This window comes from Rhipicephalus microplus, chromosome 8 (assembly GCF_043290135.1).
Source record: "Rhipicephalus microplus isolate Deutch F79 chromosome 8, USDA_Rmic, whole genome shotgun sequence".
NCBI lineage: Eukaryota > Metazoa > Arthropoda > Arachnida > Ixodida > Ixodidae > Rhipicephalus > Rhipicephalus microplus.
This window is the reverse complement of record NC_134707.1, coordinates 36,856,514-36,928,602: the sequence shown is the minus strand read 5'-3', so window position 1 is coordinate 36,928,602 and position 72,089 is coordinate 36,856,514. Positions and strand designations below refer to the sequence as shown.

At 44.6% G+C, this 72,089-nt stretch overlaps 1 protein-coding gene across 1 annotated transcript; it reads left to right on the top strand.

Annotated features, from left to right (window-relative positions):
• Nucleotides 1–20,933: 20,933 nt before the first annotated feature.
• On the top strand, nt 20,934–52,126 carry LOC142768947 (uncharacterized). Its single transcript, XM_075871554.1, has 8 exons — nt 20,934–21,128; nt 32,446–32,597; nt 34,064–34,126; nt 36,166–36,290; nt 39,958–40,004; nt 45,625–45,730; nt 47,849–47,911; nt 51,972–52,126. The coding sequence occupies exons 1-8, from the start codon at nt 21,005–21,007 to the stop codon at nt 52,027–52,029; spliced, it is 738 nt and encodes a 245-aa protein (XP_075727669.1). The 5' UTR covers nt 20,934–21,004; the 3' UTR covers nt 52,030–52,126.
• Nucleotides 52,127–72,089: the final 19,963 nt, after the last annotated feature.

Sequence of the window (72,089 nt, the reverse complement as noted above, 5' to 3'; positions counted from 1 at the left end):
ATGGCGAGTCATTGATTGATATGTGGGTTTTAACATCACAAAACCCCCATATGAATATAAGAGATGCCGTAGTGGTGGGCTCCGTAAATTTCGGCCACCTGGGATTCTTCCACGTGCACCCAAATTGAGCACACGACCCTACAGCATTTTCGCTTCCATCTAAAATGCAGCCGCCACAGCCGGGATTCAATCGTGAAACCTGCAGGCCAGCAGCCGAGTATTTTAGCCTCAGAGAGCGAGAGATTGACTTTATTTAAAACATATCCTGAGGAGGCTGAGAAAGGGCCATTCCGACCCTTAATTCAACCTGCAGGCTCCGCGCAGGATGGCGCTGGCAGCCGAAGGCTTGTAGCGATGTCCCGGGCCCTCTGGACCACCTGTAGTTGCTGCTTGTATTAATTGCTCTTGAGGGCTTCCTGCCAAGCCTCTTGGGTATTCAGTTATACTGCGCTGTGGGTAGGGCACAGCCAGAGCATGTGTTCGAAGTTGCAATAGGGATGGTTGCAAAGGGAGCATGTGTGTGGTGTGTCGGAGTCGACTCTGTGTAAAGTGGATGGTGTTTGCAATCTTCTTAGAGTTAGAGCTTGTGCTTTGTTAAGTTTTGGGTGCGGTGCGGGGAATGCACGTCTTTGTCCCCGGTAATGTGAAGTGATCTCGTGGTATGTGAGTGCTTTGTCCTGGCTGTAGACAATTTCGTACCGCTCAATCATCAAGGGGTCATTGTCCGCGGCGCTGCGTGTGAGCTCACGCGCCAGGCGGTTGACCTCTTCGTTGGCATTGCAGTGGTCGAGTCCCGGTAACTGTCCCAAGTGGGCTGGGAACCAGGATACCTAGATTTGAGCTTTCCCTTCCTTAACAAGGGTTTCTTCGCTCTCGTACTCTCTTATTGCGTTGACGGTGAGTTTTCCAGTGCTTCTAGTTACTAGGCCAGCTGCGAACGTTCGTGCCGCCGTCTTAGAGTCTGTGTATATTGTGGAGTAGGCTTGGCAGATTTGCAAGGCTAGCGCGATCAACATTTCCTCTGATTCGTGGACATGGCTTGTTTGGACGGTTGCCGCGTTTATGAGGTTTCCGTCTATATCAACAACCGTTATAGCAAACGCCTCCCTGCCATAGTAGCCGGCGGCATCTACGAATAGCACGTGCGTGTTGTGTTTTTTTTTTGCCTTGTTTATGAGCGCCCTCGCTCTGTCCTTCCTTCGCCCTTTGTTGAACGTTGGGTGAACGTTGCGGGGGATTGGCTCTACCCTAATGTGCTTCCTCACGTCATTACCAAGTTGTGTTTTTTTTCCCTGGTTGAAAAATTGGGCCAATGTCTGCGTCTCGTAGGAAGAGATGGCCTGCCTGCTTCAACGACAGGCGTGTGATCTGTGCCACTCTGAGCCTCAAAAATTTCTTCGGCTGTATTGTGCAGACCAAGTTGCTCGAGTTTCTCGTTGCTTGTGCTATTGGGCAAGCCGAGTGCTGTTTTGAGTCCCTTGCGTAGCATGGAGTCAACCTTTTTTATTTCAGCCTTCGTAAGTTTCAGAAACGGGAACGCGTATGCTACGTGACTTACGAGAAAGGCGTGATACGCCTTCAAGATAATGTCGTCTAGGAGGCCTGTTCTCTTGTCGATTCTAGCAATGCCTCTTCAAAAATTGTTCGTGGTTTTTTCAAGGCGCTTGAGTGCTTTGTTGTGGCCCTCCTTGGCGCTTAACGTTAGCCCTAGTACTTTGACCGTATATACTTGCGGTATCGTTTGGTTGTTCTCAGCTTTGAGCACTACTTGCTGCTCCTCTTCGCCCAAACTTCGTCGAGGATGAAAGAGCGCTAGAGTAGATTTAGTGGGGGACAGTGCGAGTCCAGTTGGCTTAAGAAATTCTTCAGTTGTAGTCAGTGCTTGTTGAAGAATTCCTTCCAAGGCACCATATGAGTGGCCACATGGGACCCATATGGTAATATCATTTGCGTATATGGCATGGTGCACGGATGGGATTTTAGCGAGCTTCTCCGACAACCTGTGCATCGCCACTTTAAAGATCAATGGTGAGAGCACTGACCCTTGTGGGGTGCCGATATTTCCGAGTCATTCGGGTTCGCCGAATCGCTTTTCTATATGCGTATGATGGCGGTTCGGTTCACCAGAAAGCCTTTAATGTAGTTGTAGAATTTCTCGCCTAGGTTCACGTGCGATATTTCACCCAGTATGTGTTCATGTTTTACGGTGTCAAAGGCCTTGGCGAGGTCTAGGGCTAATATGGCGTTGGGCGTGTGGAGGAGGCCGTAACATATGTGTTCTCTTAACATCAACCTGGCGTCCTGTGTGGACCGTGCCCTGCGGAAGCCAATAATGTTGCATCGAAAGAGCCCATTGCTCTCAATGTGTTACGTGATACGGTTGAGTATTGCATGCTCAGCTACTTTTCCAACGCAAGATATGAGTGATATGGGCCTTAAGTTATCGATGCTCAGCGGTTTCCCAGGTTTCGGGATGAGCGAAACCTTGGCACTACGCCATTCTTTAGGCACGGTACCCGTTTCCCATGTCTCATTTATCTTCTTAGTAATGATTACAATCGCTTTATCGTCTAGACTCCGTAGCAGTTTATTGTCGATTCCATCTGGCCCTGGCGCCAATCTGCCATTGAGTTGTTGTAGACCGTACCGTATTTCAGCTTCGCTGAATGGTTCGTCTAGCTTTTCTTGCAGTCGACCTCTATATGAGAGATTTTTGTTTTCCCAGGCTACTGCTTTGCTTTCCAGTGGGAGATATTTTTGGCCTAGCGTTTTGAGGAGAGCTTGGAATCCACCACTATCCTGGGCATGCTTGTGCACCAATCGTTCCATTTGCAGCTGGGTGCCGCCTCTAGTGGGTTTGTCACTGTCCGCCATAAGGTGTTTGAGCAGCCCCCATTTGCTTCCCCTCCTCATTTTGCCATCTGCTTCGTCACATGTGTTGTTCCACTGCTGGGCGCAGAGCGTTTTGGCGTGAGATTCGATTTCACGGCCAAATTTTGCAATTTTTGTGAGTAAGTGTCTGTTGAGCTTGTTTTTACGCCACGCTTCTTTTAGGTGATGTTTTTTCTGCAGCAAACTGGCCAAGTGAGAGTCCATTACCTGGATGGATTCATCAGTCTCGACTTCTTTGGTGGCCTCATTCGCTGCCATTTTAATTCACTTAAACTTCATATGATAGTTCTGTATGGCCCTTCTGCTCCCGTATTTTACGGAACTGGTCCCAGTCTGTGATTTGGAAATTTTTTGGCGCTTTCACCTCGTTCTCAACAGTTTTTTTCCAGAATGCAGTGGTCGCTACCTAGGTCTTCGGCGAGGTTATCCCAGGTAGCTCTGATGTTCTTGGTGAAGGTTAAGTCCGGCATCGGGTCCCGCTGTACCGAATTACCTCTTCTTGAAGGGAGGGCAAGGTTGTTTATCAGCTGCAGGTCCAGCGCGTTGGCGCTTTCTGCTAACTTGGTGCCTTTTCCTTCGCTTTTTAAGTATCCCCGAATTCGGTACTCCTGGCGTTAAAATCGCCCGCTACTATGAGCGGATTGTCAACCGCCATTTTTACCGCCGAGGTAAGCAGCCTGTTGAAATATATTTTCTTATCTATTGGAGGACTGTAAACATTGAGCACAAAGATGCTTCTTTTAACAGCCCTGTGTGGTAAGATTTCCACCAGGACCGTTTCCAGGCCTTTTTTGTATACGAGGGCATCCCTTTCGGTGAACATTTTGTCCTTCCGGATGAAAATAGCCACTCCTCGCGTCTTGTTCTGCTCGGGGTGCAGGGTCGGCCTGGTTTTCTGTACCCCTGTATGCCAATGCTTTTAGCAGTTTTGCTTTCTCCACATTACTGTAGCAATATTATATGCGGCTTTTTTTTACGGGCTAGCAATAGTTGTGTTAGTGCTGCTTTGTGTTTCTGAAGTGAGTTACAGTTCCACTGCCAGATCTTAATGTCGTTACGGTCAGCAGCCATTTTGGCTTGGTAGCTTGTGTGCGTCGTGGCTCGTTATTTCCACGAGATTGCGTGCTTTGACTGGTCGGACTTTAGCTCTAGAAGTTATGCTCGGCAGGCTTGCCCTAACCACTCGTTTGTCCGCGCTTTGGTTCTGAGGAGCACCTGCCAAAGGCGGGTTGGCTACCATCTTCTCCAGGCTCGCGAGCCTGTGGTCAGCTTTGTCAGTGTAAGTCTTAAAGGTTTCCATAAACTTGGCAAGCGTGTTCGCCAACGTATCAACTTTGTCGTTGAGCTAAGTTGTCACGGACTCGACATTTGTAAGTGGGGCTTCTTTTTCTATCGAGACCATCTCGTTCTCCTCCGTCGTGTCGCTGTCACTCTCTACGGCTTTGCGTTTGTGTGTGTTGTGGATCCTTTGTTGTAAGCGTGTTGTCGGTGGTGCCGGTGAGCTCGACAGATTAATTCCGTGGCAGCTGTATTCTAGCTGTTAAGGCTTGGAGCTGTTGAAGCTCCTTCTTGAGGGCCCTGTTTTCTTGTTCAAGCGCTACAATACGAGAATCGGGAGCATGCTCTGGCTGTGCCTTACCTTTGGGCTGGCTACTTGTGCTTCGTGATTCACCTGCAACTCTGCTGGCCCAGGAGCCATTGTTCGGTTGCTGCTGCTGCCTGGCTGTTGGTCTCGTTCTCGATCGGGATCTGGAGCACTCCCGAGGTGACAGGCGGTTGTCGGATCCCGACAGGGTCGAAGGGCACCCTCCGGAACGAGAACGGCCTCTGGATCAAAAACGCCTTCTGGATCGGGAACACCCTCTGGATCCGGATCTCCCCCTGAATGGAGAACGGTGATGGACACACGAAACGTTCTCCCGTCCCGGCACCTCGTTGTGGCAGGGATCCTTAAACGTGACAGATGTTGGTGCGTCTTGACGTTGTGCTTGCCACTCTTGCTTTCTGCGTCTTCTTCTCCTTCTCACTATGTATGGAATGTGGAAGCGTCTTTTACATTCGCGATCTCCGGTGGGGTGATTGCCATCGCAAAGCTTGCATTTCGGCTCACAGTGATGCACGCCGTCTTCTTGTGGTGTTTCACCGCAGTTGTGACATTTCTTGCTCGTTGCGTTTGTGTGCCGGCAAACATCGGCGCGATGGCCGACTCCTCCGCACGTTCTGCAAACATCGACTTGTCGCTTGTAGAGCGAGCAGGGAACCATGGCGGTTCCGCATATCACTGTGCTCGGAACGCGCAACCCGTCAAAGAGGATTGCGACGACTTTGGCCTTTTTAAAGTGTCTTGCCTCGATGGCAGTGGGATTTCGGTCATGCACAATAAGGCGTTTGAGCGTTGCGTCGTCAAGGGAGTGGTCAACGTTCTTGATGACGCCCTTGCATGTATTATCGGGCGCGGCCACGTATGCGGCAACTTCGAATGAGCCTGGGTTTGTGTGCAGTTTCTGCACGTTCACGTATGATGTAGCATTATTTTGGTACGGCGTAGAAATAACAATGATGTTTTGCATATTGTTGGGGCAGATCGTGTCCTACCGTGCTTGTTCATCGGTTACCTGGGCGGCCATGATGACGGCTCTCGCCAGCAGAACGAGGTCGACTCGGGCTACGTCCAATCCTTCTCTGGGTCTCATAATTACCCTGATCTGGTCCTTGGGTAGGCGGGGTAGCCTGGAAACGGATACCACACGGTGTAGTGCCGATTCACTTCGTTTAAAGCCCCAGGGGTGCTTCAGCTGGTTGCCGTGCTCGACCGTCCCAGCGGACAGCTCCTCGTTCGGCGGAGTCGTCCGTCTTCAGCGTCCCATGGCGGTGGCCCATCCTGGTCCGTCGAAGATCTCCGCGCTTACTTCCAATCCCTCCAAGGTTATGGTGGAAGGCATTTTCAGTGCTTGGTTGTCGGCTGCGACGTGTGGAGGTTGATCTAGTAGCTGCCGCGTCTGGACGAGTCCTTGGCTACGTGTAACGGCCGTACTCCTCGCCAACCCTAGGTGTGGTTAGGGTTAGCGGGGACGCTCGCCACGTCGCAACTTTAAAGTCCAAAAATATGTCTAAGAGTTCACTCACCGCCAAAAATGGCACCTCCACTGAAACCGCAGAGTTCCAATAAGCGCAAAGCCAAGTGATTTTCGAGAAAAGAAACTACCGAAAACATTTCTAAAAGCGGGAGCTGACGTTTTCACGTCTTCGCTCCTCGACGCCATCTAGCGATCCTATTTTAGCCACTAGGCCACTGCAGCAGGGCATAATGGCGGGTCGGAAGTCGAAGTAGCACACTCTTTAACAAAGAAATTTATCGAGTTGAAAAAAATGTTTCAGTTTCTTGACATTGTAATATCATCAACTGTTGATTTTATTATTCCTTGCATAGAAATTTCTTGTATAAATATTGACCTCTGTTCCACGGATCCCTATGCTAAATATTTTCAAACCCTCATACTTACACATGGAAGTAAAAATGTTATAAGGTAACCAACTAGTTACATGAACATGTTTCTTGTTCTTCAATATATATACTTCCAACTTTATGTTCAGATTTTATAAAAACCGGTGTACTTTCTCACGACATTAGTGATCACAAACACTGGGCATGTTATTAAAATATGATTGTTAGTCAGAGGTTACCTGCAGTGTTCGGATTCTGTCTGATCTTCTCCGCGCAATAAAAAGTTGTAGGTGAGGTGAGTATGACCTATCCGCAGGCGGCATAGTATTACTTCGATGAAGCGCTTTTCGAAATTTTGCTTGTTTTTTTGGTTGATTGAACCCTAATGTCCTAATTCTGTTAGCGATATCCTTTGTAAATAGCTTGTATACAACGGAGAGCAAGCTGATCAACCTTTAATTCTTCAAGACCTTGTCATCTCCTTTCTTATGTATTAGGATGATAGCATTCTTCGAAGACTCTGGTACTCCTCCTGTCAGGGGACACCTCGTAAAAAGGGTCGCTAGTTTTTCTAGCACAATCTCTCCTCCTTTCAGCCGATCTGATGTTACCTTGTGCTCACCAGCAGCTTTGCCTCTGTTGTATTCCCTTCAAGGCTTTTCTGACTCCTATCATTATTCGTTGGATGCGATCTGGTATACTGCTAGTTCTTATAATGTTGTGGCTGTGCTGGCTACTGTTCAGCTCCCTGTAAAACTCCTTCACTATTTTAACTGTCCTAATCATATTGGTAGTTTTTTTGCCTACCTTGTGCATTAGTGCATACATCTGATTTCTGCATATCCCAAGTTTCCTCTTCACTGCTTTAATGCTTCCTCCGTTTTTCAGAGCGTGTTCAATTCTCTCCACGGTACACCTTCTTACATCGGATACCTCACGCTTATTAATAAGCTTCGTAAGCTCTGCGTAATCAATTTTGTCTGTGGTATTGGAGGCTTTCATGCTTTGACGTTTGTTAATGAGGTTCGTCGTCTCCTGGGACAGCTTACCCATGTCATGTCCAAGTACCGTACCTCCAATTTCCACTGTGCACACCGCAATGAAACTCGTCAGATTATCATTCATTGCGTCTGCGCTAAGGCTGGTTTCCTCAATAAGAGCCGAGTATCTTTTCTGAAGCGAGACTGAATTCCTGTACTTTCCCTCTCAGTGGTAACTCGCTGAGTGGCTGCTTGCGTATCATGAGACAAATTCGAGATCGTACCATTCTATGGTCCCTGCAACGTACCTTGCCAGGCACTTCCACATCCTGCACAGTGCCTTGGTGTGCACTCAGCATAAAGTATTTCCTTCTTCCTTTCGCCATTAGAGCTCCTTCATGTTCACTTACTGTTCCCTCGTTTTCGGTAGAAGGTATTCAAGATCCAAAGATATTACGTTCTGTGAATTTTACTAATAGCTACCCTCTAGCATTTATAGTACCAATGCCGTAATCTTTTACTGCCTAATGTCCAGCCTGCTTCTTCCCTACCCTGGCCATGAAGTCTCCCATCAGTATAGTATACTGTGTTTTTACTTTACTCATTGCCGGTTCCACGTCTTCATAGAAGCTTTCAACTGACGTGTCATTATGGCTGGATGTGGACGCGTAAGCCTGTACCACCTTTATCTTGTATCTCTTATTGAACTCTATTACGATACCTTACACCCTTTCATTAATGCTGTAGTACTCCTCTATGTTACCAGCTATATTTCCGTTGATAAGCTACCCCACGCCCTGTTCTCTTCTGTCAGCCAGCCCACGATAGCAAAGAACGTGCTTTCTGTAACTCTGTGTGGTGTGGACGTATTCCTGTGTGGTGTGGACACTCAGTATTGAAAAACGTGGTCTCATTGTGTAAGCGGTGTGCTATGTAGTACATATTTATAGCCTTGTGCTTGCTACAAAATATGCCCTGTCGACCTCTGTGCAAGAGGAGTAGCTGGCACCACACATTGTCACCAACCTCTCCTTATATATATTTATTTTTTAAGAAACCGCGGCTATTCTCTAGCACTGTATAGGCCTCATCTGTCCTAACCTCACTGAGCCCTATTACATCCCATTCAACACCAGCATAGTCACACTAGCACACCAGAAGCATACATACGACCTATACATAAGTAGAAGTATAAAAGCAACATAACCTGCTAATTTAGCAAGATTATACAGCTAATCGGAGAGTGACGCCTATATAGGATGAAATAAGCCTAAAAATCTAAAAACATTTCCACTAAAAAATAAATACTACCGTGCTGGAGTGCAACACTTAACAGGCACTTGTGAAAAAAAGAAAAGCTCGCCCTGGAATATGTCACAACCATGACCCTTCGCCTCCTGGAGGAGACTGATGGCCACCGCGCTCGTGGTTTGGGTACGGAATGGCTGGGTACGGAATGGCAACCACCACGCTCGTGGTTTGTGAAACCACTATCCCTTGCTTTCCTGTAAATATGTGTAAATAGTGACATAAACCTCTGTTATGTTTTCCGTATCCTCCAGCGTCCTGTTTCCTCCTTCGTCAACCTTTACAACTGGTTGGCAGCGGTGAGATGGACTTCACGACATGGTGCGTTGCTGTGGTGAGTGCTTGGCCTTTGCTTTGACTTTCCAGGCTTCAATTGTGGGAGTTTATTAGAAGCTGGATTGTGTGTGGGTTAGGGAGATTACCGTTTGTGAGTTTTGAGTTGTAGGGATCCCCTAATTATGTGTGAGATGCAGGACCAAAGTACAACGGCAATCATGTCGTGGAAGGCAATGCTAGGAGATGAACTTTTGTGTGTGAGTAAGCATCTAGGCATTGAAATAGAGGAAGGAATGTGCAGGACAGCAATTTCGATGCTGATCGCGCAAAAAGCCAGTGAGGACGAGATTCAAAACGCAGTAGAAATTTTTGAAAAACAGGAAAAGGAGAAACGGGAGCGAGAGGAACGCGAACGAGAGGAACGGAAACGAAAGGAACAGGAAAGAAAAGAACAGGAAAACAGGGATAGAAAAGAAAGAGAAGAGAAAGAAAGATTGGAACGACAGAAAGAGAGAGAGCAGTGGGAGGAAAGCCTGATATTAAAACAGGAAGAGAGAAAAAGATCAATACAGTACCTTAGATCGGCTCAAGTAAATTCGAGGATCCATGCATTCGAAGTGGGCGAGGATTTAGAGAGTTATCTAACCTCTTACGAGAAAGTTTGCAGAGAACTAGAGCTCGACGAGGACTATTGGTCTCTCGCCTTATCGAGTGTCCTTCCGTGCAGCTTGATGGGTAGGTTACTATACCTTTCCGAGGAACAGTTCAATAGGTACGATGTAGCTAAGGCAGCTTTACTGCGGTGCTTCGGCATCAGAGTTGACAGAAATCGAATAGAGTACAAGCTCACGAACGCTCCCGTGAAGAACGCGCGACGTTGTGCTGGTAGTAAAACCAAGCCTGAGAGAGGTCCGCGTGTCTCTTATAGCACCAAGGTAAATAGTGAGCGAAAGTGGGAGATAGAAAAACGGGAGCGAGGTGACGAGCGTGAGCGGGCACTCAGCCTAGTGATTGAACGGTCGGAAGAAAAAGTCGAGGCAAGGTGGCGGAAGATTCGGCCATCCGCAAGTGTAGTGCACGAGAAGTGCGAGGTGCAGCCCAGAGCTTTAGAGAAGGCTAGCACATGTGAAGAGCGCAGCAGGTTCAAAGACGAACCAAATGTGAGAGCTGCGAAAGGTGCTGCTCTGAGTAGAGAGGCCGACAAAGGCCAGAGCGTGTGCGACGAGGTGCTGTGCCAGTTAGATGCTAGCGAAACAGCTAGGATATCTGTAGACAGGCTGGTACAGGTCTCAACTGAGGTTGTCGTGACGGTAGAACTTGCAAACAATGTGGTAGTAGGCAAGGAAACCGGAGAAAGCTCAGGAGTAGCAGCCAAAGCAGAGTGCGAGAAAAACCTAAGTGAGGTGCAGTTGATAGCCGTAGATAAGTCTGGCACGTGTGAACATAGCAGCAGATTCAAAGGCGAATCAAGTTTGAGTGCTGCAAATGATGCTGCGCTGATTAGAAAGGCCGACGAAGGCCAGAGCGAGTGCGACAAGGTGCTGTGCCAGTTTAAGACTAGCGAAACAGCTAGGATAGCGGTAGAAAAGCTGGTACAGACCTCAACTGTGTTTGTCGCAACGGTGGATCTTGCAAACAGTGTGGAAGTACGCAAGGACACCGAAGAAAGCTCAGAAGCAGCGAAAGTAGGTAGCGGGGATATCAGTGCAGTCGCAGACAGCTCTCAGCAATGCGAGCTAGAGTGTTTGCAGGAAAGCAGCTGCACTGTTCCTAAGAGCGTCAAGCTGTCCGTTGATCTAGAGTGTGAAATAGGTGGTTTTTTCGAAAATCATCTAGACGGAGTGGCGTCGACAGCTGACGAGTGCAGTGAGAGTGTTAGCGACCTTGAGCTGCGAGCGGTAGGCTCAGAGACGAGTCGCAGGAAGCGGCGCAGACGCAAGAGACGTCGCAAAGTCGCGAGTGAGACAGGCAGCTGTACGCGTGTTCGGAAAAGTTTGAAGCCTATTAGCGCCGCAAGCAGGACTAGGCATTTTGCATCAGCGTCAAAGTTCATTTGTATGCGTGTGAACTGCCGGACGAAAGAAAAAGGAACAGCGGGTCCTTTGCAAATGAAGTCAAATGGGAGACGCCAGGTTAGTGGGGTGCGTGAGTACAAAGTTAAGACAGGTGAATCGGCGCGACATGGCAACAGTGCTAGGAAATGGAACTGCCAAAGTAGTGTGGCAGGTGGTGCAGAAGCACCATTGAGCTGTAGAACAACCGATGACGCCACCCGAGGCGAACCTCCTAGTTGTGGGGGAAAAGGTCGCAAACGTTGCCGCAAGAAAGCGGAACGACTAAGGAATATAAAAGGCGCCATTCGGCCGGGCGAACGAGCTCAGGGTAAGTCATCGGCCCATTCAATAACAAGGTCTTTGTGTCGTGCAGTAAGGCACGAGCGGCGAAATAATGGTAGTCTACAGCGTGCATCTTCGCGGCGGTATGCGCGGGAGAGATTTAGAGCTTTTCGGGGAAAAGAGTGTCGACGTGGTCCTAGAAGAAAGACCACAATAGCTAAACACCGCTCGGCTAGACCAAAGGGGACACCGTCACTCTTTCCCTGGCATTGCTCGGGTTCCCTCCGCCAGATTGACAAAAGCCCGCCGAAATCGCGAATGATGCTTGACTGCGCTGTTCAGCTTGTAGCACTTACGCGACGTTGCCTCGGGCGCCCTCGGAATCCGCCAAGTCCTCGACCGCCACGAGTGCGATTGAAGTGAGGGACAACTGTAAGCTGGTGAGTGAACACAGGAGTGTTCTTAGTAGCATGCTTTTTGCTTATTTTTGGTTTTGAAGTAATACTCCTTTGTCCTCTCCCAGGCTAGTTTGTTTGGATACAGTTTTCCCTTCTAGATTTTCTAAGGGCATTGTACGTGTTTTTAGTGGAGTTACAGGGAAATTGCCTATGGTTAGGTGTGCGATTGGTGTGCTGACGCTCTTTGGATGAGAGTATGATGTCGTGCTAGGGCGCACAGCAATGTGCGTTTTTTAAAAACATGGGCTGACATGAAACTACATCCAGCAAATGAGCGTGTTAGTACACGAGTTGCATTTCCCTTTGTGATTTTAGTATGTGCTCAAGGATAAGGTGAAATTCTTTAGCTGAGCATTATGTTATATATCGAACGTTGAGATTAGAGATGCGTTTTAAGGATTTACACAGTTCGATATTTTGAGAAAATTTACGTTCAGATGACGGTTTAAGGACACCTAGGTGAGAGAGATATCACCTATGGTTAGGTGCGTGTGGGTATGCTAACGCTCTTGGGATGAAAGTAAGATGTCGTGCTAGAGCGCACAGCAAAGTCATGTGCGTTCTTTAAAAACATGGGCTGACATGAAACTACACCCAGCAAATGAGCGTGTTAGTACACCAGGTTTAGTTCATTTTATTGTGTTAGTGATTGCTTATAAGGATTATATAATCACTTGAGCTGAGAGCATGGCGTTAACCAAATTTTGAGGCTAGACGTACAGTTCTAGGATTTATAGGACGCAGTTTGATCTGCTGCGAGTAAGTTTTTATTGGCGTCAGGGCGTCCTACAAGTAGGCACTCACGACTACGTTAAGTATTAGAGAATGAAGAATGCACACAATTACCTTTCGTGGGTTCGGGCTGCCTTTGCGTGTAATTTAGGTAGTTGTATTTCATGATGTTAGTCATGAAATTAAATGTCAGTTACAACTTAGTAGTGCGGATGGTAGGAGAAAGCCAGTATGGTACAAATGGAATTGCGAATAAATGGGGCCAAATTGTATTTGCCTTTGTGTGCTTTTCTCACACGGCAATTTGTTCCATCTTTAGTAAAGCATCTCCACATCCATGATTGTTGTAACTTTGGCGGCACAAAATTGTTTCAAAATTTTAGCGTACAGGTTTCTCTTTTGTTTGTGTTTCGAGAAGCCTGGAGGGTTATAAGCGGGTCCAATGTGCTTGACTGCAGCATGGTATTGTGTTGTGTGGTTCGCCTTGCTGTTGTCAGTCATTGTGAGCTGGATTGGGAGTTGGTTTCGAGTTCGTAGCTGGAGAGAGAAAAGCCAGGCCATCGTCTTCGTCACCACCCATTCTCTTCGTGCCCAGCGGTTGGGAGCGCTGGCCAGCCGAAATTTTCCGGGTGGCGGAGGAGCTGTTAGGTTTGGCCTGGGGATTCGTCTCTCAATCCCTTCGGCGCCTGGTCTGACGGACGCTGTCAAGTATTTGAGTGATTATCCAGACCAGCGGCGGGCAGAGTCGAGTCCCGTCCTTCAAGTGTGGACCCTTTGGTCGTCCCTTCGAGCAGCAGCGTGACTGATGACCTCGTCGACTGGTCGGGCGACAGGAGGGCTGGCGTGGCCGGCGCCGGAGCTGACCGAGGAGCGGCGCTCCCTTTTGATCCCCATTCACCAAGCCGACCGACCGACTGCCTATGCTCGTCATGCATTGTACGTGCTAGCCGGAAGACGAGACGTCGTGGCGCCAAGACGCCGTTAACCATTCGAGAGAGGCCAACAAAGACAGCCTCTTCCTGGAGGAGACTGATGGCCACCGCAGATCACCCCGCTAATTGAGCGAACAAAATCGGCGGACCCTTTGAAGTATGCTGCCAGGATCGTGGGAACTCTCGAGTGGCGGCACACACACGACGCGGAAGAGCCCTGCTGGCGCCACCACCGTGCAGTGTTCACAAGGACCTTGCATGCTCGCCTCCCTCACCTGTGTGTGCGTGATTGTTGTTCGACTCTGAGAGGAGGAGCCCGACAGGGCATAAAACGACGCGGCAGAGTGCTGGACATCGGGCTCTGAACTATGTGACGTTCAACCACCACGCTCGTGGTTTGTGAAACCACTATCCCTTGCTTTCCTGTAAATATGTGTAAATAATGACATAAACCTCTGTTATGTTTTCCGTATCCTCCAGCGTCCTGCTTCCTCCTTCGTCAACCTTTACACGGTTCAAGTGCCGCAGCCTGCCCTGCCGCCGCCGCCTTCTCCCGGGTCGCAGCCGCTGCCTCCTGGCGTACTGCAGTCTGCCGTACAGCAGTCGCCTGCTCCTGATCCGCAGCTGCCTGTACCGGAGCCTGCCATGCTGCAGCCGCCTTCTCATGGGCCGCAATCGTGGTCTCCTGGCGTACTACAGAGCTCTATAAGCTCATAACCATCTCCGGCCGTGCAGCATCCCCATCGGCTGACCCGAGAGTGCCAGCCACCGGTCTGGCTCAAGGACTATCAGACCCACTAGTTGCCTGTGTGTATAGCACAGTGTGTATGTAGTGTAAATATGTATGTGTATACAGCGTGTAAAATGTACAGTGCATGCATAGGGGTTTCTTACTAACACTTACTAACAACTAATCACTATATATAAGGGAGGGAGTATGTTATATTCAGCTTCGGTTTTTACTTTGTGTTCTTTCACCCCCAGGAGGCGCGTCTGTCTTTTATGTATATATTTGATGTGTTGCGTACAAAAAACGTCTTTTTGTACGGTGGTGCTGCCGGTGCTTCTTACGTCTTTCGCAAACATCACAGTGCCCATAATTGCATCTTCTGTCCTGCGGGTCAGCAGCCGTGGGCCTAAATGACTAAATCATGATGACGGGTCATTGATTGATATGTGGGTTTTAACGTCCCAAAACCGCCATATGAATACGAGAGACGCTGTAGTGGAGGAATCCGAAAATTTTGGCCACCTGGGGTTCTTTAACGTGCACCCAAATCTGAGCGCACGGGCCTACAACATTTCTGCCTCCATCGGAAATGCGGCCGTCGCAGCCGGGATTCGATCCCGCGACCTGCGGGTCAGCACCGGGTACCTTAGCCACTAGACCACCGCGGCGGGTCATGATGGCAGGTCACAAGTCGAGGTGGCACACTCTTTAGGGATAAAATTTATCGAGTTTGACCTGTGTTCCACTGAACCCTGTGGCATAAAATTTTCAACTCTCTTACTAACACATGAAAGTGAAAATTTTATGAGGTTACCAACTAGGAGGAGGAATAAATGAGGAAGGACAGGGAGGAAAGAAGTTGCCATCAGCACTCGGTGTTCCCTGGTGGTCTCCCTCCCAAGTACTGACCGAGCCCAATACCAACTAGAGTTACATTAACAAGTTCTGTGCTCCTTGATATACGGAGTTCAACTTCATTTTCAGAATAAATAAAAACCGGTGTACTTCCGCGCAACATAACTGATCACATGCCCATTTTATTCCTTGCACCACTTGCTTTTCAAATTTGTCAGAAAACTGAGGTACCTTTCGTGGACTAAAAAAGCAAAAGTCAAGAACATTTTGTACTTCTAGTTCAGAAGTTTGACTGGACCACTGTGTATAGACAAGACAACCCAGATAGCGTGTGTAGCACATTTCTGCGTCCGTTGAGTTTTACTTATGATGCAGCATTACCACTTCAGAAGCGCTCATATGATAGAAACAAAAACTGTAGAAATCCCCGGATAATTTGTTCTTTTAACCGACGCACACAAGTAAAAAAATTAGTTGGACCACAATTTCATCCATTCACGGAACACAGATGCATTAACTGAAAATAACAAAAATGCAGAAACGTCCTAAATTCAGTGATACGGAAAGCTAAAATGTACTATAAAAATTATTTGAAAGAATCCACAATAACTAGAGGTAATTATGGGAGGCCATAATTGGGTTTCTGAACAGTGACTATATAGGACACATGACCTAATTATAGGCGGGACATACAGTGGGGAAAGTTTGGCAAATTTTATGAATGAACACTTCAGAAAAGCGGGCTTCTACGTTTCAACGGATGTAAATAGGGATGTTGCTCCGAGCACGAGTAAGTCTACTATGCCCTCATTTTATTTTTCTTCTGCCCACAGATTCGGCAGAAGTAGAACACTTAATCGGTAAGCTTGACAATAATGTTGCTTCAGGGATCGATGAAATAGGTTCTGTCGAGTTCAAGTTGATTTCACCACTCATTTCTGACGTGTTGGCTTATGTTATCAAACTCACCCCGACTAACGGCATATTTTCTGAGCAGTTTAAGGTGGCAAAAGTGACTGCCGTACATAAAGGTGGTGGTATAAATATTTTAGCGAACTATCCCCCTAAATCTGTGCTTCCAACAATATCAAAAATTTTTGAAGGGGTAATTTTGAATAGACTTTCATCGTTTTTTTTCTCAAGCATCAAATAATTACAAAAAGTCAGTATGTTTTTTTAAAGATGCACTGAACAAGTGCTGCTGTATGTTAAAGATAGGATAATTTAAAATCTTGAAAAAAAAGTGCACGCTTGGGCTTTCTCTCGGTCTTCAGAAGGGATTTGACTCCACACAATTCAGTCTATTGATTTCAGATACCAAGCTTTAAGAAAAAAAAACACGGTGTCAAGTCGTTATTGTACAAACGCGTCCCTTCTTCCCGTCTCCTCAATGTCGTCATGACTTTCCTTCTTTTGCCTTTTCGCATGTGCAACATATCAGATTATAGTTCAGGCCGATCGTTTTGCCTTCTAACAAACACGCTCTGTCACTTGCTTGCAACAATTCCTGGTTGTCCCAGAGTTATACCGTGACTGTAACCTGTAGATAACGGCACACAATGACGTCAAACTGATTCGAACAACGGCAATACGACTTTTTCGTTTTTCTGTGCACGCGCATCTTCGTCCTCTTTTGAAAAGCGGCACATACAAGCCTGCAAGCATCTACAGAAATAATACTGGCAGAACTTGTACTAGTATGAATATATATACATATATATATATATATATATATATATATATATATATATATATATATATATATATATATATATATATATATATATATATATATATACCTACAAGTTATATCATCAAAGTGGCAATATTGGCAAAATTTCACTATGTTGTAACACAGCCTCGTTACAATCTCCTTCTACCATAGGAAAATTGATTGATTACTGCCAAAACAAGAGGGGCTCAGCCCCCCTCCCCCAACTATTCTCATTATGGGGGCTCGCTCACCCGGCTGATACGCCAATGGTTATGGACGAAATGTTTAAGATGTCGCCTATGAACAGGAAAGAAGTTCTTGCTTGTTGGGAGACGAGCGCAAGATTTAGCTCTTGTTTGATGTGCACATATTTGCATTAATTTTGGGCATCTGTGCGTTTGAGAGGCATGTCGCAAGCGTCATGTGTGACGTCCTCAACTGTATTTATACAGCGCTTAGTACATTCCGTGGGTGGTCTTGTTCACACGACACACATAAATTTATCGAATCGATGAAGCTTTAGCATTTACATTTACCAAACAATTGATGTATATATAGAGGCTGCATAGTAACGTTTGCACATATATTAGTGTTAATGATTGAAATGCCACCAGGTTTAGATGGCAGGAAATGTACTTGTCAACTGCTGCTTTATGGACGTAAAATTTTCCAAGTGTAGCTTCTACTAGAGACGGCGCTTGTATGATGCATCAGCAGGCTTTTTTTTTCTTCTAGTTCTGACGTGGCCATATGCAGAATAGAAAAAAGAAGCATAACATTTACCCTTTTATAACACGTAATGCTTTCAGCTATTGATGTCATGCATTTGAGAGCTACTCTTGTTGCTTCGTAAGAGAAATGAAATGATAGCTGCGAATACTCTTGGCTATGCCAACGGTTCATCTTTCCAGTCGCCTCACGCTAAAAATGAATGTGTAGTGGAACTGTTTTTCAGAAAATCGTGATATTTGAGGGACATGGTTGAACCACAAAGACAAATATGACAGATTTTTTTCTAATAATCGAAAATCTGCATAAATATCGCCAGTAATTTTTGATCCATTATTCTGCTATCTATCTATCTATCTATCTATCTATCTATCTATCTATCTATCTATCTATCTATCTATCTATCTATCTATCTATCTATCTATCTATCTATCTATCTATCTATCTATCTACCTACCTATCTATCTATCTACCTATCTATCTATCTATCACAGTATACATCCTGACGTCTTGTGGTCGTCTGCTTTGCTCGGAATAGTCTTATATTTATGTAGGAAGGCATGAGCTTGTGACAAACGCGAATAAAAAGTTTTGACATGAGTAACGTGACCTGCATGTTGTAAACGCCACGACGCCATTTGTCTCCCTCAAGCGTTGCTCATACAACCTACCGCTAACTATAAAATGCACGTATCTAATGTCGAATTCCAACGGCAGATCCAGATCAAGTTTTTCTCTTCTGAGCGGAGCAATCACATTCCAATGGCGGATTGGGAGCGTGAATTGTATGTTCCAATGGCAAATTGAGAGCAACCGCAGATCACGGATTGCTCCATGGAGCAAGAATTCTTGCTCCACCGAAATCAGCGGATTCGACCAAAAGTTCAAGTCACGTATTCTATGCGCCCGCCTTTCATCCAATCACCGGTGGATGTCCGGAAAACGCTTTGTACTCTCTCGCACCCTCTATTGGTCCTCGCTAGATTTCCGCTCGCCAAGAGCCCCCATCGAGACGCGTGCGTTGCAGTCACAGATTTGGCGAGAGCAATCCCGCTCGGATCTGCACGCTTCATTCGCGATTGGCCGAGCGCTCGCGATCTGCCATTCGAATTCAAATTAATACAGGTAATTCACACTTGCATTCCATGACTCACAAAGCTGCAAGCAAGCGCTGCTGAAGCTCGGGAGAATACGCGAATGACCGCCACTTATACCAAGTCAACGTTTTGATGAAGGCATGCTCTCACGAAAAACTTTAAGCTGCCTTATATGCCAGTAAAACATAGCAGAGACATTTGCTCGGCAGTGGGTGTACTCAGGCTGATGATGGTGACGTTAAAGAGCCCCAGATAGTCAAACTTTTGCAGCCTTCCACTACGGAGTCGATCAAAATTATATGGTGGTTTTGGGACTTGAAATCCCGCATGTCAACCAGTCACTCCATCTGATGATGATGCTGATACGTCAGTTAAGGAAAAATAACTGGCTGGATGTTAAAATGCGTCACACCGCATAATATTCACGCAGACCTCGCTTCATGGCCTAAACCTTGCACCAAACAAAAAAAAGCAAATGCAGAAATTAGAGGTGATTGCTGACCGCTATAAATTGTCAGCGCCGTTGGCTTCAAAACAAGTAGAGCAAAAACACATACTTGATGACGTCACGAAGTGACGTCGTCGTGCCACTCGGGCTTTTTCAAGATTCAAGCACCATATTTATGTCATTGCGACCTTTCATAACGTTATGCCACCACATGACATCAGATAACACTTTATAGTGAGATAATAAATACCTATAGCTACCTTTGTAGGGGTTTTGCGTATCTTTTCTTTCCATAACGCGTTGTAAAATGCTTAACTACTTCACGCGTTCGATATCCCGAATCTTTTACTTTAGTGACCACGGTAACTTTGAAATCATTAGTGAAGAATATCACCACATACGCATCAGTACATCTTAATCAATGTTGAGTGAACTTCTTTTGCCAGAGTGAATGATAGGGAAATGTCACGCTTCTGCCAAACCATGTAGAACACCGTCTGCGCCATTCTAATTTTCGAGTTTTTATTTCTTATTGCATATCCAAACGTGGAAGGTCTCTTCCATGTGACTTGCTTTTACTTGGCGTTGGTGACAGTATCGGATAAACGCTCGTATATCTATTTGGCAAATATGTCATTACATGATTGCATCTAAAAAGTTATACTAACTCCTCTTTCTAATATGAATCACACTTCCCTCTTGAAAGCAAATCTCTCTTATTCTACAAAAATTTCAGCAAAATTATTCTTCAAGATTTTCCCTGTGCGCTTTATTCATTAAGAAGAATAATGCTACCTTATATTGAATTAATGAAATTTCTATAGGTAGTATTGTAACTATACAAACAAATCATCTTTTCTCTTGTCGGTCTTCTCAGAGAACAACCTGATCTTGCGAGCCCGTTTGGCATACAAATTATGGCCAATAGGGCTGTTTGAACACATGTTTCAAAGATTGGGTCAGCAAAATTTTCAGAATTACGCACATCAAAGCATAGCTTCTTAGTGACTCAGTCTTTTTAATTATTGCCCTGCATACTCCAAAAAAACACTCGTCAGCATAAAACGTCAAACTTTATCTGATTTAGAGATATTTAACGATTTTGCTTTGAAAAATCTTAAAACAAATTTGACTATTACAGCTAAGAGTTCGTGATGCTTTTTCTTGTTGACACTGAGCATTACTAGTGCATACAACTATTCAATATCCCATTGCATATTACCTTTGCATTGAGTGTAATTCTACAAGAATGCGACTCAAAACGTCGCATATAGCACATCAAAAAAGTGTATTTTGATCTGGTAAGCTAACTTTGGCCTTCGTTTACCTTAGCAACAAACTTGCATATTAGACGTTCGAAAGCTAAGAGCATTAGAGCTTGTCATATGTTAAAATCAACTTGGCAATATTGCAGAAGGAGATAAACGTTTTGCGGCGATGTATTTGTGAAACCCATTAGTTATAACTGTCAAGCGTACAAATAACCTTTAAAGAAAAAAGTTTCCCACTGTTCCAAATGCGGAAGCCGTAACAGAGCATTTTGAGGCTTTGACAGCGCATACATGAAGCAGTATGAAATATATGCTTACTCAGCGAAAGACATTCCAGTTTTTGCTTTCCGACCCTATTCATTTGGCCCTGCAGTTAGTCATCAAGTCTAAGAGAGTCTTTCTTAGCATTGGTAAAGGTCATATTACCAATATCTCAGTGGAAGCGGTACTTATTGATCACAAAAATAACTCAAGCGTTGTGTACCACTCTGTACGACGCCACGGAACTACTACAGTGAAATAAATTTCACCAGAACAATGACTGCATTTCATGTAACGACGTAGTAACATGGAAATGGCGAAGACTGAGACATAGTGTAAAGAGTGATGCATTTCATTGCACATTTCAATACATTTTAATAACGAACGAGTCACAATATCAATAATCTAATGTCCAGCAGCTACGAGTAACAAGGCTGTTTAATTGCAGAACTATATATAAAGAGAACTTATATGCAGAGTTCCACGAGACGTTGCTAACCCCTGACTTACCCGGTTGCCAAGTTTCGCATATATTCTAGTATGAATCCAGCTGTTCTGCTTTTCTTTATTGCATACATTGCATCCACTCATGCGTTCTACCATAACGGTCAATACTTGCCATGGTTGAATGGGAAACACGAGCCAGACGACCAATACCTGCGCTGTAAGCCTTTTGAATACGTGTTTGCAAATGTGCACGTGGAAACCCTTTGTTGGTTGCACTGTGTCAGGTGTAAGGGAATGTGGTATGTAAAAGCTCTTTTTGTAGTTTGTAGGCAGGAACGAAGCAGATAGCATAGTGCAGAGACAGATATCTGGAAATATAATACCACGTGCATCGACAGCATGCATCTTGTGTCTGTTTCAAAGATATCGTGTAGAGACATATCTGCGAATATATTGGCACAAGCATCGAGAGAAGCTCTTGAGTCTGTTTCAGAGATATCAGGTACAGGACTTTGGTAAGGGTGGGGTCGTCTAAAATCAGACGTCAATGCCTCTGGTTCAAGTGGAAGGTTTTGTAGGAAACGCACAACATGCATGCATAACTCTACGTAATGTGAAAGCAAATTATCTGTAAGGATAATAAACGAAGAATATCTGATAAAGTGGATCGAAAAATTTTATGTGCACAGCTGGCGTTGCTAGAACCTCTGGCAAATCAAATCACGACCACGCCCGTCTACATTACCGCTATAGTGCACTTCACAGATTTAAAGTGGCATTGAAACACTTAAAAAAACCAGATTATGGTGTCATAATACGTAATTTTGTGTCATGAACTCGAAAATTAAGTAACAAATTTGAGCAAACCAACGTAAATAACTTTATTTTTTCGAGAACGAGCAACACAAACGACGGCCACTATCGCGAGTCTCGCGGCCGTTTTGATTGGTCGAATCTCCATGACGTCACTGTCAGTTATAAGGTGAGGACAGCTGACTGCGCTCGCCTGCAGTCAATGCCGTTTTTATCTGTTGAAATTGGTCCGACTTTCACAATTCGCCATACTTACAGCAACTACTGGACTTCGCTGTACATCCATACACATTTGAGCTGGTCGAAAGGGCGACGGCTGAAGCGTCACAGAAAAGTGAGTTCCGACCAGGCGCCTTCACCCGGGTCGGACAGACTGCCGCACGTATAAGATGCATGCCAGTGCTTAATTTCTCTGTAGCAAAGCGTTACAAATGATGCGTTTATCACTGGATATTCAATTCAATGAGAAACAGCAGCATCGGTTCTCGCTTTTAGGCGCGTATCGGCACAGTCAACTCTAAGCTTGGGCAGCGTGCATAAAGATCAGCTGTTTGTGGATATCACTAGTCAGAGTGCAGCGTTGTTATGCCGTCAGTTTCGTACTCCGCAGCGGGCAAGGTACATGTGATGACTCAGTATGATACCATTAGAAAAAAAAAAACAGATGAGTGTCGCTCTTCCCCAGTAGTGAAATAAGTTCTGAACTGAGCTGAAAATTTCACAAGAATAGTTTGGCTCCTATGTTGCAGCTCTTTTCTATTAACTAACGTCACTTGTTCTAAATTCTGTCCTTTACTACAGCGATGATGTGTTAAAACGCAAACAGTATGTTAGCTGTGCTAGAAACATGCCACTGTCAAGTAGAATAGCTGTTTTTTCTGTGTCTACTGACATCTTCGCACACGCGTTTTCACCATACGTGCTCATGCACGTACTGCGTGCAAACTGGGACAGAGGAAGAGTGCTGCTGCAGCTTCGAGATGCGGCAGGTTCGTGACCACCGCAGCCCGCTTCATTTCGTAGATTTTAAGTATTTTCTTTTAACTGCAGCTGCCCATATTTTAGCCATCTTCTGATCACGAGGAAGCTTGTGAAGAGCGATTTCATCACGACAGTAAGTGCTGCGGCCGCCTTAGGCAGCGTAGTAACTCGGCATCGCCAGTTCATTTAAACCTTACACAAACACAACTAGTGAATGCTAGATGGCAAAAATCTCTGATCAGAAGAAGTGAATTGTGCAATGGCAAGAAATTCCTACGAACTGGCAGATCTGATGCCTCGCCAGCAGAAACAAGGCACAACAACGAACAAGCTGAGTTGACTGAGCGACGCAGGCGGCCCGGCGCAATGTTCCTGCCGGGCAGTGGCTCGACCCTGACGATGACGTCACCTCCCCGCGTGTCTCTCTTTCTCTCCTGCACTCCGCCCCTGCGCGCACGCGTGCGGGGGGGGGGGGGGGGGGGCGTGTGCGTTCGCTCGGTCAAAGTTTGCTTGCTTATAGTAAGCCAAAGCAACGCATCGTGGCGCTGCAACTACGGACAGGCAGCGCCATCTTCGGTAGAAGAGTAGAAATCAGTGATGTAGATGGTGCGTTTTCACTTCGCTTAATTATCACCTCGCTTAATATTTCACTTAATTATTGAGTGAGACAAGTAATTAGGTCAATTGGTGTCATAAAGACACAGTTAAAAAGGCTGTAAAAGTGTTCAGGATGTGGAATGAGTCTGAAAATGAACCCAAGTGCAGAAGCAAACAGAGAGGAGGCTGACGCGAAGTGTAGGTAATGTGAGATTGAGGAAAAACACGGAGAAAACAGTGGTTGCCCAGAGTGAACTCATGATGAGAATCACCGAGCTGGAGACTGCGTTGGCGACAGAGCAACAAAAAAACGAGGGCAAGGGATGTAGATGGCGCGTTTTCACTTCGTTATAAGGGCAATTAGTGCCATAAAGACATGGTTAAAAAGGCTGTGAAGTGTTCAAGATGCAGGGTGATTTTGAAAATGGCCCCAAGTGCAGAAGCAAATAGCGAAGAGGCGGACGCAAAGTGTAGGCAATGTGATTTCGAGGAAAAAAATGGAGATAACGATGGTTCCCCAGAGTAAACTGCCGTTGAGAATCACCGAGCTGGAGACTGCGTCGGCAACAGAGCAAGAAAAAACAAGGGCAATAGGCGGAAGGCTGAAGGCCGCCGAGGAAGCACCAGCCAAGATGAACAAAGGAGCGGCCAATGGAGAGAAAAGTAAGGCACCGGCAACCAAAACGGCGGAGGAAAAATAGCAAGCAGGTTTGAAAAAAAACAGGTTCAGCCGGTTTAATTGTCGCAAAGCCCAGCTTCAGTGAAGTAGTAGAGGGGCTGGGAGGGGACAAAGCAGCCGGCGTAACAGGTGCAAGTAACCCCCAGGTGCAGGACGCTCCAGCTGAAAAGTCACAGCATGTGATAATTGCTGGGGACTCGAATTTAAATCGATGCACAGAAGCAATCAAAGAGAGGGTAAGAGGTGACAAGAGGGTTCCAGTAGGGACGTTCCCAGGACGCAAGCTGGAAGCAGTCATGAGGCAAGCGAGCCCAAAACTCAAAACTGCAGCTAATAGACGAAACCTCGTGATAACTTCAGGTGGTTTAAACGATGTCTTAAATGAAGATATATACGGCAGGACTAGCGACCACAGTGGCAAAAGGGGTCGATGAGATGCGCGCCACTTCTCCTCAAGTACAGGTAGTGATATGAACGATACCGGAGGTACCGATGCGCGACGGCAACCTGCAAAGAGCGGTTGTCAACGCAAACCAAGAGATATGGCAGATGAGTCAAGAGAAAGGCTTTGAGGTGGTGGAAATGAACAGAGAGATGCATAGATGGGGTGGTTTTCAGCGAGACAGAATTCACTTCGATGGGTGGCTAGGTCATTAGCTGGTCTGGCGACTTGTAGGACGCGCAGTAGCTTTTTTGGGTGGCACGCGGGCCCTTCGGAGTGTAGGATAGCTAGTAACAGGGAAAACAACCAGGGAAACTCTTTGACAGGTGGTATGGACCGATACGATTCCAAAGTGGCACCTGTATCTAAGATAGGTAGAGTCCAGGGCAGAAATAGACGTAGCCACGAGCGCCAAGCCAACTCAGACATAGGGTATATTAACATGCAGGATGGCAGGAACAGGATGAAGTGGGAAGGGATAGAAGAACAGCTAAGGGAGGAGAGGCCGATGATATATCGTTTTGTAGAAACACATTTTAGGGACATGGAACAACCTCCTAACAATCCGGACTACGCGTGAGAATATTGTAATAGAACAGAAGGCAGCAGATAGGGGGGGGGGGGGAGTATTGGGGCATTCATTTGTAAAAGTACAGACTGGCAATGGATCAACCAGGAGTGCAAGGAACATTTATGGCTAAAAGGAAAAGTGCAGGCCAAATGACTCTCCTTGGTTTGGTGTACTTGTGGACGGCAGCAAAGGCCAGAGAGGAAAACCAGGCACTGGTAGAGTGTGTATCATATGACATTCAGGAGTTAGGAAGAGAGTGCGAGGTAATTATACTAGGAGATATGAATGCGCACATAGAAGACAGATGAGTATATCAACCCGACAGGCAAAATTATCATAGATATGTGTGAAAGGCATGATTTGATTATTTGCAACAGTACCGAGAAGTGTGAAGGGCAAATAACATGAGAGGCAGGAAGGCTGCAGTCGACGATAGATTACGCACTGATGTCACATAGGATGTATGATGAGCTCAGGGGAATGCACATAGATGAAGGTGGTTCCAGAAGTCTGGGTAGTGATCACAAACGTATCAAGCTAAGTTTTGGAATAGCAGTGAAAGTGGGAAGGAGACAAGATCAGCAACTACAGGAAAATTTTTATTCAGAAAGGGAAATAGAAACAGCTACTAAACATATTAAGAAAGTAATCACTGAAAATAATGAAACAGTGTGGACATACACGAATCTGGTTAGACTGTTTGAGCTAGAGCTTGCTAAGGCACGTGACAAGTCACCCCGAAAAAGAAGATCCAAATCCATGAGTTGGTGGGACAAGGAAAATAAGAGAGTCATAGCGAAACGTCAGGAAGCCTCTAGGAAACAGAGACATGCTAAGCAGCGGGGTGAACCGACAGATGATGTTGAAAAAAAAAGGGAAACCTTTCTAAGCTGTAGAAAGAATGCATCCCTTCTGATCAATGAAAAGACTAGAAGAAAGGGAGCTCAGTGGCTAGCAAAAGTACATAAAAAACCTAAAAAGAGCTGCAAAACTTCGGAACCATCCCTAAGAAATAAGACGAGCTTAGAGCAGAGGTTTATAACTACAGCTCAATGTGCTAGGCTAGAAGGGGGCGAAGCTATTTTATATATAAGAACAAGGGTGACAGAAAATTTCAACAAAGAAGTGCTTTATGCGCCAATATAGACAAGGACAAATCAAGTGGCGCAATCACTCCATTTTCAGAACGAGAGTGGGAAACGGCTGAGAAGAGGGTTCCTAGTAGTACATCAACAGGCCCAGATTGCATTCCAATTATGCTGATAAAGACATTAGGTCCAAAGTCTAGGAGGCTTTGAGAGAGGCAGTAGGCAAAATAATAATCGATGGTGAAGTCCCCGATGGATGGAAACTTAGCCGGATGAGCATGATCTATAAAGGAAAGGGGCACAAAGCTGACATATACAACTACCGTCCTATAATAGTGACATCAGTGGTCTACAGGCTGGCGATGCAGATTATAAAGGAAAGACTGCAGGCATGGATAGAGGATTAAGGGGGGGGGTGCTGGGGGAACTGCAGAACGGGTTTCGGAAACACACGAGGTTGGAAGACAATCTCTTCTCACTGACGCAGTGCATCGAAATAGCAGAAGAGGAACACAGGCCCCTGTGGCTAGCATTTTTGGATATCAAGGGAGCGTACGATAGCGTTGTTCAAGAGGACTAGTGGTGGATACTAGACACACTAGGTGTGAAAGATGGAGTCACTAATCTTTTGAAGGATATCTATAAAGGTAACAAGGCCGTTATAAATTGAGAAAAACAGGCAACCATGCCTGCAGAGGTAAAACGGGGGATTAGGTAGGGGTGTCCTCTGTTCCCTTGTTATTCATGATGTACCTACAAGGATTAGAGGTCAAATTAGAGGGAAGTGGCCTGGACTTCAAACTCTCTTTCATTAAACAAGGAAAACTCATTAAACAGGCACTACCAGCACTGATGTACACAGATGCTATAGTACAAATGGCCGACACCAAGAAGATTTGCAGAGATTGATGGAGATCTGCGGTAATCGGGGACATAGGTTAGATTTTAGATTCAGTAAGGAAAAATCAATAGTCATGTATTTTAATGATAGTGAAGGTAGTGAGCTTAGAATACAGAAGGTCACGCTAGAGATAACAGATAGATTCAAATATCTAGGTGTATGGATAAGCAATGGGGCCGAGTACCTAAGGGAACACAAAATATACGTGACAACTGAAGGTAACAGGAATGCAGCGGTGATGAAAAACAGGGCGCTGTGGAATTACAATATGTATGATGTTGTGTGAGGAATAGCGGCTGCATTTCCGATGAAGGCAGAAATGTAGGACCGTGTGCTAAGATTTGGGTGCACGTTAAAGAACCCTTAGGTGGTAGAAATTTCAGGAGCCCTCCACTACGGCGTCTCTCATGATCATATGGTGGTTTTCGGACGTTAAACCCCACATATCAATCAAATCAATCATTGTGTGAGGAATATGGAAATGGGTCATGGTTCCTGGTCTGACGTTCGGCAATGCAGCCTTGTGCATGAGATCAGAAGTTCGAGCAAGATTAGAAATTAAGCAACGTGGGATAGGTAGGCTCTCCTTAGGAGCTCACGGGAATGCACCAATCAGGGAGTGCAAGGTGATATGGGATGGACATCATTTGAGGGCAAGGAAGCTAGCAGTAAGATAAAGTTTGAGAAGCGATTGAATTAAATGGAGGAGGAGCGTTGGGCTAGGAAGGTATTCAGCTACTTGTACATGAAGAATGTTGATACAAAATGGATGAAGTGAACCAGAAAAATGACTGGTAAATACTTGGAAAATAGCAGGGGGCTAAATCAAAAAGAGTTATCGGTTAAGAAGAAGGTGAAAGAAGCTGAGACCGATATGTGGAGAATGGGCATGATTAAGAAGTTCGCACTGGAGATCTATCGAACTTTTAAGCAGGAAATTGTCAAGGAAAGGATCTACGATAATACTCGTGGTAGTTCTGTACTGTTTGAGGTCAGGATGGGAGTATTGCGAACTAAGACATATCGGGCCAAATATGAAGGGATAGACATGGTATGCAGTGCGTGTGGAGAGGAAGAAGAAACTGCCGAACACTTGATAATGTTCTGTAAATACTTCACCCTAGAGTTCAGAATGATGGCCCAGAGTTTTTCAAAGCACTGGGGTTTAAGGACAGGGACGGCAAAATAGACTGTAAGTGTGTAGAATTAACTAGAAGTAGGTTATCTGATTGGTGGCCAAAGTCAAGGCACGAGTGAAAATTAAACCCTCCACTGCAAAGCAAGAGTCCTCAATCTCACTATTTAAAAGAAAAAAAATAATTCTAGTTTTTCGTTCATTCTGTATTACGGCTTGGTGGCGCTAGCCAGCACCCAATCTAAAGGGTACCATAACAATCCATCCAATCCATCCACAATGCGCGGCTGCTCGCTTACGTGCAGAGAGCGGGCGCAGCGTTTGAGTCACCTCTAAATGTACCGCCTGCAGTGTGGCTTCACAAAAATCTCTGAGCTAGACAAGCACTTCCGAGAAGCGAATCGAACAAAAGTAGTAAAGCTCGTTAGTCAAGTTTACGATGTGGAGCAGATGACGGAAGAGGAGGACTTCCGACCCCGTGAAAAATGCATTTCTCGGGTCCTTCCTGACAATACCGTGAACGACGTCTGTCTCAAGGCAAGTCTTAATCTGCCGACATGAAGCCGCGTACTCTATCGACGTGCTGTGTTGATGTTTAGGGAAACCATAGAATTGTTTTGATGTGGTATCTAACCGTTGCAGCCGTGCACTGTCTTTTGCAAACATTTGTGGCGTGCTGAAAAAATAAAGAAAAAGTTACACGGTCGTGGCATTAAAATGTTTTAGAGTCATGTACTCCATGCCGCGCTTGACCCTCTGACGTCGCTGCGAAGCAGCAAGCTAAGTTTAACCACAGCGAGTCAAGTTCAAGTGCTGACCTACCTTCCTTTAAAAACGATAGTTTTTCTTGGGGACCTTCGACGGAAAAGTGTTGCTCTGTCTCTGTCTGTCTGTCTGTCTGTCTGTCTGTCTGTCTGTAGTTTTGTCTGTTCTTCCACCCTTAACAGTACCCTAAACGGCACCAATGTGACCAAACGATACTCTAAACAGCCGACCCCATCCGCAGCGCCCACCAATGTTGCTCCAGGTTCAGCGTTCATACTTGTGCCATTGTCAATTATAAGATATTATTGCGCATATCTGAGGCACCGTAACACCACGTCAATATTATGTATGCGTATGTTTTACTAGAAAAGGCATACATAAGTATTCTTAAGGATTGTAGCCCTTATAACGCTGCGCTGGCCATGCAACGTTTGCCCGAAAGGGTAAGTGTTTCCAACACTTTGCTAAGACGGTGGTGGTACCTACCCGTCGCTTTGCGTTCTACACCTTAACACATCAGAGACTGGTGCGCAGGGCCCGTGCCCCGTTTTTCTATATAACTGCCAGATAGCGCTGATGCCTCACGTGTGACGTTACTTGATGCACTCGTTCGCCTCCGCTGCAAGCTCAAGGCACTAACGCAGCGCCTACAGAATACCATTCACCGATTTTCTTGCACAGAACATCAAATAAACATTTTGGTCACTCTCCAGATGAAAGACTATCGTATTTTGACAACATTTGCGCTGTAACATGCAGATACGGGGCCAATTTTTTTTCCGGCTTTCGTGTCATGCTTGCTCTATCTGTCGGGAATGCGGCTGTATTCACCGGCTGTAACTGGGAAACTGATACAGCTTTGCACGTGGAGAGCATTCCTTGGAATTTTCTGCATTGTTGTGGCAGCCCACAACACAATAATTCAGACCTCGCCAACATTCCTGTGGGTCCGCTTCTTCCATTGTGGAAAGGCAACTTCTCACTGCGAGCGTCTCGTTTTAGTGCACCAAGCTGACAACATGACGCCTAAGTTCCCCGCAGCGACTGCAGAACGCATTGCGCGCATGTCACACGCGCTCTCGCTTCGGTGAAACACACTCAGCTGACGATAGTTATAGCGCGAGAACAAAACGACGACACAGAGACAAGAAGTATTCGGTGCGGGCAGGTAATGCGAACAGGTGCCTTGTATTAGCAAGCCCTCCGTGGCTTTGTCCGAGAAGGAACGCAGGTTCCTCGAAGGATTCGGTGCGTGCAGGTAGCTTTACCTTGCTGTTTCGGTTTCTTCTAAGTTTTTCTTTGCTGTTTTTCAGTGCCTTTGTATTTGTGTTGTTTGGTTTGGTTTTCTTACTCATGTTCTGCTCTTGTGCCATATGGTTTTTATCGCATGGTCACTGTCTCCTCTATATATTTTCGTGCTCTGCGCAATAAACTCAGTTGGAAGTTAGCGCTCGTGTCTTTCGTGTCCTTCTTGTCTCTGTGTCGTCATTTTGTTCTCGTGCTATAACTATCGTCATGCCATACCAACTAGCCCCAGCTGCCACACTCAGCTGCCTGTGACCTCTCCCGCGTCTCTCCTCAAGTGTTCCGTAGCTCGCCGCCAGAGCCAGGCGCGGCGTTGTCATCGCTCCGCAATCTGGAGTTTCGCTTCCCTATGGAGCCGTTGTTTAATCGAACCTCGCGAAAAAAACCTCTGTAGACATGTGGTAAGAGATCCCGGATACCGAATTAGCTATACACTTGTGAATTCAAAACCACTTCAGTGCCCCTTCAATGCGAGCAACGCATCACATCCCACAAACAAATACAGAAACTTAGTTTGGTTATCCTACCAAGAATATACTCCTTACAGTTGCACGATTGCAGTTTAATCACAAAACAACGGTATTGTACGCAAGGCTGAGTTGGGTTTTGTTCAGTTTGGGAAAACTTTATCCTTGTAGGTTCGAAGGGCATACTCGACCATCGGCGTCGATGTTATGCACCGTATATGTATACGTATCGATATATATACATGAAAACGCAAGAAAGAGAGAAGTCCCAGAAAAAAGACTCCGGTGCGCGGAATAGAACGTGGGACCTTCGCGTCATCAATGCGAGGCGTTAACTACAAAGCCACCAAAAGCTACCTCTTCAGTGTTCAAACGGCAAGCTGCTCATATCTACCACTTTCCGATGCTGGCGTACAGGGGGGGGGGGGGAGGGGGTATCGTGTTTCCAGCATTATCAGCAAGATGGCGCAGTGAGCGCGCAGCAGCTCTCATCTCTCATGTGTACTTTGGCCCACGTAGAGAATAAGGAGGTGTACGCTCGATCGCGCACCCTTATCTTGCAGTGGAAAGAATCATACGTCTCGGCTAGGCTATGAGTTTAGTCGGAACGATTCTGTTGTACTTACCGGGCGCAAAACGCTCACTGCAATCGTTGCACTTTCCTCGTTTGCAAAAAAAGGGCGCACTTTTCCAACACAGCGAAGTAAAAACTGAGACGCTTATTAGTGTTAATCTGTACCCGTGAGTTCGTTTCGTGTGTCATTTGTGCGTGAGAAACTCTGAACGCGTTTTGATCTCCTTGCCATTCTGCGGGTGACCTTCCAATTTAGAGCTATCATGTTCATTGCTTCATCTTCACTGCTTAGCTGTGACTTTTTTTTTAGACATCTGCGACACAAAGCGGCACCGCCTGAACCCTGCAGTGCTGCGACTTAAGCCACCATTTACAGCGCTTCTTCACCCCGCCGCTAGGGTCAACCGAGCGTCACTTCAATGCGAACGACCCGTTAAGAAGGCCTTGCATGGTCTTTTGCCTGCTTGCCAATGACGTATTCGCTCTAGTCTGGCTATGATGCCAAAGTGGGTGTGCTCACGACAGAGGGTGACACCTTTAATTCTTGAATGTCGAAAAGAGTAGAAAGGCGAAGCGAGAAACTGATGCTGGGTCAAGTGTGTTGTCCTCTACCCTGTGCTTTTATTATCACATGGCTTATTCGGATTATGTTTGGCCGGATGTTCACACTGCACGAATGCACAAAAATCATCTCATCGCATTTTTCAAATCTTTGTTTACTGGCCTTTTAATCTAACCTCTTGTATATGGCACTTGGTGTACCTAATCTGAATTTGAAACTTGCACATTTAGAGATTCCGTCCTGAAACGGATGCGTGAAAGAAAGCCATGATAGGGCTCTCAATTCATCTTCAGACTATTTTGTTTGCCGCAACGTTTGCTATCAAAATAGAGCTTGCTTCATTCTCTTACGCAATGCAGAAAAGAACACTAGTAAGAAAATCAGTTCGAAAACAAAATATGACATTTGTTCTAAAAGATATTTCTGATATCAACTACAAAATGTGCTCCTAAAAGAGGCCGTATGCGTATCCTATATTAAGGCTACATATTTTAGTGTACAGTATTCTCCAGGCTCTTTGGTCTGCAGGCACTAAAAATTATAATTCAAGCTTTTCGACATGAGCACATATTTTGAAAATATAGCATTTATGGTAGGGACACAACGGCCAGTAACACTGTTTATAAGTGTTTCCTGATGTAATATCTTTTGTAGATTCAGAATTTGAGTGGTCACTGCCGAAAGTTGGTCAAGGTATAAGTGTAAACGCCAGAGTTTTTTATGACTCTACGCTAAAGTCAACAGCCTCATCGAAAAACAAAGTCACTGAAGATAAAAAGGAGGATTTTAAGAAACTTTTTCAGCAGGTGAGAAAAATGAAGCTTTGTTTCTCCCTACAATTATGGGAACGAAAAGAAGGCAGCATGTATACTTATATGAATATAACAAAATGCGCAGCAATGTATCATTTTTCCATCGATGAAATATGAACTCTGATGACCGATGTATTGCTGTTAACCATCGCGAGGGCCAAGTGGGACGACGTGACGCTATCTTCACGGGTGTTCTGTCTAGCATGACACACTGAAAAAATTGAGCAACATATCAAGGTTGTTATGAAGCTCGAAGTGCTTTGTGCCAGGTGTACGTGAAATACACAAACACCTTCAAAACTTCACAGCGAGACGTGGATATTATGTTAAAATGAACTGTGTGCCGAACTGCTATATAAAGCGGGGAAGGTCGATGCAAATATACACAATGTAGTGTGTTATTGATGACACTCTGAAATCACTTCCAAATTGGTTCATCAAAACGTCAATACTTCTCTGCTTGAAAGCTTCTAAAATGCACTGGTTCCATGTAGTTTTTGTAGAGCTTTGGTGAATTTTCAAGGTGGAGAACACCAGGAAGAAATGAAGCGAGTCCGCTGGGAATCTTCATCATACTTGGTATTTTCAGTTGGCCAATGAGGCTTTAGCAATCGATCAGAGCAGCCAGTAGTGTTAACTGTTGGGTCCTTTTGTCCTAAAAAAATATTATAACTATCAAAGAAGTTGTAGTAAAAGGCTCCGGACGTTTCGACCACTTGGGGCTCTTTAGGCACCAAATATTCGTTACAAACATGTAAGCAATATTTGTGAAAAGATTCAGTGCAGTATTCAATTGAATCCACTTCTAGACACCGGGGCCGAGCGCTTGAGTTTTCACTGGCTAACCATTTGTATAAATTGCCAAAGCGGTGATATTTTATCCATGCTTCAGCCGCATTCTTGGCCCCTTTGTTTGCGTTTACCCGCAGGTAAAACATCCGATACCTGGGAACATGTTATCGATTTGGACTAGATGCAAAACCTGATGATGACGACAAAAACACTTAAACACTGTCTATAGAATTGCTAGTGCAATAAAACATTTAGATGCACCCATTCTATGCAGCATTCGCAACTTGTGCTAAAATTTTCAAAATCTATTAGGTGAAATATTTGTTAATTTTAATGTTTATCAATATGACCACTTTTTGTAAAAGAACAGAAGAAAACATTGTAAACCTTTGCATACACGCCAGCCCGTACAATGTGCCACAACCTTCCTGCAGTAAAGTAATATAAGGTTGTAATCTTCCTTTTACACGTAGGGTGAAAAAGCCATAATTCTGTGAACCGAATTGATAGAGTTGCTCTGTTACCTATTACCTTGAGTTGATGCTGCTGTCTTAATTTTTATGTATTACGCTGTGTAGTCAGTACTATGATTTCATGTGTGTATATATATATATATATATATATATATATATATATATATATATATATATATTGAATTTTCTTTTCAGGTTGAGGCCTTTTTCCACTCTCTGTCAATAATGATCAAAATCGAAGTAGTAAGTGTTCAACAGGTAGGTCTAAAATTAAAAACGCTCTTGATTGCCCCTCATTAAGAAATGTCTGTTTCACACAAGATATGGTTTCTGAAACAAAGGAAAAATACAACGCTGTACCTTGTCGGAGCAGAACTAGACGAAACCTTGAGCTAGAGCAGTTACAGAAATTTCGGGTGATGACAATTTAGTGCCAGGAATTCATGAATGGTCCCTTGCTTACAACTGGCTCGAATTCGTAAATCACCCCACGTGTTGTCTCATTTATGTCAATACAATCTCGTTGACGGTGAAGGATGCCCATTAACCACATTTTCGGATATCGCTTTCTAAAATCCACTACACATCATTCGTGGTATTTCTCTTGCGCTCACGAAGGTTTGTGTTCGCACGCCTCCTGGTTTAGCCTGTGTCGGTAGCACTGAATGTAAAAGGAACACAAACACTTTTTGGCAAATGAGGAATCCATTCTTGTGTTGAATTGTACATTCCAGTATCCGGTGCCTACCTGCCGCTTCCACGTTATTCTGCGTGGTTGGGAAAATATTGAGTGTTTTCTTGAAGTGCTCAAAACCATAATATTGCTTTATATGCAGGCTAAATTACTAAGGTCACCTCATGCGTACATCATATTTGATTGCAGTTTTTTTGTTAATTTTGTCCCGCATATTTGCACCAATATCCACATTTAGTTCTATGGACAGCCTTTTTATGCCCAAGAGACAATCAATAGAGGGTAATCTCTATGGAGCCTCAACGCTGTTGACCTGCGATGAAAAGGTTGCGAGAGTTCACGAGAGCGAAACGTAAGCAGATTACCATAAATACTGTTTACAATTTTTGCGAGACCGAAACCCTCAGCGAATACGGTCTGCCCGGAACATGAGCTTAAGAGCCCAAACCTTGATTTACAAGTCCTTCGAAACTTCATGAGTGGAGGTTAGGTCAGACTCTATTTGCTTCAAAGCCTCGAGGGCATTTTTGCACCCTTGGAAAGCAGATTTTGCTGTTGGTACCGAAAAGCCACGCTCATTAGATAAGCTTATTTGAGCTTCTTCAAATGTCACTCTCTCTTGAAGTGATGTTGCAACTGATTGATTCATTATTGGGTGGGGTTTAACGTCCAAAAACAACCACATGATTATGAGATACGCTGTAGTAGAGGGCTCCGGAAATTTCTAGCACACCTGGGGTTCTTTAACGTGCACTCAAATGTGATCATGTTGGAACTAACAACCATACACAATTAAAAATTCGTTCAAAATCTGCATGTTACGCCGCAAATGTAGTCGAAAGACGATAGTCTTGTGTCTGGAGAGAGTGAAAAAAACGTTTATTTGATGTTCTGCGCAAGAAAATCACTGAAGGGTATTCTGGAGGCGGTGCGTTAGTGCCTTGAACATGTAGCGGAGGCGAACGAGCGCATCAAGGCACGTTAGACGCAAGTGCCATCTGGCAGTTATCTTCGAAAACGAAGGCGTGCAGCCCGCGGAGAAATATGTGCGCCAGTCTCGGAGGTGATAAGGTGTAGAACGCAAAGCGACTAGCAGGTGCCACCACCGTGACGTCGCAGCAAAGCGTTGGAAACACCTTTTTGAGCGTCACTTTGCACTTTCAGCGCTGCGTGATAAACGATACATTCCTTAGAGTTACTTGTGTGTGCCTCTTCTAGTATAAAGGCAGACATACAAAACTTCGAAGTGTTCTTATGGCGCCTCAGATATGTGCAACAATTGCTTTTAATGGACAATAGCACAACTATGAATATTAAGCCTCGAGTCATATTGGTGGGCACTGCGAATGGGGTTGGCCGTTTGGTGCCGTTTGAGATATAGTTAGGGCATACGAACAGACAAATGTACAGACAGGCAAAACGACAGACCAAAATTTTTTCGTCGAACGTCCCCAAAAAGACTGTAGTCTTCAAAAATGGGCGTGACAAATAGTTGAGGGTTGTTGTTGTTTTCTTTTTGTGCATATCTGCATACATCTGTTTTGAGAGGGACGTGTGGATAATGTGGTACAGAAATTTCTAATGCCCTCCATCATGATTTCAGATTGATAGCCTAGGTGTTGAATATACGCCAGGGTCACTGGAGGCAAACGCTACTCTTGAGAAGTTAAAGAGTCATGTTGCTACTCAGCAAGATGCAAATAACACTATTAACTATTTTTTTACACGGTAAGTACAATAGCGTCGCTAATTCTCGCTAACCACTGATATTGCAACCTATATGCAAATGATCGGGTGCTGAAAAAATCCTAGCATATTTACGGACTGAATGAGGACAAGTGAGGCAAATCATCCGTCCGTCCGTTCATGAATCCGTTCGTCCGTCCAACCGAGGGTTGATCGGTCCGTCCCTATGTCTGTCCGTCTGTATGTCCATGCGTCTAGTAAACACTCCATGTACCACCATCTCGCATCTTATCATATATTGATATTAACAAGTACCACCATCTAGAGACATTTTAAGAACTAAACTCCTCTGTTGCACATACCAGATACAGGTGGTTACGCCTTAAGGAGCTTCACGATAAAAAGCAGCAAGTTATCTCTAATAGTTCATTGCAAAGTCAATAAGGATGCATTTATTTCCTTGCTTTCTTATTGGGACTCAATCAAAATGGTGGTCAATTTAGAAATTTTTAGCACTGGTTCCTCATGAAGGAAAGAAATTCATGTACTTTTTTATGTATAATTCTCCTCTGTGTGGTAGTACGAGTGAGGGTATTTCACTAGATATTTGAACTTTCTTGAATTTCAGTAGCTGTTGAAAGCAGAAGGTTTAGTGTAGTGTAAGTGCAGTTCAAGGCAGCAACGTTCAAATACTGCTTTATAGATGCGTGTCACTGACTTCTGGCAGGCAACTATGGTTGCCAGATTTAGCTACTTTACGCCACTTTGGCTACCTTTAAAAGGCCGTGGTGACAAAAAAATGGCAATGACTGCTTGGCTACTTTTTGGCTATTATTCTCGCGCTGGCACCAACAGCTAATATACCCTGAAACCAAGTTCGACAATACAACTAAAAAGTATAAATTTTTCATTCACACTGCTAGCTGCGGCTTCCTCAGCCTAATTGCACTTTTTTAGTCTGAATAGCGTAAGCAATTGTGTGCCCCCAAAACGCGTCCCAGCCGCCATGGTTTTCACGTTGTTATTGGGACTCATATATGCTAGACAGCCCTGTAATGTTGCTGGCTGGGGACTCGTTCCGTCTTGCAGCCCTATCTGTCTGAAGCGCTAATGCTCTGAGCTGTACGGGTGGTGCAACACTAGGCGAAGATTGGCAAAAATTGGATTCGCGCGGCTCATTGAAGCCTGGCTGAAAACGCACACATCCTGATGTTCTTGTGGTCATTTTTCTTTCTGGTCTGATATTTTCACGGCCGACACTACTGCACTCGTCAGTCGCGACATTTGTTATGTCGACTGTTCTATTTCCTTTGAAACAACTGGCCCGTTTTTTATATGACTGTATGCAGCACACGACACAAACCATGCGTTTCTACATGAATGCGTCTAAGGTGTTCGCGTGATCATTTACCACAGGCGAAAAAAAAAACATTCCAGTGACTAAGTGCAGACTGCACATCACATCATCTGTTAAGAGGCCGAATACGACGAACGGTTTGGAAACCTCCCCAAGAGTATGGTTGCCCTGAGCCCGTATTGAAGGGCGGGTACTGTACATTTATCGAAATGGGGATAAGTGCCGACATGCCAGCAATGGAATTCTGAATCGAGATATAAGCCTATTGGGATGTAGCAGGTGCTTGTCACATGCAAGATACTGCAGAGAGGGCAAAAACACTTTTGTTCTCTTTTAAGTCTAAAGCAGAAGTAAAGCGAGTGTCTGCTGTTGTGCCTCCAACAAAAAGCGACTTGAGGAATTGATTCTCGCACGAATTTCTCGTGATCAGGACGATATTTGGGCTACGTACGAAAGGCGTCTGGAGAAAGTGAACAAAACCTACATTTGTTCTGCGCAAGAAAGTCGGTGAATTGTATTCTGGAGGTGCTGTCTTAGAGTGCCTGGAGCTCGCAGTAGAGGCGAAGAGCGCATAAAGTCATGTCACGCGTGAGACATGAGCGCTATCTGACATTTATTATGCAAAAGGAAGCCTGCGCGCCCTCGTGCCTGTCTCGGCGGTGATAAGGCGTAGAACGCACGGAGACTAGTAGCTGCCACCACAGTGTGGTCTTAGCAAAGCGTTGGAAACATTTGCTGTTTCTTTCAAGCGTTGCATTGTCAGCGCAACGGGATAATTGTTACGGTACTTAGAATTATTTATGTATACCTTTTCTAGAAAGAGACACAGACAGAATATTAGCCAGATGATATGATGCCTCAGATATGAACAATATTTGCTTTTTAATTGACAATCGCACAAGTAGGAATGCTGAATCTTGAGCAATATTGGTGGGCGCTGCAGATGGGGTCGGCAGTTTGGAGTATGGTTTGGACACTTAGGTGCCGTTAGGGTACCCTTAAAGACAGATAAACACATAAATGTACAGACAGACAGATTGATATACAGACAAACAGACCAAAGTTTTTATGTTGAAGGTCCAAAAAAAGACTATCACCCTTAAAAACTGCACTACAATTACTGCGAAATGTGAAGTACATTGCTCACTTTACATTAACAGCGCCACGTGGCATGCTGGCAAAAGAGGCGAGAGAGGGGGAGCATAGAAGAGAAGGGAGGAAAGAGGGGCGCGCAGCAAGGGTGGTCTCATTTCACAATGGATTGAGCTCGACTATGGGATACTTCGCATCTAAAAAAATCACTGCCATATTCACAAAGTGAATGTTGTAACATGAGCCTGCTTGGAGTTGCACGGGGCGTTTCTGTAGGAAGGCTTCTTAACGAGCCGGCGCATAATGGTTATGTACGTCGAAGGCAGTGTTGTTTGGTATGCACCGCGGCCAGCATTGCCCAGTGTTGAGAACATCGATCAGCACATGCCCCTCTGTGCCACAATGGCCACTGCCACGAGCGAAATGCCTAACGCTCATAAGTGGGAGACGCGGAGCTATCAGCGTTGTACAACGGGTGCTTGTCAGGATATCGGTACCTGTGCATAACACGCATCGTAAGAACTTGTCGCGTACTACTGCACCTACGAAGCAACGATCTTCAGCCTGCCGGGCTACCTGCGTATATCCATCTATCCATCCATCCTTCCATCCATCTAGCCGCTTACGTCTACCACTACTACCTTCACTACTACTACTACTACTACTACTACTACTACTACTACTACTACTACTACTACTACTACTACTACTACTACTCACACATCGCGGGCGCACAACCCACAGCACAAGGAGCTTCGCTCTTGAATGTGCTCGAAGTCACGAGTCCCGCATGACGTATTTTCTTTACATTTTCATAATTTCTCGGAGCTTACCTTCCGGCATTCATCGCTACGAGAGGAGAATGCAAATGCAGTCAGTGACAAATTTGTGTAACTCCACTCAGACTGAACGGATTCTAAAAATTTTTTCTGCAGTCAATTCATGAGGCAATAAGCTGCCTTAGTGAATCCATTTCATGGCCACTTGAAGAGGTGTTGCAGCATACTTATACCTGAAGCACATATTGACTGAGACACCTGTTGCTGTCGGAATGAAAAAAAAGGGAATGATGCTTTTCATTCTTTCACTCTTCGATGTGATTGGTATATGTTCGTTTAAAATGTATGCATTTCATAAAGAGTAAATATATAAATATTGTTCTGGTATGTGTAAAATACAGAATATTTTGGAGATTTGCACAGCCTCGAATGTCGGAATGAATGAACTTGGCCTAAGAGCATCATTTTTTGCTGATTTTAGGAAACCACTCTTCGTAGAAGAAACTGCAGAGGACATAATCTACTTTTGTAAGTAAATCAAAACCATTAAAATTGGTGATGTAATAATTTGCTGCGTTTTATTTCCGGAAGGCAACTGAAGGCATCCGGATCAGAGTTACCGCTTATTACGTTCATTATAACTTAAAGTGTACAGTAACAAAGGCAATAATTAGCAGACCTTATCAAATTACACATCATCTTCCCGAAAGGACCAACATATTGAGATGCGAAAATATCCCCGTGGGTGCGCATCGAGTTTTGTTTCACTTGTCAACACAACTCAGGCCACACCCTAACGAATGTTAGAGTGAGAATGTATTGAGAAGAGAGGAAGCGTGAGCACCGTCGAACGCCAGGCATTACAACGACCTCCAATGTTATCCTGCTCTGGCCACAGAGAGAGAGTTGCGTGCAATCTTTTTTAGCGCCGCACCTTCGGCGTAGATAGAGGGGGAGGATTGATTGATTTCTGGGGTTGAACGTCCCAAAACCACCATATGATTATGAGAGACGCCGTAGTGGAGGGCTCCGAAAATTTTGACCACCTGGGGTTCTTTAACGTGCACCCAAATCTGAGTACAAGAGCCTACAACATTTCCGCCTCCATCGGAAATGCAGCCGCTGCAGCCGGGAATCGAACCCGCGACCTGCGGGTCAGCAGCCGAGTACCTTAGCCACTAGACCAGCGCGGCGGGGCGATAGAGGGGGAGGAAGAGAGCGCAGAGCTGCGAGGTAAAATAGAATGAGGGACAGTTACGCATGCGTGGTATCGTCCCGGACACCACAGAACGGACACTGCCCCGAGTATAACACGCAATCGCATAAAAAAAAATAAAACTAGCAGCTGTTCTTTGTTCAAATACAGTTGTTGAGCGACGCTTTTTACAAATCAACGGGTTTTTTTTAGATTGTGCTTGTGACTTTTGTGAAGGTGATGGGTGGGGAGAGCATCCGCTGCGCTCGGTGACGGGATCGACCGAGTCATCAGTTCTCGACACGCACGGCGCAGCGCACGCCATCTGCCGCCGCGCCTGCGCTCTCTGAGAGCGCGCCTGTTATGCTCGGCGCGCTTACTCGGCACTGAGAATTTTGCCCGACGGCTACTGCTACGGTGAAGTGCCGGCCTAAGGAACTACGCTCTCAATTACTTAGTGGATGTTTGAGCTTGGTGTTCAAGAGTGGGATGTGATAGAGATAACTTGGCCTGCTCAAATCACCTTTTCAAGTGCTAGCTTTTGTTGCGTTTTAACTGCACGCATGCAACCGTGCCATAAAGCAACGAATGACTGTGTACCCAGCATTGGTCGTTTCGAACTGTACTGGAGTGCACTGCAACTTCAATTAAGTTCTCACTAAGCCCCGATACTTCTTTTTGAGAATCAGCGAAAGGCCCACTTTGCGTGCGCGAGGCGACACGTGAAAGTGCATGATTCTTCACTGTGATAATGCTCTTGCAGCTGGTGTTGATTAACATGTCTGAGCGCTCTCTATTGGTTCGTTGTTTAAACACCTACCCATTACGCAATTCACCCGTTTCAACGCCTGGGGCGATCCTATACTTCTGCCACCATATATTGCATGCAATAAGGAGGCTCTCTCTACTACGTGTCATTCCAATAAATATTTCTTTTGTTCAGAACCAATATCAAGCAGTAGCGATGCTCTGTGGTAAGCCGCCTGCTTGTGATGCAAACGGCCTACGGTCATTCATGGCCCAACCCTCTTGCAACACAGCTAAGCGTAGTGTGATAGGGCGGGAAGAGCAGGTGAGAGTTAGAAGGAGTGGATGTGTAAATGAATAGCATGGGAGTGCGGAAGAAAAAGGATGAAGCATAGACAGTCTATAATTGAATGCGAAGCATTTCTTAGCGAACTTGCAATGGGAGACTTTGAGCGTATCTATCTATCTATCTATCTATCTATCTATCTATCTATCTATCTATCTATCTATCTATCTATCTATCTATCTATCTATCTATCTATCTATCTATCTATCTATCTATCTATCATCCATCATCCATCATCCATCATCCATCATCCATCAACCATCATCCATCATCCATCATCCATCATCCATCCATCCATCCATCCATCCATCCATCCATCCATCCATCCATCCATCCATCCATCCATCCATCCATCCATCCATTCATCCATCTATCCATCCGTCTATCCATCTATCTATCCATCTATCTATCCACTTACAACTTTTAGCTCTCCTGACCGTTTCGATAATGGTATCAATACCAAACTTGGTATGGCATAACATGACTGTATGACGAACATATATGACTAGTCGTAAGATGAAAATCCCGACATGTATGTCATGAATGACAAGATTTACAGTTCAGGGTCCTGTAGCTCTTGCGGTGATTTCATTAACATGGCATGTTGCAAAACTCGTATTTTATGACATGATTGCATGGCGAACACAAGCGACTGACCCTGACATGAAAATCATGATACACGTGTCATGTAACAAGATGATTACATGCCACTCTCATAATGCACTCTCGGCCGTTTCGCTAGAGTCGTATACCAAATTTGGTATTACGGTATAAAAATGGATGACGAAGGTATGTGACTGGTGCAAACATGATAATATGAGATGTGTGTCGTGTAACAACATGACTACATGCCACTCTCATGATGCGCCTGCAGCCGTTTCGCTAGCTTCACTTATACCAAATTTGGTATTACGGGACGTCAGTGAATGACAAAAGTATATGACTGGTGCAACCAAGATAATGCTGACAAGCGTGTCATTTAGGAACATGAAAACATACCACGTTCATAGCGTGTTCGCTGCAGTCTCGCTAGCTCCACATCTACTAAATTTGGTATCACGTGACGTGAATAGAGGACGAGGTAAACGACACCTGCAAACATGATGATCATGACGTGAAAGTCGTGTATGGCATCGTTTACGTTCACCTCGTAAAGTTACGCTGATTTTAAAGTGGCTTAGAAAAGTGGCAACTTGGGCTAGTTGGTGTGGCATGACGATAGTTATAGCGCGAGAACAAAACGACGACACAGAGGCAAGAAGGACATGAAGGACACGAGCGCTAACTTCCAACTGAGCCTCGGAGTTTATTGCGCAGAGCGCGAAAATATATGGAGGAGACAGTAACCATGTGACAAAAACCATATGGCACAAAGAGAAAAACGTGAGTAAGAAAAAAACAAAAAACAAAAACAAAAGCACAGAAAAAGGCAAAGAAAGGTTTATAAGGAAATGAAACAAAAAAGGTAAAGATAATACAACTACTTGCGCACGTGTGGCATATCAACATTTCTCATTTGTGCTTCGCACATCATTTATTCCCACTGTACGTGAGATCTGCCTTTTTTTTTCCTTGCCATGCCATATTGATTGTAGTAAATACTTGAAAATTCAAGTCAAGGTTACAAGGACAGATTTTGTATACTCGGCGATGACTGTTATTGGCACTGAAGGAAAAGCTGCGGGGGCGAGGTATCCCCACATTTAGCGCTACACGAAGTAGCCCGATTTGACACGGGTCTCGTAAGATTGTGGAAGGTGACAGGGTTTCACCATCAGCATTTCATGTAGACGCAGACGCCGCTTAGTGTTGAAGGTACACGCAAAAAGGCTGAATTTTCTCGGGAGTTCAAAACACCACGCGTCAAAAATATAATCAAAACATATACGAATATCTTCTGGCTTGAGCTGTGTCCTGTCTCAAATAGGTCTACAGAAAAAATAAAGATGAAAAATTTACATTTCTCGTAGAGAATACGGTTGCTATTGTAGAACTACATCTACTGGCGGTAGAATGCACGTGATTTTTCTCTGTGGCTTTCATTCTAATGCCAAGAGAGAGAGAGAGAAAGATAGATTGATGAAAAAAGAAGACACAACTTCTGCAGCCATAATTGGAAGCATGGCTCAGTACTTGTGGGTAGGGATGTGAGTATCAAAAATATGTAAGAGAGAGAAGAATAGGAGAAATAGCGTCCATGAATGAGAGCCTGGAAGGCGGCTTCTATAGCTGTTTGTCAAGTGCAGTTTCCCCACGAAAGCGAAGAACCGTATTGAAGACCAGGGTGTGGTGTCATGCATAGAAGAGAAGATCCCTCTATGTAGCCATGGGCAAACCATAGAGTTGGAGGGCGGCGAGCAAGACTGCTCCGTGCGCGAAGCACTGGGAAACCCACAGCAGGTGCTCTGTAGTTCCGGCTGCCCCACACGCAGTCTACGCAGAGGACGAGGCTGTCGCAAGCCGGTAACTACGAACTGCTGGCCAGGAGCGGCCAATGCGTAAACGCAGAATAGAAGGGGCCTGTCCCTTCTGGAGAAACCCCAGTCAAGATGCCGGCCTGATGATTCAATCCTGGCTATACCGTCGTCGGAGTGGCAGCGTAGCAAAAAACCTTGTCGCAGAGTGTAATGAAGGATGAGAGAAAGGAGAGAATAAGTGAACTGCACCCCAAATATAGGCCTGTTCTCCAGCCGTAGAGGCCGAGCAGCCTTCAGGTTTATAGAGTCAGCGCATGCTTACCCGTGAATGCATTCCCAGCTGAAGTACAAGGAAAACATTGCTCGGCACATTTTACAATTTTACCATTGAGTGAGGTGGCATGTATTCATATTGTATTGGATATCTCGCAACTTCACGTGATCAAACTGAAACGCGGTCACAGGAACCAGCGACGGAGGGCCCACCGAAGCAGTAGTTCATGCGATGGCCTAAGAAATGCTGGGCTCAATTGAAACGTTATTTATATAATTTGAAAGCAATGGTTAAACAAGCAAAAAGGTAAATGTGACATCAGAGACCAACACCCCCGCAATCACTAAAAACTGTGCGCAACATTACGGGTCCATGCCGGACCACTATCTCACTTTTACAGACACGATCTATACAAGGAGTCTCCACGTAAGCAGTCGACTGCATGTCGCGAACTCCACACATGGGCGTCTGATTGTTGTCTTCGTGCAATAGATTTGCTTCTTTATTAAGTATATTCAAGAGCATAGTACTGACTGCTTTAAATAGTTTTGTAGTGAGGCCCGATACAGTCTATTTTAGGGACAGTGAAACTCAAGTACTTCTAATTTTCGGCTCTTTGTTGACATTACTTGCTTTATAATATTCGGTATCATAGTGTTGTAGAACTGGCGCCAATATTTTCTCAGAAAAGACACTTATATGAGATATAAAAGTGCCATTCTATATTAGGTATGGCAATGGGTACCACTAAAACTACACGCTAATTATTGAAATAAGTATCCACATCTGGTTTGTTAGATTAAACACAATAAAAAACATTTATTCTTAAACTTCGATACATACCTAACGTAGCACCTTCGTCATGGCAGCAGCATGCATGACCAAAAATGATGAGCTGTTTTCCCACAGAAAATAGCCACAGGAAGTGTGATTCACACAATCAGCAAGCGCTTCTTCGTAACCGGAAATCACGACCGCAGTATAGTACTCATACGTTGCGCCTTTGCTGTAATTACTCATTGCCCACAGCATGACATCCTAAATGAAAGATTGGTATGGGAAGCATGTAAACTGAAATGCAGCACGCAGTATAAGATATTGGGAGAGGTAAAAGAATGAGCAGAATATTACTATCGGATGGTTACATACAATGATGCTTTTGTTTGCAGACTTTGGCACGTTGACAGCATTTTGCAGCACAGCGAAGAGCGCTGTTGTCGTGAATCAAGAGGATATGAAGAACTCCACAAATGCTGTAGGAGCGACGGCATTGATGTAAGTGAGGACTTTTAGTATTGCATCACATTTAAAACCAAAATTACGAAAGTCCGAGAACGAGAAACATGATCACACCTGGGCATGTAGCATATGACACAAGACTGTCCAGGGAATGACGCTAATCGAAGAGAATTGACATTAGTGACCATATTGACGTTTAAGAAGGATCATTTCACTTTGAAATATTAGTTTCTAATGTATAAATTGTCATAAGGTACCCGTGTCCAAGTGATAATATTACTATGTCCTAAATCATGCTATTAGTTGTTTGAATACCTCTACTTAAATGTTTGAAACGTGCCTAAATTCACACTAAAAGAAGTTAGAAGAATGTACAACATATCTGCTCAGTCTTCTATTGTTTTAACGTTACAGAAAGGCATCTTTTTATTACTGTGAAGCGTCTATATTCAAGGTGAATTCTGAGAGTGAACTAACCCTAGAACATTACCGTCAAGTGAACTACTGCAGATGCTATCAAAGTGCTAATGCGCAGCTTAAGAAAAACTACTTTTTTCATGTTCAATACAGAAACTTCAGACTATACATTTCAATCAGATCCCATCAATAATTTACATCAGCGGAGCACCCAACACCTAGAATTAGCTTACGAAAACTGCATATAGTTTTGCAGAGTCGGGATTATAACCTATTTTGAATGCTGCAAATGCTCGCTGCCACAATAATATTTCTAATGTCGGTCATTTTACATGGCTGAACCCTAAATCATGATTATCATTATCAGAGACACTTAAGCGAGCGACTCCGGAAATTAAGCCTGCCGGAACTTCTTTCAGGTTCACTGACATCGCGCTATACACGGAGTTCTACTTCCCCTCCATCAAAATGCAACAGCCTCAGCTTGGATGAAATCCGCGACCTCTGCGTCAGCAGCTGAGCACTTTATATGCTATCACTACCATCATGGACGTCGCAACGATGATCCATAGCTTCAGGCAGAGACAGTGTGTGGCTGTGGCTAAACTTTCTTATATCTAAGCAGAGGACTAGAGGCCGACCGTGCTACGGTAGCCTAGGGGGAGTATTCAAGGTGCCTAATAATAATATTTGCACATGCCTGGGAAGAAAACAAAGATGGGTGAACATGCTGGCTGCCCCAAGCTGAAAGAAGAAGGAAGACGACGACACTGCGATCATCGACCTTTTGTTCGCTCTGGCACTTTTCTTCGCGACCAAAATAAACAACCCCTTCAGCCGTATACGTCCTAGTCCTCCTTGTGCATAGCATTATATATAATTATATTATTATGTGATGTTTTACGTCCTAAACGGCAATATGATTATGACAGTCGCCGTAGTGGAGGGCTCGAGAAATTTTGACCATCTTGTGCCCTGTAACATGTTCTGACATCGCACTACAAACGAGCCTCTGGCTTGGATCCAATTCGCGACTTTTTGATCCGAGCACCATCACGGCTGCTCCACTGGGGTGGACATTGTGCTCGATAGCGCTCTCCTTGTGGCATGACAGCATTTGTGTGTTTCGCAGCATTCGTGAACGCTTCGAACAGCCGAATACCAAAGCTGTGATGAAAGCTTGCCTAACACCCAATTTCGGCAAGATGAAAAGGTTTGTGTTTTGTGCAAACTTTTCCGTACTTTTTCTAATTCTGCCTTCTAGGGTGCTTTTCGTTCCACTACCAAGAAATTCAACAGTGTCGATATATAAAGTGTTCTTATGTATTTCTATTGCACTACAAGAACAGCGCGTTCCTGAGGTTCCTGTGCATCCACGTTCCGCGAGATGGGCCTGTAGTATAGACGCCCACTTCAAAACGGTGGAGGTTTGTGTTCACAGCAGCTCCGTCCAGAAAAAAAATTATTTTATTGATTTCAGTCGCTTCGACAATGACGCCTATGTGAGCAAAAGATATGTGCGAGCAATTTTCTAGTTGAGTTCGCCTGCGTATCAATATGTGGTAAGTGCACTACGAAGTAACAGGGTGTCCAGAAATCTTTACTGGCAAGTTAACCAAAGGCCAGAAATTGTATCCCCGCAAAGGCAACACAAGAAAAATCCAAAATGTCTGTACACATCACGTCTGCGTCTCACCCGAGAGACATCAAAGTATTTGCATTTCTTTTCTACTGCAGGTTTGGTCTAAAGGGTTATGATTCTGTCGACAAAGATTTCTTCACCTTGATGTGGGTGTTTCAGTAAGTTACACATGAGCCTTTTGGATTACCTAGACAACCTGTTTTCGCGAACAGTAATGGAAAAAAACATCGTGTCACGTACCCTTGCCACTTAGTTAGTGGAGCTTGCACAGCATTCAGGTTTCTAGTGTTAGCATGCAAATTTCATGTTGTCATTAGCATTGACACAAGCTGCACTCGTACATTTCCTAAATATGGCCTGTATTTTTACAGTTATATAATGTTTAAAAAGAAGAGAGTGTTAGGTCTAACCAAATCGTGGAAACACAGCAGTAAGGTGCACCTTAGAAAAAGATTCAAACGCCTCTAGAGTAGACTCTTAGAGCTGGATTCGCGCTTGCACATTTCGGCCTAATAACACGTATCAGTCAAGCGACTTGCAATTTTGGAAAACAAAACAGTCTTTCATAAAAGCCCGCAATCGGTACATACCGCCTGGAAGTTTAATAAGAAATCTTCTCACCACTTTCTCTCTCTCTGTAAATATATATATATATATATATATTTGAGATGGTTGTGGCAATCATCGTTTCCTTTATTCGCACAAAAAGACTGGCTGTCATTCAAGTAACTGTCTGTTTAGATTTGTTGTGTGTTTTAGAAGTTTATTTCGCCATATTGGTTACATTAGTGCTTTATAGCTCTAAGAAAAGGTCACTAAGTTTCACACTGTGAGTTTAGGTGCGTGTTGTGTGTTTTCACTACACCTTTTGTGTCGAAGAAAAAGAAAGCCTGTGTAATATACACGTAGTGGGTGCATTGTTATTAAGAAGTTTTCGAATAGGGGCCCCGAAAGTTGTGGGCCCCAAACAAATGGCGTCAAGGCCACTGGGCATGTGCAAAACCCAAACCACGTTCGGGCTTTGGGTTGGAGATGCTATTTCTCGAATTTAGCGGGAGCCCCAAAGCCTACCCCCGAAGTTTTGGGTTAGACAAACATGACGGCACGCAATGATGTGACGGCTGTCAGCCAAAACTGCAGTGACATAATATGGGGAGTGTCCAAAGCACCGCAGACCCTATTCTGAAACTCGTTGCTCCTGCTTGACCCAAAGCGACCATACGTAAAAAGTTTTGGGGCCCCTATTCGAAAACTCCCTGTTATTATACGATTGGGACCCCAGAGCCTATTCAAGGACTGTTGGAAGGGTTCATTTGTCAACAAGGGGAACTATTACTGTGCTACACAATAAATAATCTCATACTCCTGAAATAAGTACTACAAGTACATAAAATAAATATCTATTTCAACAAATCTATCAAAAAAGAATAAATACGTATACGTACTAACAAATTGAAGTGACATTTTAGTTGTAACGAATACGAAAGAATAAAAGTTTTTGCGAATGTCACCTTCAGTGGAAAGTTTGCGTCGACGCGAATTAGTGAAAGCATTCACATGAACAATAATGCAACTCCTGCACGAGGACAAATGAACTCTACGTACTCTTCTAGTTCCGGTGTTAACATGTCTGAAAACTATCTATGCCATCGTCGCGCATAGATATTTGGGTGCGATTTAGGTGGTGAAATGTCAACACCGGATGGCTCTAGCCTTCTAATTGTCATACTCCAACAAATAGATGACCTTGCATGTTTTATAAAATGATAACACAAGGACTTTTATGAGGGGCTGCGCATAGCTTAGAGACTAAATGTAGAGACATATTCACCACATTTTCTACCTGACATCATCGTAAGGGGGGACACATAAAATATTACTTGACCTGACGGGCAGCACAGTATGCGCAACTCACAATTACCACTTATTGTTGGGTGCACAGAATAATACGTGTTGAATACCACAATAAGTGGCATTTACTTATGAGAAATTACAGTACCATTCTACATAAAACGTGCAGTAACCCCCAAAATATGTTTACAAAAATTCACCTACCTATAGATCCATGCGGTGGCTTTAAGATCATACCCAGTGCTGTAAACAAAATAATGGCAAGCACAATCATGGGCTATCTAGTTTTGCACTAGAAATAATTTTATTTTCATGTTGCTGTCAGAATACATGCATTGGGTCGGAAGTCACCTCAGTAGTTTGAAGTCTAGAATATTCAGCAACTATATAAGTAGCTGCGGACACAGTGTCCTGAGCTTCAATATAATACGATAACATGTATTATCTAGAGAGTACCGGTCAGGCGTAAAAATATAAATGTGCACATCGGAGAGTATATGTCATACTGCGGTAAAGTTAATATGAATTGGATATAAAGAATGACATGACCACAGGTTGGGGACATTTCGCAGCACCATCGTTTCGATGACAGTGATTCCTGCCGTAAATTAACTCGGAAAGACAAAAAAAAAAGTTATATATGACGTAAGGAGTTATTGACGAAAAACGACACACAATTATATGAAGCAGAGACCCCGAACTCCCTGGTATAATTACAGTGTCGCACCACAAACCACAATATTTCCTAGAGTAATTATTGTGTTAAATAAGGGCCTACTGAGTGAAAAAAGTTACAAATTAGTGGTGCGGAATTGTCGTGGGAAGCAAATACGGTTTGCAGTATAATACTGCGAATATGCCAGAATGTTTCTGTGGATTTCTGCTGCACGTAACCAAAAAACGTTTTGATAACTGGCCACTGTCATCAGGTATGACTTTTTAGCACGAAAGTGTTTTATGCCGGGACCCACCAAGGTTTCAGTTGCGTATTTCCGTCACGAAAATGACATCGCAAATGTACGCCATCAGATCTCAGAGATAAGTTTTGTCAATGGGTGCTAAACAAACAGCATCTCGATCCCCAGCAAATAGAGCTTAGCACGCTATCTACTGCACCACCGCCAACAACTAGCTCCTTTACAAACTCGTCTTTTATAGCTCGCAGTTGTCTCCAGTAGGGCTCTTTGTCAGATGAGTGGTGTCGCCGTCTTGGAGCGGGAAAGTAAGGTAATTTATCATTACTGCGAATCCTGCACTTATCACCTGCAAAACCTGTGTCAGATACAGCACACTTAAACAGGGTGCAATTTTGGCAACGCCTTCACACGCCTTAAGTTTGCGACTTTAGTCAAAGCATCGTGGGGTCCCTCGTAGCATGCACGGCCTGTGCCCGACTCATTTGACGGTAAAGGCTGGTGCACATCAGTAACTAGCAGCGGTCGCGTGACCATTTGCGAATGGTTGCAAATAGTCGCGAATGATCGCAAACAGTCGCAAAGTGACTGCTTTGGCTAGTCGCTGCCTGACTGATTTTGCACTCGCGCGACTGTGGTCGCAAAGCTGCTGGAACCAATCAGGGATGCTCAATTTTTGTTTGTTTTATCATTGTGCTGGAAAAAAACCGATAAAAACAAGAAATGCGGTGCGCTCGGTTTGCTCCGCTCACTCAGCTGGCGGCAATCAGCTGATTTGTGCCGGTCTCCAGAGTTCTCACTGATAACGAGATCCGGACGTGACTCTCCGCTATTGCGACTTCCGGGCGCTCGCATGCAGCCTCTACCGGTGTGAACATCCGTCACCTTTTGGTCGCCAGTCACAAATGGTCGCGCGACCGCTGTTAGTAGCCGGTGTGCACCATTCTTGTTACCACCTTCCTCGCTCCTGCTCACCTGAAAAGAATCACAGCTGAGCTACAGTATATAGTTTCCGATATACACTGTTGTCTATGAGACCGGCAATGCATGGCGCTTCAGCGAGCATGCAAACGGTGGGCATTACATTGATTTGTTAATTCTTACTGTCGGCTTCGAATTGCTTATCATGGCCTGGAGCTGCTATGTCAGGAAACACCAGCCAGCAACTGTTCTGTAGTTGCATTTACCACCTTTCAGGCTGACCAATCTGCTCATGAAGTTCGAAACTGGTTGTTCCTTTACACAGAGCAGACCAAAGCAGAACAATAAACAAAGTCACTAGCACACAGACTAGGAAAATCTATGTACTAACCACCACTTTCATGGTCGCTGAAGGACTTCTGGCTGTGAATAAGCGAGTGAAACAATTTTTTAGGTTCACAATAGGTGGCGTACAATTCCAATAGACAACTGCTCTAAGTTTTATTGAAATATCTCTTCAATCCCACTTTAGACAATGCCCGAAAAGCTCTTGCCCGGCCCACTGCACTCCGAAATGTCCAGCAAAATGAGCTCAATGAAGACACCTGGATGAATTTTCAACTATCAAGTTAAAACAGAGGAGTAGCATGGATGAACTATGAGTTAATAAAGTACTTTTTATGCATATCTTGGGATATGAGTAGTACATCTGCTGATGCTCTGCCTGTACATCTTCCAGCGAAAGCTGTGATGAGATCACAAGGTTGCCATAGTTGTCTGCCACCGTCACTAGTGTCAGAAGCCGCACAACGATAAAAAATTGGAAAGGAAAATAAAGAACGAACAATAGAAAGGGGTGCAAGCCTGGATTTTCTTTGCAAAAGCGTAGTGTTTTACCAATGAGCTGCACTCAAGCTTGAACCTCCGTTTTAAACTAACCTTATGTCTGCGCGATAAGGAATCGCGTGAGCATGCAGAATGAGGCACATTATAATGGTAAAACAACATTGAAGTATCACTTAATGTGAATTGTGTAACGAGTGTGTCGTTAATTGTTGAAACCCATTCCGAAAGCCTCAGGCCATTGTTTTCCAACGTCAACCATATCATTAAGCAACTGCGTGGAATGCCTCACAAGTGTTTAGCTGGTACCACACCTCTTTGAAGAAAGACAAATAACCACGTAATGGAAGTTTCGTATGTTCTATGGCGTAGTGAGTAGCATGCGATTGTGGTTGAAGAGGTTGCCCCATAAGTGGAAGAAAATGCTTTACAAAGGCCACCCTTTCAGCTTTCGCTGCGACTCTGGCGCGTGTTTCACGCAGACCTGGCAGATTTTCGTTTTTGCACACTACACAAGACGGTATCACTCGAGAGAAACACGTGTGTAAGAGATATTTCCTTTGACTTATGTAGAGTTCTGCTATTTACAGGCACAACTGGCACTGTAAATGAATAACAAATTGTACGTGTTTGGATGTCCGTCAACGATCAATGTACCCCTCACCCTCATCATCAATACCAGCCTAACTACGCCCCATGCAGGGCAAGGGACTCTTCCATGTTTTGCCACAATATAGCTGCAGTGCACTGCACTTCGAAGAAATTTTGCCCCCTGAGGTTATATGTGCATGGCTCTTATTGCGCTTTGCATCCTTCCCAAATTGACTACTGTGACTCACTCTCGTGCCTTAATTTCTGTGAATATCAGCACAACGCCTCAACAGGTACTTTTGAACGCATGGTATTTGTTTTGCCACTCACTTTTCCGTCTTTATTTGCCCTTTCTTCTCCCCCTGAAACAGAGTTGCAAACGAGAATTTTAAATAAACTGTGACACAGTAGCTTCGTTTCCTGTCATGGCTCCTGAAAAAGCTACGCAGTGGAGGTTCCATGCAGAAGATGCCAGAACATAGACGTGCACACTCCATTACCCGAAACAAAGTGCCAACAATATCTAGGTGCTCTCGAGGATCGCAAGAGATCAAATTGATCTTTCCTCCCGAACAGATATGCTTCTAATATGCATTTAAAAATTTGTTTGGTCATACTAAGTCGTAAAATAAAACGATTAGTCATAACATCGAGAATCAGCATAAAAACGCAGTGAATAAGTAAACAGGTAGCTGTAGCTTGAGTTTTTTTACGACACTGGAAGGCCAATATTCGCTAGAAGGATGCCTGAAGCATGATTGACGTCTCCATTTGGGCTATATTACCCCAAAACTAGTTTTAAATTTTTTATGCTGCACTGGTGACTGATTATGATAAAGAGAGCTGCTGGTGGACTATACAGTTTTTCTGCACACGTGGACCACAGAACACTAAGCGTAGATAGCCTGTGGTCAGTGAATTGAGCAAATGAAGACATGCACTCTCAATGAAGCAATTTTGTTTTCATTGTAAAGTAAAGTGGTGGTCCTTTAAAAAAGTTCAGAGTGCTTCCCTAAAACTGTAGAAAAGAGTACTTCTGTGACGCCATATACTCGCTATAAAACATTCACTCGCTTCTAAGATCATTTCTTTTAAATTGTGAAGTGAAAGGATAGTCAGTTGAAAAAAACGTTCAGAGTACTTCTGCAACACTGACCATTCAGAGGAGCGTTCTAGTTAGCATCACCGTTAGCATTCGCCCAGGCATCCATGGCAAACACAGCGTACAGTTGAGGAGCCAGGGTTGGCCCTAATTGACCTGTAGATTTAGCGAACATCAAAAATCAAAGAAAAGAAGGCACAAAAGCACAAAATGTGCATTACGAAAACTCTATTCTGAAGCTGCATTCTCCGTGCACATTCCCAGGTGAATCCCCGCACCACAATGAGTTTCACATTACACGATGTGCACTCATAAGGGGTTGGTAAGTCATGACGAGAGCGTAAACAAAGGAGACGACGCTTGTGCTGTTCTGCGTGCCTACTTTCAGTTGTCATTATGATACATGGCTTAGTGAGCCAAACAAATTTTCAGTTTCTCCCATGTGAAACCTTTGCAAGTTCTATATTTTCGAAAGGGTGTAATGAAAGCACAGTGCTGATAAGATACAAAGTACAAAAGCAATATAGTTACGAAAATTCAATCGAAATAAAGTAAGCATTTTCAGGAAAAAAAGTGGCCCATATATTTGCAACCGATTTGTGAGAGTTTTCAGAGGAGGAGGAGGAGGAGGAGGAGGAGGAGGAGGAATAAATGAGGAAGGACAGGGAGGTTAGCCAGTTCTCAGACCGGCTGGAAAGTGGGAAAACAGTACCGCTCTCCCATGACGCCACCATCTCGTGATCAAATGAACGATCATTTTCGAATATACAGTCGAGCCAAGTGACACACATAGCTCCTCGATGTTTGAAGAGGAAGTTTGAGCGCACTCCGTTTTAACAAAGCACCACCATCCGCAGTGGAGTCTTTTATGCGCCTTCGAAACACTTTGGTCTATTCTGGGAAACATTACTTCGCAGCATGCATCAATCATCTTTTTTTTTGTCCATCTGGCTGTTGTTTTTAGAGATTAAATTGTCAAGTAAAGACATTGTCTTAGCCTGTGCATACTTGTCAAGAAGTATGTAGTATCAAAAAAATATCTCAAAGCGTCAAACTCCGCAACAACACTGAACAATAACAACTATCACACAGGACCATTGCATTCTATTCATCGGTGGAGTTGTTATTCAAGCTTCAAAAAACAAGTGATCATTTGATGATGTATCATATCGCTCAAGAACATGCAAAAGAGAATATTGTACAAAATTTGATTCATAGGCTTTTTTTAAAATGGTATAAATTTGGGTCTCATAAAAACTTGAGGAGCATTTAACACCAATGCACCAGTGCATCGTCCCTTGTAAAGCCTGGTCACACAATTTTTATAGGGAGTACAAAAACTAAGAGAAGAAGCAAGTGACCTAATGTTGTGGAAAATTTTATGTTTCATATCAGAGAATTTTTTTTCTTGTGCCTTTCGGAAAAGGCGTCTCTGTGTTTCCAGTGGCCAAGTACCTTAGCCGCTGGACCACCAAGGCTAGGGTGGTGGTCCATTGGGGAGGCGTAAAAAGCGAGCAGTGTTTCCCTTGCCGAGCGGCGCTGTGGTGCACGAGAGCTCCGCTAGGTCCTAATTCCGTGGTGCGATCGGAGGCGCTGCTGCTAGCGTGGCTACTAGCATGGCGGAGAGGGCTGCAGGTGCAGTGTATGCCGGGGGAGGCTGCTGGTCACTTGCGGCAAGTGCTTCTCAGCATTGTTTGTGTTCCACGAGGTGCGACGACTTTGTTGTGTTTGCCCTTAAAAGACCAAAGAAGAAAATACGCTGCGGATTGGTTTTTTACCTGGGTGCAACGCGGAATACAGATGGTGCGTTGAAATTTTTTTTGTGCGCTCTGGCATGCAAAGGCAGGTTAGCAAAAAGGGAGTGAACCATCGCAAGGGCCGACAAAGCGCTCCAGGAAAATACCTCCGTCAGCGAAAAACATTTCGACGCATGCTAAATGTTTTGAATTTATTTAAGGGCAGAAAAGACTTTTGTGCATGTGTGGAAGGCATCAGAAAGTGAGGATATTGAACACTCTGTGCCGCTCTTAACACTTCGGTCATTGTTTTTCGATAAATACATTTATTTACCTGAAGATTTTGTCTTCTCACTTGGTTTTTAGATTCAGCGCGCGAGAATTCGTGCATATTGTGGAAGGACAGGAAGAATGCAGCCTGACAAGACTAGTTTAAAAGATGATGCTGTACCCATCCTATTTCCAAGCCTGCCCAAATATATAATGAAGAGTTTGCCTAAAGGACAAAAAAGACAAAATGCTGCTTCATTGGACAACGTATCAGCAAAGAAGTGACCTGATAATTCTAGCACGATGGACGATTGCCCAAATGACTCGACGAGCTGCCAAGGCGGGCGACTAGAGATTGGGATCTAAGGGGACTACTGTATCCGACAGAGTCTCTCTAAAACCTGGTAGGGACTATGGAAACCAAGTTCACACATGTGTTTAGCACAGAGCACCTTCATTCGAATTTAGTAGCCAGTCTTCTACGACCTCAAGGCAGTTTCGAGAAATCGGCTGCGTTCAACATTGCAAATGGTTGAACAAAGCAGTGGTGAGATGATTTTGCGTGACGAGAGTTATTTTTAAGGGTCTGAACCAAGCAAAAAGCGAGAAAAAGTCAAGCGATTAAAGCCCTGTGTCATGTAAGAAAATGTCCGTTAGTGGCTTACTCTAATAAATTTTGTTGTAGCAATAAAACTAAGTGTCTCAGTTTATACACATGTTTCAGAATACTGCCTCAAGTGTAATACAATTCCAGCATTGAAAAAATTACCAATGCGTAACTGCACTCGGTAAGTCGCACTGTCGAGGCAGATTTAGCAACAAACATAACAATCTATTGCGGGTTAGCACAGGATAATGGACAAACTAACGTCGTCAAAGATACCCCGCTTCTCTAGAGCAAGCGTTTTTTTTACTCCGTTAAGACGTAGCTTAATGTTATAGAAAATAAAGCGGTTTTGGTTTCACTACTATAAAGAGTGGTGCTGTCGGAATGACGCTCCGTCAAAAACTTCGCTCTAATGAAATGTTCATTCAGCGAAAGATGTGAAATTGTGAAATTGCTGTTTGATATTTACTTTGACAAAACCCTTTTACTAGCGAAAAACTTGAAATAACCCTCGCGGGTGCGTAGCTACGGAAAGCTGGCAGCCTCTCCGACTACAGCGCCACTGCTGCAAGCTCGCGAGTGGGAGCAACTTTGGAGCGGCCGGTTTTCACACCTCCCAATTCTAGCCACCCTACCGCAGTGGCGCCCTCTGCAATAGATGGGATCATTAACTAGCCACAGAGTCTAATGGTTCAAATCCTTTGTAACCACTTTTTGTGTTACGTTCATTGAATAAACTCTCATTGATAAAAATTTGATATCGCGTCTCTGTGTTACTGTTTACACTCAAACCACAGTGGTGTAGTTCCGTCAATATTTTTTTCATGAGCCACATATTCTGTTGAACTTATTCCTGGCAGAAAGCACCAGGTGAATACTATACAATATACCTCTCGCCCATTTTCAGGTGGTCAGAGTTGTGTGACAGCGTGCTTGCTAAGGCATGCACATGATCTTCTAAAACCATTTGTTTTAAAACGTAAAATGATAGATTAGTCATCATATTGTACTTCTGTAATCCTATATAGGAAATTAATTCTTTAGGACACTATGCTGGCTACGGCAGATGCACTCTCACTTAAGACCATTTAGTATCAGTTGTAACACAGCAGGATAATCATTTCAACAAATGACTTCTCTCTAACACACCATACTCACTACAATACACGCACTCTCTTATAAGACTATTTGTTCTCAAGGGTAAAATAACCAGAGAATCACTTCAAAAAAGTCCAGAGAACTTCTATAATGCTGTAGAAAAGGACTTTTGTAATAGACGATGCTCCCCAAAACAAACGCAGTCAACTTAAGACCATTTGCTTAGAATTGTAAAACAGGAGAGTCATTTGAAAAAATGTTCGGAATACTTCTCTAGCACTGATCATTCGATTCGTAAGAGCGTCGTAGTTGGCATCATCAATAGCTTGTGCCCATACATCCGTGCCAAACGCCGAGTACAGTTGAAACTTAGCATCAGCCCAAATGTACCTGCTCGTTGAGCAAAACGGACAATCCAAGATTGGGAAGCAGAAAAATACAAGAAAGCACATTACACAAATCCTACTCTGAAACTGCTGGCTCCTCATGCCTACGTGAATGCCCCAATCTGTCCTGAATTTTATTCTAGGAAGGACATTCATGATTATTTGGTAAGTCATAATGAGAGTGGGAGGACACAGATGTAGGCAGATAGAAAGATACGTATATAGACGCCAAAAGTGCTTGCCATACGCAAAAAAATGCGTATCATGAAAAATGCGCGATCACAGATGCACGTGATTGTTACGCGGCACTGGTAAGTGGCGATGGCTAATGACACTGACAATTTAACAGGGGGAAAATTATGGAATGAAGGGCATGTGGGCAAACATGCGGACGTCTAAGGTCGCGCACTAATTTCTGTCGAGACTGCGCATGTGCTGTAATGTTTCTCGCTCCCCGAAAGAGACCCGAACACCTCATCAGTTTCCGTCGCTGGTGAATTCTGGAGAAAAAATTGATTTTAATCAGCTGATTGACAGGCATCCACACCAGCTGAAGAAGCACGGTTCATTTAAAGATTGTTCTACAAGATAGCTTTTCGAAACCAGTATATTGTATGTTCAGATAAGCATCAAATTATTAAATGTGTCGGTAAAGCCGATGATACTAGTAGTCTTTCAAGATGTATCCCAATACCAATACAAGATACCTATTGAGTATTGAAGGTTGTTGAGTCTTTAAGCAATTTATCGAAATACGGTACGAAAGTACAGTAAGGCTGCACAATAGCACTCTTACCGGTGACAGTGCCTCCCGAGGTCGACTGGCGTCTCGTTACAATGCTTAGGCTGAGAGGCAACAATGAGGCCTAAAATCCCACAGCAACTTTCGAAAAGCTACTGTGGTGTTGACGGCCCTTCAAAAACAGAAGTTCTTCAACCAGGAAAGTTGCAGCTGCAGCATCAAAGTAACGTATTTGTGTACCATATTTTCTTAACTTGAAAGAAGACCCGATATTTATCTCTTACACTACGAGTTCTGAGGCTTCTGCGCTTTTCTGCGGCCAGAGCACAGGCCACCCGAAGGTAAAACGAAAAGGCAATTTCACTCATTGCTATGTGCGGATTGTGACTATTTTTACGAGGGGTAAGCAAATACCTTCCTCGAAGGTCAGCGAGAACCTAAAAGCGACCTACGCTCGTTTAAGTGACAAAGAACTGTACTAGCTGAGCACAGTGGCACGAACAACCTCTACATAGAATTTGACAAATCCAGCTTCCTCGACTCGGAGGCCTATTACCACAAGCACCTGTTTGTCTTTGGGATAGGTCAAGATTGCACAAAGAATTTTAGTTTTGTTGCATTCATTTTAAATTAAGTTATATGTTAAGCTAGCTACAAGCTATGTATGCCTGTTTAAAAGTGATTATTTAAAGGGGTGTTGTCTCCATTATAATTACCCATCTTGCTTCCCTCGAAGATGTGTGCCTTCTTGGTATCACATTGTATTACACCGTTCATTAGGCACATTGGCCTATCGGTCAATATTGTTATGAGGCAGTGAGCATGGCCCCACCGTCGTAGACTAATCGAAGAGGAAGAAGCGGACTGAGCGCACGAAAGGCTGGCAGCCTTGGTGGTTCTCACCAGCTATAAATATTGGTAATACACTCATTTCTTTCTTCTATGTGCATTTAATCCCCATTACAAATTGGTGGACGTGCTGGGTTACAAAGCGCCATACAACGGAGCTCCGCAGTGGTCGTTAAATTGGAGTTTCGTGATGGAACACAGGACTGACGCCACGGCCCCCTCTCCGTCGGCCTCGGCAGCGCCTGCACCATTAACGGCAATGCCTCCACCGGCCCCACCCACGTACATGCTGACGCATGCGAAGCATATGGGAACGTTCTGTGGTACGGACGAAGTTGATGTCGACGACTGGATAGCCGACTACGAACGTACCAGTGAACTCAACCGGTATTACCCGACTCTCATGCTGGCCCACGTGCTGTTTTACCTGAAAGGCATGGCCGAAGTCTGGTATGAGAACCATGAGGAGGAGATTGGCAGTTGGGACACCTTCAAGGAGAAGCTTCACGACTTATTTGGGAAGCCCATCACTCGAAAGGCGGCTGCGAAGAAGTTGTCAGGCGTCCACAGAGTCGTATATCCTGTACATACAGGACGTGCTGGCTCTATGTCATAAAGTCGACAACGACATGTCGGAGTCTGATAAGGTTGCCCACGTCCTCGTGGGGATAGCGGACGATTCATTCAACCTGCTAATGTGCCGGAACTGTGTGACCGTCGAGGAAATTATTCAGTAATGCAGACATTTTGCACTGGCTAAAAGCAGGCTAAAAACACCACTGCGACGTCCTCCTGCGAAGATGGATTTCGTCGGCAGTCTTAACCGGCGTCTGAAATTACGCGAATCGTCTGGCAGGAAATCGAAGCAATTACACCTGCTCTTCTCGCCAACGGCCAATTTGATTCGCAAGTACCTCAGGTTTGCTTGGTACAGTCGATTGTGCGGGGAAAACTCGGCAATTTGGGCTTTGATGTGTGCGCGGTTGCTCAGTGTCGACCAAATAGCTTCCGTTCAAGCTCGCCACCTCGTCCCAGGTCACCGCCTCAGGAACGTTCGGCCAAATGGAGAACTGCGGATGATCCTCGTACTGCCGACACGACGAAATTTGATCGACGTTGACGACCTGACTGTTTCTGCACTTATTGACACTGGGGCGCATATTTCTGTGATGAGTGCCCGACTTTGTCACCGCCTGAAAAAAATGCTTACGCCGGCTGCTCTTGGCATCATACGTGTCGCCGACGGAAAAAGTCTTGCCATCACAGAAATGTGCACTGCACGCATCACAATAGCCGATCACCCCACATCTGTTTTCTTTGCAGTTATTGAGCCGTGCCCATTTGACCTGGTTATTGGATTGGATTTCTTGTCAACTCATGCCGCTCTCATCGACTGTGCAACCGGCGTTCTCCAACTTGAACTGTCTCGACTTGGGACTGTGCCGTCCTAGCCGTCACCCCGCTTGTGCACTGTTGATTACGTTCGGCTGTCACCGCAAGCCACCACGTTTGTGGCCTTAACAAAATCACCAGCTCTTCCCGACGGTGACTACATATCTATAGTGTCTCCAATAGTGGATGTACTCTTGGCCCGAAGTGTTGCTGTGTCACATACCATTGTGACTATCGTAGACAACTACGTTCAGCTTCTGCTCCTCAACTTTAGTAGTTCGAGCCATGTTCTCCTGCAAGGTATTTCGTTAGCCCATGTTTCACCACTTGATGCATGTAGCATCGTGGCATTAGACCCTGAAGACTCCTCGTCCCCTTTTGCAGCCAGCCGAGCAAACGCACCTACCGACGAAATCACGATGATGATTTCCCCTGATCGTCTGCCCTGTCAGGCTGCGCAACTCCATCACGTTCTGACCACCTACAGAGATATTTCGACATTGATGACCGCCCTTTAGGTTCAACGTCCGTCGTGCGTCATCAAATACATACCGGCGATGCTAGTCTTGTAAGACAGTGACCATATTGTGTTTCCCAGTCCGAACACCAGGTCATACAACGAGAAGTCGAAAAGATGCTCTCCAAAAGAGTCATAGGGGCCTCTTCAAGTCCATGGGCGTCACCTGTTGTTTTAGTCAAAAAGAAGAATGGCAGTTGGAGATTTTGCGTTGACTACCATGCCTTGAACAAGGTGACCCGCGAAGACGTATATTCGCTGCCACAAATCGACGACGCCCTTGACTGCCTTCATAGAGTGCGATACTTTTCATCTATATATCTGCATTCGGGCTATTGGCAAATTTCTGTTCAGGACTTAGACCGAGAAAAAACTGGCTTCGTCACACCGGATGGCCTTTATCAGTTCAAGGTAATGCCTTTTGGGTTGTGCAACGCCCTGGCAACGTTCGAACGGATAATGGACGCTCTCCTCCGTGGTTATGAATGGTCCATCTGTCTTTGCTACCTCGACGATGTGACAGTTTTTTCCCTAACATTTGAAAGCCACCTAACTCGTTTGTCTACCATTCTAGCCGTTTTTTATCGAGCGGGGCTCCAGCTGAACTCGAAAAAGTGCAATTTCGACCGACAAAAATTACGGTCCTTGGTCATCACGTAAGTGCTTCTGGAGTCCAACCGGACCCTGATAAGATTAGCCCTGTGAAGAACTTTCTTCTTCGACCAAAGATGTTCATTGTTTTGTGGGCTTATGCTCGTATTTTCGACGTTTTATACGCAATTTTGCTACAATTGCATGACCACTAACTGATCTCAAAAAGAATGCGCCATTCTCGTGAGGCCAAGACAAAGCAGCTGCGTTTGCCCCACTAATCGACCTGCTCACTTCACCAACAATACTGGCTCACTTCGACCCGTCCGCGATGACTGAAGTTCGCACAGACGCCAGTACTCACGGCATCAGCGCCGTCCTCGCTCAACACCAGGGAGGCCAAAAGCATGTTATTGCGTATGCCAGCCGCCTTCTCTCCACATCTGAGCGAAACTATTCGACAACTGAGCGCGAGTGTTTTGCGCTCGTCTGGGCTGTAGCGAAATTTCGCCCCTACTTGTATGGCCGGGAGTTTTCAGTTATTACGGACCACCACGCTCAGTGTTGTTGTCGTCGCTCAAGGACCCAACTGGTCACCTAGGTCGCTGGGCTCTACGTCTTCAGGAGTATAACTTTGACGTAATTTATAAGTCTGGCAGGTTGCACCAAGATGCCGATTGTCTCTCGCGCTATCCGGTGGACCCTGCTAACCTCGCTGCCGATGAGAGCGATTGTTGTGTACTCGCCATATCTGATTTGCACGACATCGGTACAGAGCAGCGCCGGGACGCGACCCTCGAGACGGTCATTGAGCGAATATCTTCAGGACATTCCAACCCTTCGCTCCGTCAATATGTCCTCCACGACAAAATTCTGTATTGCCGCAACATGAAGCCAGATGGCCCGAAATTTTAGCTAGTTATTCCCTGACACCTACGTGCGACCATTCTTCAACATCTGCATGATGCTCCAATGGCAGGACACCTGGGGTTTTCACGCACCTTCCACCGCGTGTGGCAACGGTTCTTTTGGCCCGGCCTGTATAAATTTGTGCGCCGCTATGTCGCTGCTTACGAGCGTTGCCAGCATCGCAAATGTCCTGCTCTCCGTACGGCTGGCCTGCTCCAACCTATCGACATTCCCCCGAAACCATTCTTCCGCGTCGGTCTCGACTTGCTCGGTCCTTTCCCAACGTCCGTGTCAGGCAAGAAATGGATCGCTGTCGCAACTGACTATGCGACCAGATACACTATAACTCGTGCCTTGCCAAGTAGCTGCGCTACTGACTTCGCAGACTTTCTACTGAATGACGTCATTCTGTGGCATGGGGCTCCGCGCCAGCTTCTGACGGATCGTGGCCGCTGGTTCCTTGCAAAAGTTATCGGCGAAATTCTCCGTAGCTGCTGTACCGAACATCAACTTACTACTGCCTACCATCCGCAGACCAACGGTCTCACGGAGCGCCTCAACCGAACTCTTACAGATATGTTGTCCATGTACATCTCTTCTGACCACCGTGACTGGGACGCAACGCTCCTCTACGTTACGTTAGAATACAATTCGTCAAGGCGTGACACCGCCGGCTATTCTCCGCTCATTCTTCTGTATGGCCACAACCCTGCGTTGCCATTCGACACACTCCTTCCTTCTGACACCACCGAACCAACGGCGTATGCTCAGGACGTTGCTTCTTGAGCCCGCGTCACTCGCCAAATGCGCACACTAGGCTCACTGCTTCTCAGGCCTCACAAAAAGTCCGCTACGATAACTGGCACCGTGACGTTGACTACCCTTCTGACTCACTCGTCCTACTTTAAATGCCGCATCGATGTGAAGGCTTGTGCGAGAATCTCCTCCCACGATACACAGGGCCCCTGAAAGTTCTCCGCAAGGTCACCGACGTCGACTACCTCATCACTCCCGTTCAATCAAACTCGTCTTCTGCCACACCATCTACTGATGTTTATGTGTCAGGACTAAAACGGTACTATACTGCCAGTCCTGATTGACTTAGCGGCGCCGCAACAACGCTTCGTCCGCTGGGGGTGAGATGTTACAAGGCAGTGGGCATGACCCCACCTACGTAGACTAATCGCAGAGGAAGAAGGGGACTGAGCGCGCGAAAGGCTGGCAGCCCTGGTGGTTCTCACCTACTTGTAGATATTGGTAATACACTCATTTCTTTCTTTCGTGCGCTTGTAATCCCCATAACAATATAATGCTTGTATTACCAAAATAAAGTCCATGAAAACGAATGTGAATTTAGGTATGGATTGACTGATTGATTGGCTGCCACATAGACAGAATGATTCTGGTTCCTCAAAAATCGCCGCTTTATTTACATTCACGACAATGCAGTGACATGATAATTGTTCCTTCTCATAAAACCTGTGATCCATCAGCACTTCATAAGACAGCGGTGGGTCTGGCTGATATAGTTGTTGCCACAAAAAATGGGTAAACACTATCACTCCCTTATTTACCACAATCTGATTGGGCACAACTGTGTTACTACAAGCTCATACAACTACTGTGCAGTGCCCTCAAGATTTTTTCCATGAGCCCCATATTTTCTGCTTAACTTATTCCTGGCAAAAAGCACCAAGGGAATACCATACTTTACGACCACCTGCTTCAGGTTGTGCAAGCCGTGCGACACACCTTGCTTTCCAAGGTGCATGCACTACCTTCTTTGTAGGCTTTTGTGAATAGTGAATGTTAGATTCGAAGCGAATTTGAAGAGAATAGTGATTTTGATCGAATAATTTCGAATCTAATTTGAATGACATGTATGACATAAAAAAAGAAATATTTCTCATAACCTAACTAAGCTGCACAATATTTCTTTTGAATTGAAATAAGGGCTCTGTGCAAATCCATTTTTTTTTGTGTTCAAAAGAAGTCGAAACAGCATTGAGTACTAGTTTCGGTAGGATGCGAGTGATAACCTCTAAGATATTTAATGTCTTAATAATATACTTGAAGCATATAAGCCATCATACCTTAATAAATGAAGAATTGATTTGAGGGTAACATGTTCCTTTAAAGGAGCCCTGCAACACTTATTAGAGTACGCATGGAGCCAGTAAGCATGGTTGTTGCCTCAAAACTTTACTGCCACGAAGTTTCTATAAGCGGTTCAGTATGATCGGAGTTTCAAAAATTTGTCCCACACAGCAATTTCATTCTCTGTTCCTGTACTGATGAAATAGCTGAAAGTTAAGCAAGGAGGAATGGCATGGCGAAAGAAAATAGGACGGATGCACCTCGTGACCTTGAGCACCTCTTTTTTTTTATGTCTTCGAATAGGCGGATTTTTAATGCGATCGCGCACGTACTCGTGGACAGGCGGCGCCCTCTCATGGTGGCCCCGGTAACGACGAGTGCGCCATGCTCAAATCAGCTAGTGGCTGTGACCAAAGCCAAAGATTCCTTCTTGGCTGTGACAAGTGATTTTTGAGCTTGTGTTTGCCGAAGGATGAAAGATATTTATCTTCGAAAACTTATTGTGAATAACAAGCCGCGTGCTGCGCTGCAATATTTGTCTCGTGTGTTCTCGCTAGCCTCGACTATCGATCAGCAGCATTTTCTCGATTTTGTTCAGTAAGTGTTGCAGGGCCCCTTTAAATTTGAAGGGGGGCTCCACTGGAAAAAGAATTTCCTCTTGAAAAGTGCTTTCGAAGCTAAGCATTTCTATGCTGTAAAGAAACCATCATTAAAGGCAACGACATGCGGACTAAACGTTTGTTGCGAATACTTCAAAAATATTCGATAATTTATATTCTAATCAAAGCTAATTCGAATACTCAACTTTTCATTCGAATATTCGAAGGATTCGGATATTCGTACAAGTCTACTTGTTAGACCATTTCTTTTCAATTGTAAAACGACCAAACAGTCACTAGAAAGTAAGCTAAGGGTACTTCTGAAACACGGTAGAAGACTACATCTACCACACACCATGCTCGCTAAATCACACATTCTCGTGCATTCGATTGGAAACCGACAGCATGGCCATTTAAAAAAAACGTTCCCCAAGCATCCATGGCAAACACAGGACAGTTCAGAAGCCAGCGTTTGCCCAAGTTTGCCTCCAAGTTAAGCAAACGTTGAAAATCCAAGAATAGGAGGCACAAAAGTACAAAAAAGTGCGACGTAAAAGCTCTTCTGGAACTGCATTTTCCACATACCTAGGTGAAAACCCGCATCACAAGAAGTTTCTGATTACATGATGGAAATTCAAGGAGTTGGTAAGTCATGTCCAAAGCAAAAACTGCGGAGACTGCACTTGTCCTGTTCTGCATACCTACTTGGTCATAACATTATGATTCATGGCTTAGTGGACACATCGTCATTTTGCGGTACTACTGTAATAACCCTTTTCAGGTTGTGTATTTTGGACAGGGGGTTATGAAAACCCGTAGTGAAACTGGGATACAAATTAAAAATAAACAAGAGTACGGAAATTCAATCGAAATAAAGCAAGTAGTTTCAGAAAAAATTTCGGGCATAAGTTTGCTACCGATTTGAGAGAGTTTTTTAAACGTAGAAAAAGAGTTACACTCTCTCATGGGGGTACTGTCCGTGATGAAATCGCCGGTTACTTTCGAACAAAACGTCGAGTGAAATGGCATAAAGCACTTCTCAAGTTATGAAGAGAAAATCAAAGTGCACCCTGTTTTAACAAAGCAACACCGCCTGCAGTTGAGCCTTTTCTGAGCCTTCAAAACACGGTCTTTTCTGGCAAACTATTGACAGGAATTTTTAACTATCTTTTTTTTTGTTCATTTGGCTGTCCTAGCTTTTTGGTGCGAAAATTGTAAAGTACATATGTCTCCGAGCTTGTGGCCACTTGCCAAAAGTACGTACTAAAAAAAATTATATGCGTCGCACTGTGCACTGGCGCTGAGCGATAATCAGGACTATAACAGGAGATCATTTGGAAGAATTCATCTGTGAAGTTATTAGGCAAACTTAGAAAAACACGAGATCATTAAATTCTGTATTCTCGCGCAAGAACACAGAAGAGAATATAGCCCTGAATTTTCTTTGTAAGTTCTATTTCAAAAACAAGACAAAGTGGAGTCTCGATGATTAAAACTTGATCAAAACTTACCGCGCATGTACATTTTTTCGAAAGCCTGGTTACACAATCTTTATAGAGAGCACAAAGACTTAGGCAAGAACAGAGTTCCATCAATTTCGATGGATTATGTTGGACAATTTTTTATGAAGACATATGTGGGACGACTGTGTCCCGCGCTTCCTTACAAGGTTAAGCAGATCGTTTGGTACACTATTAAAAAAAGGTTAGTAATCAGTAGTAAACACGTGTGTTCAATAGTTTAGGGAGTATTTTACTATCTTCGCGATATACTTTCACTAGCCACCAGCTAGTACAGATAGCAACTTTAGCTATTACTAACCAGATAACCTTTCTTAGTGTTTTTAACTAAGCAACTTTCAAGCCACCTACGTCGCCAGATCTTTCGTAGATTCCGCAGTATATCTTGCAGTAATGGTGACATCATAAGCAGTATTTAGGCAAGCTCTAGTTTATTGACTACCTTGGATTAGAAGTTTCGTGCTGCGTAATGACACAAACATAAATAGAAGGGGACATGATGCGTAGAAAACAACAATTATCTTTCTAATAGAATCAGTTTTATATGGCAGCGCACACAAAAATTTAACAAAATAGGCGTAAACCTCTACTTGCGGGGGTTACTAACCATTTAGTAATGGACAAACCACTGGACTCAGCACTATTCATTTACTAACTAGATAGTATTTTTCACTAACCTGCATTTCACTACTTTCCCTTACTAAGAAGCTAGTGCTCTATGTGACAAGTGAATAGTTAATACATAGTTACTGAATACGCCAACCATTATTTTGAAGAGTGTACTGTATACCATAACACATCCACACAATCAGTTCTTTACAAATCGCCTTGTAAGAACATTACACTCAAGTGGAATATATTTTCTTATGTTTCGGAAGGAAAATAACAGCCAGGTATAAGTAGGTACGCATAAGATGGCTTATTCTGAATACACGTTGCCAAATAACATGTTTCAGCGAACACAGAAAAAAAAGAATGGTTCAAACTCGTAAGTAATGTACCGGATTCGCGGGAAGGGCAATGAAGAAGGCGCACACGCGAACATTCATTATGTGAATTCAAGAGCTCGTTGAGTAGGATTAGCAGGATGTAACTGGTATGCCAAGATATCTATTTAGGTTAACACTCATTCTATTCCATCGTGCATTGGTATATCAGCGGGGTTGGTCGGCAAATAACCTTCTGTGCTTTCTCTAGAGGTGAAAAAATTACTATTTACAGTATACCGAGGCCACTACGTACATGGAGATGGGAAACTACATAGCTTCGAATTCACAAGGACAATTGGAGCCGTAAGGCAGCCAAGCTAAGAGAAAAGAGAAACAAAGCATACATATGCACATTTAAAAGTATAGGAGCAAAGCTATAGAAAAGAAGGGTATAACAACGCTGATCAGGGTATAACAAGCACTGGTGTTGTAGCCTTTGTCCTTGTGTCACTGTGCGCCAAAATTAAGTTACCATGCACTCATACCAACTAGCTCGTCTTGCAACATTACTCCACTGGAGAGATCGTATACTTATATCTCCGAGCCTTAACTTATTCTAAAAAGAAATTTACCGGGCATTTTTTTTTCATGGAAGACTATGGTGGCCGCGGAGACAGGGTAGATATACACCGTGATGGTACAGCGCCAATATGGAGACCTGCGGCATGTTACCTGAAAGGTAAAGGTTCGGTACCAGCCGCATTTCGAAGGAGGCGAAACGGTAAAGGACCATGTATTGTGCGACATCAGTGCACGTTACAGAAAACCAGGTGGTTTAAATTAACGCACGTATCTAATTTGGGTCTCATATTCACTTCGTAGTATTGGCATGCAAAATTCCATGTATTTTTATTATTCATCGCACGGTGCTGAGATAATTGTATGCCCAGTCATGCCGCGCCACATAGGATGTGCGGAGCCTATTATAACACTAACGAAGACTGAGCCTAACTATAGTACTAATTCGATTGCTTACCTAACTTGGCTTACGCTAACCTAAGATGCAAGCTAATCGAGATCAAACCTGGAACATGTAAATCAGGCCTATCACTTATTTCCAGAAAAAAGGTACTTGGTGCTGCAATTGCTAAGCGATTCACAAGGGAACCTGATCAACACCGAGCCAACACTTGTGAATCGCAATGTAATCGTGTGAGCATTTTGTGCATGGGTGTGTGAGTGAACGTGCGAGTTACATAACAAAAAATATTCTGACTAACTCCAGGCAACGGTGGCCACATGCATTTTGTCGCGTCGTAATTTCGCGTGCCGGCATATTTTTAAACTCTGGCTAAAGTTACCAGGCACATCCTGCATGTATAGGATGAAATAAACCAAAAAACACAAAAAACCTATTCCTCCGCCTAAATTCATTACAACCAAATTGGAGCGCCAGACATAGCAGGCACTTGTAGAAAAAAAAAGCTAGCACCGAAATACGTCATGAATATGGCGCGCGCAGAATGGCGAAGTATTGTATAAATTTGATCCAACTATGGTTCACCAATAGCAACGTGCAGAGACTCCTCCAGCAGAGACTAGCGTAATCAGTATTCGATTATTACTACATCAAAATTCAGCTGAAGATCTATTTCTTTAGTTGGCTACTCCTAACATCATCGAGATTCATCTAGATAACTTGGTAGCAGGCATGACTCACAGAAGGAATGAAACGAAACAGACGTACGAGCGCTCATCTTTGATTCCGCTGTCTGCTGCGCAGTTTGCTAGAAGATGAAGCCGTATCTACTCGCCGAGCTCTAAACACTTGTTAAGCTAATTTCGAGAAGTGCAACTCTGAGACAACTCACTCGTTAGTGGCGAAGCTCACAAAAGCGATGGAGACGAAATGGCGCTCCCTTTCATGTGGACCCCGGCGTAAGACACGCGCGCTTGCAAGTGTCGTCGAATCTCGGCTTCTGCGTACTAACGCTGTCGACCAGACACACTACACTAATGGCGCGCATGCTTCAGCCCGGCGAAAACTGCCGATATCTATGAAAGTCCCGACGAAATTTTCAAGACGAGACAGGCTTATCTCCGGTAACTATGGCAACCGGAGCTTCGCTTGAAATACGTAATCCGCCGCGGACTTTGGGCGAGTGAAAAACGACCGAAGGCTGATTGACAGCTTCCGTCAGGCGCACCGAGTTGAACACGTGATCGTGTGTCGCGGAATGCGCGTTTTCAGTGGACGCGCGTATTGCTTTAACGTGATAACGAATCACTTTCGGTCTCGGTGCTTCGTTGTGGGAACGAAAATAAGTACTGCCGCCATTTTACTGACGGGGGCGGGTCGACTCTGCTTTGCCTGAGTGAACCCGCTCGCAAAGATCTTGGCCAAGTAAGAAAAATGGGAGGGGGGTTTACGTCCCTAAATCGAGAGAAGAATACAAGGAAACACCCGTTAGCATTCTTCGAAGACTTACCCCCGTATTCACAAACGCTCCTCTACTCGACTTTCACTCTTCACTTGACAGAGTTGAGCACTGCGCCACAGCTCGGCTCAAAATGACGCTGCGTTGCGCAAGAATCGCAGCAGATTATTGTGATATGCAGTGACTTTACGTGCCTAGAGAAGGCTCTCCCATCGGCTTTCTCTAGTGAAGTAAAGCGTGCTGTGAAGGGACTTTCTAAAATACGGGGGTTAGCTCTTCTGTGGTCATTTACCCGTAAACACTTCCAAGTACACGGGCCTTTTTCTTTGACGATGGTTCCGCCGAACACTCAGCAATTGCAACCATGGTCTCACATAGCTAGCTCAGAAGTCGATTAATTGATATGTGGGGTTCAACATCCCAACACCACCATATGATTATGAGAGACACCGTAGTGAAGGGCTCCGGACGTTTCGACCACCGGGGGTTCTTTAACGTGTGCCTTGTTCTGAGCATACTGGCCTACAGCATTTCCACCTCCATCGGAAATTCAGCCGCCGCAGCCGGGGTTCAATACCGCGACCTGCTGGTCAGCAGCCGAGTACCTTAACCACTCGACCACCCCGGCGGGGCATAGCTCAGAAGTCGTAGCAAAAATAATAGTTGAGTTTGAAAGTCACAAAACCGTCCTAATATCATCATGGACGCCGTAGAGAAGAGCTCCGGAAATTTCGACAACCTGATGTTTTTTAACGTTCCCCTAAATCTAAGCACATGGGCCTCAAGAATTTTCGCCACCATCGTGAGTGCGGCTGCTAGGGATGGAATTCAATCCCGTGACCTTCGAGTCGGCTGTCGAATTCTTTAATGATTTAATGCGGTAAATAACAGAGGAGAGATGGTAAATTTAAAGTTCTCTGCTTATAATTGTTACTAATAAATTTTTATAGGGTATTGCTTTTCATGGAGGATGATGGTGGCTGTGGAGACAGTGTAGATATACTGCCGCGATGGTACAGCGCCTAAATGGAGATCGGTGGAATGTTACCTGAAAGGTGGAGTTTCGGTAACGGCCACAGCGGTCACATTTCGATGGAGGCGGAACGATAAATAACCATTCAATGTGCGACATCAGTGCAGGTTTAAGAACACCAGGTGGTTGGGATTCCCGGAGTAACCTATATACAGCAGGCCTCACGTTCACATCGTGGTCTTGGAATGTGAAATCCCAGGAATTTTCAATAATTATCGCACGAAGCTGAGATCATTGTATGCCATCCATACCAACTCGCCTAGATTTCAAGACTTCATCGGTTAGTGAGAGGAGTAATTCCAAGACAACTCATTCGCTGGCGACGAAGCTTAAGAAAACAGTGCTGTAGACGAAACGGGGCACCTTTCCAAGTCGACCACTGCGTAAACCACGCAGTTTTA

Coding starts and splice junctions, on each gene's coding strand:
- LOC142768947 (XM_075871554.1), top strand. CDS start 21,005: ATGAATCCAGCTGTTCTGCTTTTCTTTATTGCATACATTGCATCCACT. Junction 32,598..34,063: donor TTAAGAAACTTTTTCAGCAG/GTGAGAAAAATG, acceptor TTTTCTTTTCAG/GTTGAGGCCTTTTTCCACTC. Junction 40,005..45,624: donor AGAGGACATAATCTACTTTT/GTAAGTAAATCA, acceptor TTTTGTTTGCAG/ACTTTGGCACGTTGACAGCA.